The sequence below is a fragment of the Cucurbita maxima genome, unplaced genomic scaffold (genome assembly GCF_002738345.1).
Source record: "Cucurbita maxima cultivar Rimu unplaced genomic scaffold, Cmax_1.0 Cma_Scf00015, whole genome shotgun sequence".
In the NCBI taxonomy this organism is placed as follows: domain Eukaryota; kingdom Viridiplantae; phylum Streptophyta; class Magnoliopsida; order Cucurbitales; family Cucurbitaceae; genus Cucurbita; species Cucurbita maxima.
The window spans coordinates 924,263-996,351 of record NW_019272031.1 but is presented as its reverse complement, the minus strand read 5'-3'; the positions used below and the strand labels follow the sequence as shown (position 1 = coordinate 996,351).

The following is a 72,089-nucleotide window of genomic DNA, read 5'->3' as shown; positions in this document are numbered from 1 at the left end:
GAGAGACTCGAACTTAGCAAATTGAAGCAAATGTAACACACGGGGTGGAAGTCTACCAACGATTCTTGACATCCGAGTGGTAAGTACATTGTATATTGAGGCTACTTTACCATCTAAAATTTTTGCCGACGAGGATGGGTTTAAGGAAACTCATAACGTCTAAAAATCACATTTTTTATAGGTGTATAAAAGCATTACAACACCGTGGGTGAAGAGGAAGAGACTAGAGGTGCAAACCCAGATCTAGAGAGAACGCTGACAAGAAAACACGGTCGAAAACTCTCGGAAAGAGAGAGAAATGCAACCGGTCGTTTCAAAGAAGTCGGGCGAAGATGACAGTATTTCAAGTCGGATTCGAATACCCATCTGGAACCCAATCCTCAGGTAAGATACAAGTTAACCGTCATATTGGACTTTTCTTAAAAAATACTCATCAAATCATTTGGATTTAATTATGAACATTAAAATAAGTATGAATTAAGAAATATGAAGAAGAAAAAAAAAAGAATAATAGTGAATTGAGCTTTAAACCAATCAAATGATTCAAAATTTAAGTAATATTAAAATGACACACTAAATGATCTCGGTTACTTATGAAATTTTATAGAATGGCTTAAAATTTGAGTAATGTTAAAATGACCTACTAAATAATCTCGGTTGTCTATGAAATTTTAATGCATAACCATATCTTATTTTCTGTCCTCCTCGTTCTCTCCTCTCATTCCAATCTTTTCTTTTTCAACTTTAATCCACAACATTGTTCTTCTTCTCTTTATTTTCCTCACCTTCTCCCTCTCCATCTCCCTCCATAACTTGGAGTACCCAAATGGTGTAGAAAAATATTATGTAATCTGGTTTGAAGTTCAAAAGGGTCATTTTTTGAATGGTCTAATAAGCTCCCTTTAGCATATGTATATATATATATATATATATATATGAAAAGTTACTCAAGAAAATAAAATCCATCCATTTTAGTCCTCTGAGACTAAAAATTATGACTTATACTTAGATCATTTTAGCTTTTAGAGGCATTAAAAGCAAAAATACTCTAAAATTTGCTTAGTTATATACTTGGTTGGAATGAACACCAAAAAATTTATAAATACTAGTAGTCATATATCTAAAATAGGCTTATAGGGAGGAAAATGGGACCAAAATATGATGCTTTCAATTGTATAGGATCTATCCTAGATTCTATTGTCATTAGCATTCAAAGTTTTTTTTTGGTAACTCAAATCTAAAAATATAATTTCACTTTTCTTTTTAGAATTCTAATCACTCATTATTGTTGTATGATGAAAGCCCCACATCAACTAACTAGTTTAGGGAATGATCATGGGTTTATAAGTGAGGAATACTAACTTCATTTGTATTAGACCTTTTGGGAACCCAAAGCAAAGTCATGAGAGCTTATGCTCAAAGTGGACAATATCATACCCGTGTTTTGAAATTATATATGAGTTTTTTCCTATTTAATATTAACTAATGAGAAAAGGGTAGGTGCCAGCACTCACCTTTTGTTTAGTATTTACTTTCTTTTGTTTACTTCCCTTCCTTCCGTCAACCTCCCTTAAAGATCGATCAGCACTCTTGTTTACTTTCCTTTATTGGTTCTCAATCTTTTCATTCGGGTAATCTCTTAGAAGCATGAGATCAGTTTAGACACGAGTTGACCCAGTAAATTTAAACAATCATGTATTTGTTAGCACTCTTGCTTCATTTATTAATCTCTTCCCATACCAATTTCTTTAAACAAAAAGATCAATTTGGACTCGAGTTGACCCAAATTATGGGTAAATTTGAATAATCATACCTAATATATTAGCACTCTTGTTTACTTTCCTTAGTTATAGGTTCTTAATCTCTGTCAATTTATTGTTTGTATATATGTACTCTTATCATCTACCCTTTATATTTAGTTTGGATGTTTTATATCCTTACATAATTTCGTGTGAATTAGAATTCAAGTTAAAACATGAACTCATGCATATTCATAATGAATATGGTTAACTAAATAAGACATGGCAGAACTAGTTTTGAATTTATTGATGAAACTGTAACATTATTGTGTGTATGAGTTATAAGGCAATCCTAATCCTCATCCCAACAATCACAAGTTTTTGTTTTATCAAAAATTGTACATAAAATTTGAATCAACTAACAGATAAGGGTAGAATTAGATTACCTCTTACAATCGAAGATCTAGAAGCAAGATTTGGAACCTTATTCTAAATTGAGTCACTCCATAATCTAACTTGATCAAGACTTGATTGAATGGTTCGGGTGCAATTCTACTACAAGAAGGGCTTGAAACTTAGAAATGACAAATATGATGTTCGGATTTCTAAGGGAAACGTCTCAATTTAAAATTTGAATTACATTCATCCACGAATCTCAATTTTACATAACATATTGTGGGTATTTATATTCTCCCAAAAGACGTTTGTGAATGAGATTTATTCCCGATTCTCTTTAATCTACACAAAGAATAAGTCAAATTGAACCTAACTTTTACCTAATTTATGAAATAGATTTTTTAATAAATGTTATGTGGTTGAGTGGCTAATTTGAGCTCTCTGTTGTACATTTTTTAATCTTCATAACAATTTTGTTTTACTCATTCACGTTTCAATGCTCACTCTAACACTTACAGGTGGTTACGATGACAGTAAATACAATTTATCGGCCTGGTCAGGTCTTCATGACATTTTTTTTACTTATTCACGTTTCAATGCTCACTCTAACACCTACAGGTGGTTACGATGACAGTAAATACAATTTATCGGCTTGGTCGAGTCTTCATGACATTTTTTTGACTTATTCACGTTTCAATGCTCACTCTAACACCTACAGGCGGTTATAATGACAGTAAATACAATTTCTCGGCCTGGTCGGGACACAACTTGCAACTTGATCTCTAGATTTATGAGGTTCACGTCGTGCGCTCACTCTAACTCCTACATGCGGTTACGATGACAGTAAATACAATTTATCGGTCGGGACGCAACTTGCAACTTGATCTCCAGATTTATGAGGTTCACGTCGTGTATATAACTATGTTGTCTATCGGCCTGGTCGGGACGCAACTTGCAACTTGATCTCCGAATTTATGAGGTTCACGTCATGTGCTCACTCTAACAACTACAAGCGGTTACGATGATAGTAAATACAATTTATCGGTCGGGACGCAACTTGCAACTTGATCTCAAGATTTATGAGGTTCACGTCGTGTATATAACTGTGTTGTCTTTTGACAATTAGTGAGAGGAAATCGTTGACGGAACTGGATGAAAATAAAAACAAAAAGCTTAAAAATAACATAAATAGAAGAAAACTTGTATTTGAAAGTTTGTTTATGTGTGGATAGGATCGAATTCTATTGTTGACATTTTTGAATCTTTATGACATTTTTTTTATTTGTTCATGTTTCAATGCTCACTCTAACCTACAGTCAGTTACGAAGACAGTAAATACAATTTATGGACCTGTCGTGTAAGAAAATGAAAACAGAAAGCGTAAAAATAACCTAGATAGAAGAATTTGAAGGTTTGTTTATCTGTGCATAGTTTCAAATTCTATTGTTGGTATTTTTTAATCTTCATGATTTTTTTTTTACTTATTCACGTTTCAATGCCATTCTAACACCTACAGGTGGTTACGATGACAGTAAATACAATTTATCGATCTGGCCTGGTCGGGACGCAACTTGCAACTTGATCTCCGGATTTATGAGGTTCACGTCGTATATATAACTATGTTGTCTTTTGACAATTGGTAAGAGGAAATCGTTAACTGAACTAGAAGAAAATAAAAAGAGAAAGCATAAAAATAACCTAAAAAAGAAAACTTGTATTTGGAAGTTTGTCTCATTAATTCACTCATTCAAGTGTATCACTCCACGCAGTCATGGGTAGCAGCTAGGTTGGAGAATCGGTTTAGTTTTGTGTTCCTTGATCGCGTGCGGAGAGAAAAAATAGAAAAAAACACAAGAAAAACAAACTTATTTGAGATTGGTCTAAATAGCACGTGATTTTAATTAAAGTCAATCATTCGACTATATTTCACCCACCTCAATTGTGTACTTTAGAGTACCACTTCAGTACTAAAGAGTAAACTAAAATATAGGACTTTTAAACTAAAACAGTCCGAAGATTATTACCGTGGGCTTAAATAGAATTCGACTTGAAAAAGAAACATTAAACAAAAAACGACTAGAACCTTACTTGAAGAGAGATTTTGAATGCGTTTAACTTGACCAAGTACTTTCTTGGCGGTCTCTTGATTGTAATTCGCTGTCGGCTCGGTAATTGCTAACCACATTGTTCTTCATTCTCTTTTTTTCATTGTTGTCTCCTCCCTCTCCCACCATATTCTTGTTGAAACTAATAATAGCTAATAATAGAATTTGAATTAGTTACGGAAGAGGAGGAGGTGAATTCAAATTCATCCACAAAATCATCCACAAAAATCTTCACAAAAATCTCAACCATTTCCGAGAATCCCCCTATAAAAGGACCTCCCTCCCCATCACTCAAATCACTCCTCCTCTCAATCTCAATTCAGTTTTCTGTTGTCACCAACAACTGGTATCAGAGCAATCTTGCAGCAGCAAAAAAATGGCAGCAGAAAAACAAGTTGAGAACTATGTTCAGCCCGCCATCCCGAGGTTCGATGGTCACTATGATCATTGGGCGATGTTGATGGAAAATTTTCTCAGATCAAAGGAGTTCTTTAATATGGTGGAAACAAGTTATGAAGAGCCAAATGAAAGCGAGGTACTCTCAGCTGATCGACAGCAACTGTTGGCAGCATCGAAGTTGAAGGACCTGAAGGTCAAGAACTATTTATTTCAGTCCATTGATAGAACCATCTTGGAAACAATGCTTCAGAAGAAGACATCCAAAGAAATTTGGGACTCTATGAGGAGGAAGTATCAAGGCTCAACGAGAGTAAAACGTGCTCAACTACAGGCAGTTAGGAGAGACTTTGAAATTCTTCAAATGCAAAAGGTAGAAACAGTGAATGATTATATTGGCAAGGTTATAAGTCTTGCAAGTAAAATGAGGATGCATGGTGATTCAATCAAAGATGTTGCGGTCGTAGAAAAGATTTTGCGATCACTAACACCAAAGTTCGATTACATTGTATGTTCTATCGAAGAAGCAAACAATGTCGAGGAAATGCAAATAGATGAACTCCAAAGCTCCCTGTTAGTACATGAGCAGAGGCTCAATCGTACAAGTGCAATAGAGAAGATGACAGCCTTAAAGATATCCACACCAAGTGAAATTTCAAGCTCTAGAGGTAGAGGGCAAAGAAGAGGCAGAGGTCGTGAGAGAGGCAGTCGAGAAAGAAGTGGAGATGTTGGCAGGTCAGCAGACCTAGTCAGAAACGATTATGACAAAGGCAAGAGACACTTTGACAAGTCTAAGGTGAAATGTTACAGATGTGAACGCCTTGGACATTACAAAAATGAATGCTATACCAGGCTCCAAAAGGAGAAAAGAAATCAATCCAATTTTGTGGAGAGAAGAGAAGAAGAAACATTATTAATGTCATTCCATGCTATGAAGGTTGCAGATCAAGGTGCATGGGTCGTAGACTCTGGATGCAGCAATCATATGACAGGTTGTAAGGAATTCTTCTCAACTTTAGATGAAAATTTTCATACTACGGTCTCTCTTGGCAACAATTCATCTCTCCAAGTGATGGGAAAAGGAACCGTAGATATCAAGACTAGAAATGGCTTTGTAGAGTCTATTTCTAATGTATTCTACATTCCTGATCTGAAGGCCAACTTACTTAGTATCGGTCAGTTACAAGAAAAGGGGTATGTGATCACATTCCAAAATGATGAATGTGAAATTTATGACTCCAAAAGAGGATCGATTGCTAAGATGAAGATGACCATCAACCGTCTATATCCGTTGACGTTAAATATCGTTGCCAAAAGTTTGATGGTGAAGAAAGAAGATACCACTTGGCTTTGGCATTTTAGGTATGGTCATCTACACTTCAAAGGATTAAAGACGTTGTCCTAAAAAAAGATGGTAACTTGGTTGCTAGATAATACTCCACCAACGAAAATTTGCGAGAGCTATGTAGTAGCAAAACATGAAAGAAACTCTTTTCCATCTGGAAAATCAAGAAGAGCTCAAGCAATTTTGTTGTTGATTCATTCAGACATATGTGGTCCCATCTCTCCTGCATCAAATGGTAACAAGAAATATTTCATGACTCTCATCGATGATTTTAGTCGAAAAACATGAACTTATTTCTTGCACGCCAAATCAGAAGCCTTTGACTGCTTCAAAAAATTTTGTGCTACTATGAAAACCAAAACTGGAAGAAGAGTCAAGGTTTTAAGAATTGACAGAGGTGGAGAATTCTGCTCGAAAGAGTTTATTCAATTTTGTGAAGAGAAGGGCATACGGAGGCAATTAACAACAACATATACACCACAACAAAATGGTGTGGCCGAAAGGAAAAACAGGACCATTATGAACATGGTTCGAAGTTTACTAAATAAAGGAGAAGTCCCGAAGGAATTCTGGCCAGAAGCTGTTGTGTGGTTCGTTCACATTCTCAATCGGAGCCCTACCTTTTCTGTTAGAGATATGACTCCACAAGAAGCATGGAGCGGAAGAAAACCTGCAGTAGACCACTTTAGGATCTTTGGGTGCATAGCATATGCACACGTTCCTGATGAGAAAAGGAAGAAACTTGAGGACAAGAGTTCGAAGTGTGTGTTCCTTGGAGTAAGCGAGACCTCTAAGGCATACAAGCTCTACGATCCTTTGACAAAGAAGGTGGTGGTGAGTCGTGATGTAGTCTTTGACGAAAATAAGACTTGGACATGGGAAAAAAAGATCACTGTGAATCAGCAGATTCCTGTAGATCTTGAAGAAGAACAAACTGAAGCTCCTATTCAGCCTCACTATGAGCATGGAGAGAGCTCATCACAAGCTCAACAAGAAGAACCAGTAGAAGAAGATCATGATCAAAATCAAAGACATCCAAGAACAAGAAAAAGACCAAACTGGATGATTGATTATGAGATGGATTATGAATCAAGTGATAATGGTTATTTTGCATTCTTATTGGATAGTGATCCAATTGTCTATGAAGAAGCAGTAAAAGAGAAGAAATGGAAGGAAGCTATGGACAGTGAAATCAAATTCCCTGGAACAAGACTTGGGAGCTCACTGATCTTTCTAGAGGGCAGAAAACAATCGGAGTAAAATGGGTTTTCAAAACCAAGTTGAATGAAAACGGTGAGGTAGATAAGTACAAGGCGCGACTTGTTGCAAAAGGATACGAGCAAAAGTATGGAATTGATTATAAGGAGGTATTTGCACCAGTGGCACGTCAAGACACTATCAGGCTCATAATTTCTATTGCAGCATAGAAATCTTGGCCTATTTATCAACTTGATGTGAAATCAGCCTTCTTACATGGAGAGCTTCAAGAGGAAGTATATGTGGAGCAACCAGAAGGTTTTGTTCAAAAAGGCAAAGAGGAACAAGTATACAAGTTGGAGAAAGCTTTGTACGGTTTGAAGCAAGCTCCGAGGGCATGGTACAGTCGCATTGATTCTCATTTTGAAAAGATGGGATTCACTAAATGCCCGTATGAACATACGTTGTATGTGAAAACTGAAAAGGGAGGTAACATTATCATTATTTGCTTATACGTTGATGATTTAATATTTACGGGCAATAATGAAGAAATGTTTGAATTTTTTAAGAAGAGCATGATGAAGGAATTTGAAATGACAGATCTTGGCTTGATGAGATATTTTCTTGGAGTAGAAGTTACTCAAACTCCCGCAGGTAACTTTATCTGTCAGAAGAAGTATGCTCTAGAATTACTTGAAAGATTTAAATTGGATGAGCGCACATTTGGAACTCCATCAGAATTAGGTTTAAAGTTGCACAAGGACATTGACGGGCGAGAGGTTGATAATAGGTACTTCAAACAAATTGTGGGAAGTTTGATGTACCTAACTTCAACAAGACCAGACATCATGTATGCGGTTAGTATGATAAGTCGTTACATGGAGCATCCAACGGAAAAACATCTCAATGCAGCAAGAAGGATACTTCGTTATGTGAGAGGAACCTCTGATTTGGGGGTATTCTACAAAAAAGGAGATGATCCGAAGATAGTTGACTATACATATAGCGACTATGCAGGTGATATAGACGATCGTAAAAGTACTTCAGGAAGTATTTTCTTGATGAGTTCAGGAGCTATTTGCTGGTCTTCAAAGAAGCAACCTATTGTAACACTCTCAACGACAGAAGCAGAATTTGTGGCAGCAGCAGCATGCTCGTGCCAAGCAATTTGGTTAAGAAAAATGCTTGAAATTCTTAATCAGAAGCAACCAAGTACGACGGTTATATATTGTGATAATATGTCAACTATTAAGTTGTCTAAAAATCCTATGTTGCATGGAAGGAGCAAACACATCGATGTTCGATTTCTTTTCTTGCGTGATTTGTGTAAAGAAGGCATTATTGCACTCAACTTTTGCCGAAGTGATGAACAAATCGCAGACCTATTCACAAAGCCCTTGAAACAACCATTGTTCGAGAAGCTCAGAAGAAAGATGGGGATATGCAGAATCCAAGATGTATATCAAGAAGATGAAATGAAGTCCTAAACTGATTTCCGCAGAATTCAGTTTAAGGGAGGGTGTTGAAACTAATAATAGCTAATAATAGAATTTGAATTAGTTACGGAAGAGAAGGAGGAGGTGAATTCAAATTCATCCACAAAATCATCCACAAAAATCTCCACAAAAATCTCAACCAATTCCAAGAATCCCCCTATAAAAGGACCTCCCTCCCCATCACTCAAATCACTCCTCCTCTCAATCTCAATTCAGTTTTCTGTTGTCACCAACAATTCTACTGTGACTTGAGCAGCATATTGTAGAAAAATATTATGTAATCGAGAGGTTCAAAATGATTAATGGTCTTAATAACGTGCCTTCTACTATATATCTCAAAAAGTTACTCGAGAAAATAAAATTTTTCCATTCTGTGATTTGAGCTCAAATTTGTGACTTATACTTGGGATCATTTTGACTTAGAGGCATTATATGTATGGTTGGAAGTAACACAAAAAATGTATAAATATGAGTGTCATATGGAACAAAATAATACTAAAATATGATCTTAATTTGCTTTCAATTATACAATACGGTATACGAATTATCCTAGATTGTATTGTACAATTTAGGATCTTGATCGAGTGCACACTAAAGATCATATATGGTCATATCTCCCTCGATACAAGTTTATTTTAGCAAAATAACCCCTCATTTTCATATGTGTTTATGTTCCTTCCAATAAGTTCGAACAAAATCTTAAATCATCCAAAATTTTAATGCCCTCAAATTCGAAAAAATGAAGTTTAAGTCATAAAGTTGAGCTTAATAGACCAAAACAGACTAAGAAACGTTAGCTCTTTCGGGTTAACGGTTAGGAAAAGAACATAGCTTGAATTAGATGAGGTGGACAAACAATATTAAGTTACAGAGAGCATGCAGAGTGGAGGTTGAATTCCTATTTTTGTCTAATATTAAGTTACAGAGAGCATGCAGAGTGGAGGTTGAATTCCTATTTTTGTCTTTTCTCCTTTTTGCATTTAAATTTTAAATATATTAGTTACTTGTTCTATTTTATTCTCAGTCTATTTTTATGTAACAATAGTCACATGTAGTAAAAACCATTGGAACCAGGCAGTACAAAACTTACTCAAAACGTCCTAAAGATCTTCTTCGATGCTGACCCTGAGTTGTTTGAGAAATGTTTGTGTTGGATGATGAAAGTCCTACATCGCTAATTTAGGGAATGATCATGGGTTTATAAGTGAGGAATACTAACTCCATTGATATGAGGCATTTTGAGAAGCCCAAAGCAAAGCCATGAGAGCTTATGCTCAAAGTGGACAATATCATACTATTGTGGAGAATCGTGTTCGTCTAATAGTTTGTTCAAATTTCAAGAAAAAGAGACACACGAGAAGGATACGAAATCTAAGCAGGAAACAAAATCATTAATGAAGCACTCCTCGTCTCTCCTTACGAGCACCATCACCATAAGACAGACGATTTTCTTAAATATGTTTTAAGTTCGACTTAGTTTTTAATAAACCATTTACTCTATTTTTTTTATAGATCTGGTTTGTTAAAATTTAGAAGTTAGAAGTATAATATAAATGAGTGTTTGAAAAAGTAAACTAAGGACTATTATATTTAAAAATTAATAATAATAATAATTTTTTAACATGAGACCGAATATTAATATTAATTTTAAAACTGAAAAAAAAATATTATATTTAAAAATTATAATTTTTTTTTAAGAATATTTGAATATTAATATTAATTTTAAAACACAAAAAATAGTTTACCAAAATCAAAATAATACAAAAACCCTACCATTTTTTAATTCTTTTGTCATGGGCCATGTTGGGCCTGGCCGGGACGCAACTTGCAACTTGATCCCTGGATTGATGGGTTCACATCGTGGATATAACCGGTTGTTCATAGACATTTACGTTTAAATGCTCGCATTTACATGCGGTTACGATGACAATGAGTACTCTACTTATGCATAGAAGTGCTTATCTCAATGGTCGCTCTAACACTTATAGAAGGTTACGATGACAGTAAGCATTCTTTATCGACCTGATGTCATTGTTTTGGCAGAGATGACATTCCATTTAAATGTTCGCTCTAATTCGGCGGTTACAATGAACTCTTTATCAGCCTGATGTTACTATTTTGACAAGGATGACCAAAAAATTTGGTGCAAGATCCTAAAATGAGTACGCTAATGTCACTGTTTTGTAAGGATGACTATGAATTTTTTATTATTCAAATTTTTTTTTTACCTAAAATGATAGCCAAATACAATGTGTGTTGTGCAGTTTTTTAAAATATTAAAGGACAAATGTTATCTAGATCAAATTAAATTAGGTGTGCATCTTCAATACATAAATCATGAGAAAAAGAGAGAAATTTTTCAATAATATTAAATACATATATTCGAATATATGCCCTAAGTATCTTGTGACAGTATAAAAATAAATTTGTGTGAACCTAAGATTAATTTTATATAAAAATATCTTAGTTTACCTTACCTTTTTTGTTAACAGATAATGAATATACTGATTACATTCATTCATGTTAACAGTCAATGAAATCGATAACATTTGAGAAGGTACACAATGTTATTTCAAAATCAATCGCTGATAATTGTCAAAAGATCTATCACTGATATCAATTTCTATCTTCAAAAACCTAAATCGATAACATTTGAGAAGGTACACAATGTTATCTCAAAATCTGATAATTGTCAAAAAGATCTATCCATGATATTAATTTCTATCTTCAAAAACCTTTGTAGGATGAACAAATGAATCTAACTCTATATAAAATAAACTAATCTAAATTTATTATGGAAGATTGTTGTAGATTTGGATTTAATGTACAATTTCATTATAACATCATGTTTGATAGTAGATAATTGTGCTCTGACGAAATAACACCAAAAAGATAATATTAAATACACATCAAAATTAATGCCTTCTATGCTTAACCGTTCTATGTGATCATTAATTAATATTGTCAAGTCCCAACCTGTGTAAACCTAAACTTAGTTTAGTATTCAAATATTTTTGTTTAAATTACATTTTTTTTTTTTTTTTTTTGTTAATAGGTAATGAAATTGATAACATTTGATAATGTACACAATGTTATATCAGAATCAACGGTTGATGGATTGTCAATCTAGTAAAGATATCACTCCCTATATTCGAAAGTCTTTCAATGAATAGTAAATGAATTGCCTTTATTCTACAATATTTTTCACTATAGCATCCGCATTCAATCACAAATTTTTAGAAATCATTGAAGAACATGTTTGCTACAAAAAATAGGAGAGCTTTGATTTGAAAGCCCAAAAGGCGAGGACAAACTGTGTGACGAAAGAACATCAGAAAAAATAATATTAATTTAATCTATTTAAACATATAAAAAAATAGTTATATTGATCATTAATTAATGTTGTCTTGAAATCCAAAACATAACCATAAAAATGTGAAACAAAGATAAGACACCCAATCTTTTGTGGACAGTTGAATGAAAGTAATTAATATTTTCTTATACGAAATTTGGATCAACTAAGAGAGAAGGCTAAAATTAGATTACCTCTTATGATTGGAGATCTAGAAATAAGATTTGGAACCTTGTTCTAAATGGAGTCACTCTACAATTGAACTTGATCAAGACTTAATTGAATGGTTCGGATGTAATTCTACTGCAATAATTGATTGAAACTTAGCAATGACAAAATTGATGCTCGAATTTCTAAGGAAAATGTTTCAATTCAAGATCTCAATTTCATTCATCCACCAATCTCAATTTTACATAACATATTATGGGTAATAGTCTCTCGACAAAAGACATTTGTGGTCGGGATTTAATCTCGGTCCCCTTTAATCTCCCCTAGAGACGAAGTCAAATTGACCATTTGAACATTACATAATTTATGAAATTAAAAATAATACTCTTCAACAAAAGTTGATGTGCTTCGTGGGTAAGTAGACAGTAGACAGGTTTGAAATCAATTGATCTTTACGTGCATTAATCATCCACAGTCGAGAAGTAAAGAGTTATGAAGTCTTGGTCATCTCTATATAATTCTGGAATATGCTCAAATCCAAGATTTTACCTTTGAGATAAGGTCCATGGCACTAAGAGAGATTCTATCTTTTAAATATTCTCTCTTTTAAATATTCTATCTTTTAAATATCTACCATATTATGTTTATCTTGCTTATATTTGATGATATAGGAGTATTTCAATAAATATTCCACCCACCACTGCGCAGAACTTTTAGATAACTAACATAAGCACTAAGAGGAGTAAAGAGATTCTATCTTTCAGATAACTACCCTATTATCTTTATCAGCTTATTTTTTATGACATATGAAAATGTTCCAATAAATTTCACCTAATTTGTATCTCTTCACACTAGAGATGAAGAGATTCTACCTTTTACCTAACTACTATATTATCTTTACTCATATTTATCTTTCAATAAATTTCACTCACTGTCTACCATTCAAATTCTACCTCTTGGATAACTACCATATTATCTTTACCTCTTATATTTGATGACATATGAAAATGTTTCAATAAATTCCACCTACTAATAGATTCTATCTTTTACATAACTACCCTATTATCTTTACGTTCTCATATTTATGTTTCAATAAATTTCACTTTCAGGCCTACGTTCAGATTCTACCTCTTAGATAACTACCATATTATCTTTACCTTGCTTCTATTTGATGACATAATGTTTCAATAAATTCCACTCACTTTCCATGTCTACAGTTCAGTTTGCTTTGACCCTTCACATACTTCAAGCTTACTACCATATTATCTTACCTTGCTTATATTTGATGACATGCAAATGTTTCAATAAATTCCACCCACTTTGCATGTCTTACCGTTCAATTTTCTTTGACCCTTCCGATATTTCAAGCTTTCATGATCAAGGTAAATCACAAATTCTCTAAGTCATAAGTAGTGTTGCCAGAATATATGAACTAAAGCAAACAATTCTTTATCATAGGCAGGATAGTTCATAAATTCCACCCACTTTGCATGTCTACAGTTTCGTTTGCTTTTAACCCTTCAGATACTTCAAGCTTTCACGATCAAAGTGAATCACAAATTCTCTAGGCCATAAGTAGTGTTGCCAAAATATATGAACTAAAGCAAACAATTCTTTATCACAGGTAGGATAGTTCAATGCTGACTCATTTAGTTTTTCACAAATAAAAATACCCCAAGGGCTTTCTATCTTGAATTATAAGAGCAGTATGCCCAAAACACATGCATCACACCCAATTTCAAAATTTTTATCAAAACTAGACAAAACAAATAATGGTGCATTGCTTAATTTCTTCCTAACAAAATTGAATGCAAGAGTGGAATGCATTCTCTTGCATTTCCCCCCATTTAAAAACAACATTATTTTCTACTGAGTCATTCAACGGTGCAGTTATGGTACTAAAATTCTTTATAAATCTCTTATAGGAGCTATGTAACCCATATAAACTCCAAACTTTATTTGCACTTTTTGGTGTTGACAAATCTCTCCTGATTTTAACTTCCCCTTTATCTTCTCTTACTCCTACTCTATTTTTACCAACTATGAAGCAAGAGAGTGAACTTTTTCCAAGCAAAAACTACTCCTATTAAAATTAAATTTCTCTTTTATACGTGCAATCAAAACTAATGTTCCACATGCTCAAGCAAAATCTTCAAATAAATTATAATATGATCAATATAAACAACAACATGCTTTTTCAGATATTTTCTCAAAACATTATATATTAAGCTCATAGGTGTACTAGTAGATTAGTTAACCCAAAAGGCATAACAAGTCATTCATACCATCCAAACTTAATTTTGAAAGTTGTTTTCCATTCATCTCCTACATGCATTCTAATTTGATGATATCCAGATTTCAAAATAATCTTTACAAATAGACATGAATCATGCAATAAATCAAGCATATCATCTAGCCTAGGAATAGGATGTCGATACTTTACAGTGATTTTGTTGATGACTCAATTATCCATGTTCATGCGCCAAGTTTCATCTTTCTTTGGCATTAATAAGTCTCATATAGAACATGGACTCAAACTTTCTTGTATATAGCCCTTCTCCATGAGCTCCTCCACTTGCCTTTGAATTTCTTTAGTCTTTAGTTAGATTGACTCTATAAGCTGCCTTATTAGGAATGACAGAACCCGATATGAAGTCTACTTGATGTTCAGTACCTCTCATGGGAGGTAGTTCTTTAGGTACTTCATTTTGAAACATGTGTTCAAATTCCTATAAAAGAGATTGAAACACACTAAGCAAAGAAAAATTGTTATCGTTAGAGACCAAATATCATTCCTTGTACATAAGTACAAAGATTGATTTTTGTGAAAACATCTTGACCTCTCCAACTCTAGTCAAACAACTTTCTCTCTCTCTTTCTTCAACTTATCTCTTTTTTCATTCTTCTTTTTCACTATATTTCTCTTTGATTCTTTCTCTATTTTTGCATTCAACTCTGGTCTTTCTTTCAACTCTTTTTCCTCAAACTCTTTCTTTTTTCCTCCAACTTTAATTGATCACCAAATACATTTGCAGAATCAAAGATACAAGAGTTGTTTTTCTTCCATCTTTTACAAAAGAATGCCTAGTCAAATAGCCATCATACATAACCCTCGTCAAATTGCCATGGTTGGCCAAGCAATATGTCTACAGCATGCATTGATAACACATCACAAATAACTTCATGTTTATATTTTCACAAAGTAAAAAATATTAAAGCTTGAGAAACTACCTTCATTGTTCCACTATGATTGAGTCATTGAAGCTTGTAAGGTTTAGGATGGTCTTGAGTTGGAATTTGCAACCTTTTGATCAACGTGGTACTTACTACATTGGTGCAACTTCCACTATCAATAACAAGACTACAAGCAATTCCCTTGACTAAACACTGCGTGTGAAATAGATTGTCTTTTTGATCATCAACATCATTCTCTGTAACTTGAGTTTTAAGAAGTCTTCTCGTAATACGTGCCAAATGAATCCCATCTTTCAGTTCCTGCTCATTCTTCTAGACTTCTTCAACTAGATCATTGATCTCTCCTCCATTTTTCTTGTCTTGGTTCATGATTGTACAAACAGTAATTATATATGCTTTGGACCTCACACACTAAATTCACTGATTTTACACTTAGGAACTCTCGTGTTTAACATACAAAGGTAGGCTATTTGGGAAAGTGACTAATTTATGATCGAGGTAGGTAATATAGATAAAGAAATTCTGATAGTAGCATACTATTCAAGACAATCAAGACAAGGTAAGTAGGTAGTAACAACAAAATAAAACAAGAAATGAAGAAATAAATAAGGGACAGATATTTTTGGATATAATTGCATACTAAAAAAAATAAATTCCAAAGAGAATGGTTGTGAAAATTTGAGAACGATCTAACTTTCCTTCCTACAGAATTTGGAAAAACTGAGAAGTTATCTTCAAGTTTAAATGATGAAAGAAAAATATCAAACACAACAATTCCATATTTATATGCTTTAGTAAAAAAATGAGAATTGAAATTTATTTGATCTTCAAATAAATGTGCAAATGGTCTAATGATAAGGATTTATAAATACAATATTAACAACAATATGATAAGGATTTTTTTTTTCTTTCAAGATCTAAATATGATATTTAAGAGGACAATAAGAACCGAGTGTAAAGATAATGAAAACAATTGAAATGGCAGCAAGAAAATAAATGGATAGATTTAAAGAAACGATAAACAACAACAGACATTAAAGATAAAATCAATTCCAGAGTCAGCCACAAAGATGCAACCTACTCTCTAATACCAAATTGATAAGGCAACCTTAATCCTTATCCCAACAATCGAAACTTTTGTTAAAGCAAGAACCCTGGAAGCAAAGTAATTAACATCTCCTTGTACAAAATTTGGATCAACCAAGAGCAATTCCAGAGTCGGCCACAAAGATGCAACCTACTCTCTGATACCAAATTGATAAGGCAACCCTAATCCTCATCCCAACAACCGAAGCTTTTGTTAAAGCAAAAACCCTCGAATCAAAGTAATTAACACCTCCTTGTACGAAATTTGGATCAACCAAGAGATAAGGCTAAAATTAGATTACCGCTTACGATCGAAGATCTAGAAGCAACATTTGGAACCTTGTTCTAAATTGAGTCATTCAACCATCGAACTTGATCAAGGTTTGATTGAATGACTCATGCAATTCTACCACAAGAATTGCTTGAAACTTAAAAATGACAAAATCGATGCTCAGATTTCTAAGGAAAACGTCTCAATTCGAGATCTCAATTTCATTCATCCATCAATCTCAATTTCACATAACATATTGTGGGTATCTATAGTCTCCCGACAAAAGACGTTTGTGGTCGGGATTTAATCCCGATCCCCTTTAATCTCCACAAAAGACGAATTCAAATTGACCATTTGACCCTTACATAATTTATGAAATTTAAAATAATACTTAATACTCTCCAACAAATGTTATTTGCTTCACTGGCTGAGTAGACATTTGCATTCATAATGAGAGACGTCCAAAAAAATACTTGCATAATAGTTTTGAGCCCAAAAGGCCCGGACAAGCCTTGGAGTAACAAAAAGATAATATTAAACACACATACGAAATCAGCTTTGGATAGATCTATCCATCTCTATTTGTGGATTTAGTGACACATTTTATTTGGATTTAGTACCACATCTCTCTAAATTATTGAAAAACATGTTTGAAAGCAAAAAAAAAATAGATTGAGAGGTTTGATTTGAAAGCCAAAAGGCACGAGCCAAAACAACATCATCGTTTAAAAACTAGTTTTATATAAAATCATTAATTAATGTTGTCTTAAAGTACAAAGCAAAATAATAAAAGTCGGGAACAATGACAAATTTATGTGAACATAAGATTAATTTGATATTCAAATATATTTGTTTATGTTACATCTGGTTAATAGACAATGAAATCAATTATATTTTTTCAAAATCGATTGATGATGGATTATTCGATCTCTAAACTATATCAATTTCTATCTTCAAAAAATCTTTAGAAAGTTACCAAAGGCCCTCCCTCGAACCAAATCGATTAAGCATCCCATTAATTTAATATGGGAATATCTCTATTTGTGGACCCAGTCTTCCAATTTCATCTAGAAATTAGTTCTGATTGCATTTGGTGTCCAATTTTTGGAAATAGTGGTAGAAAATCATAACATCATTTTTGCAACAAAAAAAAAATACTTAGGAGCTTTGTTTTGGAAGTCCAAAAGGCAGGACGAGCCGTGCGACGAAAGGAACCACACCAAAATATAATATTAGATACACATTAAAATTAATGCAATCTATTTAATTATCAGTTCTAAGTGATCATTATTAATGTTGTCTTGAAATCAAAAGTTCGTAAAATCTATTTTATGTGTGAACCTAAGATTAGTTTGATATTCAAATATCTTTGTTTAAATTACATTTTTGTTAACAGATAATGAAATCGATAACATTTGAGAAGGTACATAATATTATCTCAAAATCGGTGTTGGATGAATTTTCAATACATCTATTAAAAAGATATCATTTCCTATAATCAAAAGCTTTTCGAGCAAATGAATGTAACTTTATTATACAATATTTTTCAATTATAGCATTTGTATTGAGTGACAAATTTTTTGAAATAATTGAAAAATATGTTTGCGAGGAAAAAACAAGAGAGCTTTGATTTGAAAGCCCAAAAGGCCGGGACGGGCCGTGTGACGGAAGAACATCACCAAAAGATAATACTAATGCAATCTATTTAAGTGAAAAAAAAACGGTTCTCTATGATTATTAATTAATGTTGTCTTGAAGTCAAATCATAACAATAAAAGTTGGGAACAAAAACAAATCGGTACCATATAAATTTCTATCTTCCATACCAAAACTCTCCCTCCAACCAAATGAAATGCTATTAAGCCATCACATTAATTTAAAAGAATATAGGAATATGAGAAGAATTGTATAGGTCTATTTGGTGACCTAACCTTCCAATTTCATTCTACAAATCAGCCTTCATTGCATTCAGTGTCCAATTTCATTCCAATTTTTGTTTGCGTGCAGATAGCTTTGCTTTGAAAGTCCAAAAAGCTAGATGAGCAGTGTGACGGAAAAACAACATCAAAATATAATATTAAATACATATTGAAATTAATGCAATCTATTTAAACATAAAAAAAAATCGTTTTATATGATCCAAGTTAAAATTTAGTAATAAAAGTTATTAAAATGTGAACCTAAAATTATTTAAAATTAGTTTGATAATAAAATATGTTTATTTAAATTACAGTTTGTTAACTGATAATGATCGATAACATTTGAGAATGCAAACCTGTGTTTGCAAACAAAAAGAGAAGATAGTTTGAAAGCATGCATGGACTTATTTAAGCATTCAAAAAACAATTCGTTACGATCATTAATTAATGTTACAATAAAAGTTTAGAACATAAACAAATCTAATATGAAACTAAGATTAATTTGATATTGAAATATCTTTATTATATTACATTCCTCCTAATCAACCATTTCTTGGAGGAGGTACCCAATGTTATTTCAGAGGGTGGATAAATTGTCATCTATTAAAGAATAACTTTCTAATCTTTATACAAAATTTTTAAATGGTAGCATTTGCTTTGACTGCGAACTTTTTGGAAATCATTCAATAACATGTTTGCAATTCATTTGAAAGCCCAAAAGGCTGGACGGGCCGTGTGACGGAAGAACATCACCGAAAAGACAATATTAATTCAATCTATTTAAGCATACAAAAAAACAATTCTATGTTATCATTCATTAAAGTCCAAAGCATAACAATAAAAGTTTGAAACAAGGCAAAATCTATTTGATATGAACCTAAGATTACTTTAATATTCAAATATCTTTGTTTACGTTACATTTAATCGGAAATGAAATCGATAACATTTTAGAATACAATGTTATTTCAAAATCAACTACGGATGGATTGTCAAACGATCTATGAACCATGTTAATTTCTATCTTCAAAAATCTATCAAAAATAGCAAATGAATCTGATTTAATTATAAAATAAAAGATTTTTCAATTGGAGCATTTGCATTGGTGTTTAATTTTTGGAAATCATTGGTGAACATCGTACCATCATGTTTGCGACCAAAAAATATTTGTTCACAGATAGCTTTGGTTTAAAATCGAGGGGTAAGATCCTGAACGGATCGATTTGCTTGAGATTTAAGTAATTAAAATGACCAGCTAAATGAACTCAGCATTTTAATTTTGATATATTATGGCAGGTTAAGATTATATATATGAAATTGATAATAATTAGACAAGGTTGGATAGCTAAACCAAGTACCAGAATAAAATGACCATAATGCCCTTAAGGTAACTTATCTTCGGTTCATGATCTAAATAACATCCAGATGCTATGAAACTTTTTAGTAGGCCTTATTTTATAATGAATGATGATGTCGTAAAGTTCGAAAGCTATTGGAATACGTTTAGAAGTTAAACCAACAATTAGTGGGTAAAATGACTAAATTACCTCTAGGACCTTTTAAGGTATTTCAACGTCTAAACATCTAAATGACTTTTTATGAGGCACATTTCTAACGACATAAACATATATTCAAGATTTTAAGATCAGTGCAAGTTTAAAACTAAATCAAGTTAGGATCTAGGAAACACACCTCAAGTAACTCTTATCTAAGATCCAAGACTTTTCTAGAATTATCTAAAGAATACATTACGAATGACTCGTGCATGTTATTGTAAGTTATGTGGAACTTAAGAATGCATGTTATGATTTGAGCTACCATAAATTAAAAACTCTGAGAATTATAGAATAAGAACCAAGAATAATAACTCACAAGCTTTACATCTATTAAGATAAGAAGAATGCTAGGTATCACTCACGAATAAAGAATCAATCTCCTCAAACTGAGAAAACTCAAAAAACTCCTAGACATCCCATGAAACCACATGTTCATGACTCGTACTACATCGTTTGGAACATAAGAAGTTTTGAAGGTAGGTTTTCAGACTATGTTACTTTGAATGTATGAAGTCTTAAGCGTAGGTATTCAAACTATGCTGCTTTAAACGTATGAAGCTTTGAGCATAGGTATCTAGGTTGTATCGCATGGAACGCATGAAGCACTAGACGTGAGATCAGACTACATCACTTGGAACGTAAGAAGCCTTGAAGGTAGGTTTTAAGACTACACTGATTGAAACTTAAGAAGCCTAGCGGAGGTAGTGTCTTGGAGAACAAAGGAATAATAGAACAAGAACATAGATAGTAACTAAGAACATGATAACGATCAATGACTAAAACATGGATCAAGATCAGAGCTCTAAAGACAAAAACCAAAACCACAGTACTGAGTCCCTTAGATCTCAGGCCTTAGAATCTAAAGACCAAGGTTCTCATGATAGATCATGATAAAACTCACCAGTTAAGAATAAAACCAAAGAGTCTAAGTACTTACAACAAGAACCAGAATAAGACAAAAAGAAGTGCGGTACCCTAGCACACTAAGCTACAAGTAGGCTACATACAAAGTCTTTGTACTCACTCCATGTTTTCCATGTTTTTCAGGTAAATAAGAAGCTAGTCGAGAACAGGAACAAACTTTGGATTAGGTGCCATAGACTAGCCTCACCCATTGTCCTCAACCCTTTTGTTTTAAATATTTTGTATTTGTTTTATTTTTTTGTTTTACTATTAGTTTGTGGTTTAACTACTCAAGGGTGAACTCTACTTTGTGTAATATAAATAAATTGTATATCATTTTTTAAATTCTCCTTGTTTTATTTTGCAAAAAATTTACCTATACCATTGAGTAAGCCCAAGTTGCATCGTCCATGCCCTACAATTTTCGAACCTCCTAAAGCCATTTTTTATCTTATTAAGGGAAATTGAGGTTAGTAAGACTCTTGTTTACTCAACTTTAGATAGTTTTAGGATTTATATCGTGAAGTAATCACTATGTTTGGCTAGACTAAGTTATTGATATATCCTAAGAATGTGATATAGATTGAAATAGGTGATGTTAAATGTTGCAGCATAGTTTCGAAGCAGCTATTAAATAGTTTGGGACTTCGGCCAATGCCAACCAAATAAATGATGTTACTGTTGGAGTTAGATAATTGAATGATGTATGATGGTGCATGCCTCGTGGCCCCTGCATGCACCATATTATTTATGTTATGTATATGTGTGGTATGTTATGACATATGATGCTATGATATGCATAATGTGATATCCATTACGCCATGTTGTGAATGAAATGAAATACTATGTAAGTCATGTTATTTCTTGCCATGTAAAGATCATATGTGATGGGTTATGTGATAACTGTCATGTATACATGATGCATATATGTATTATGTCGTCGATGAAAGTAGAAAGGAAATGATGTTAAAGTTATGAGAATGTAAATTAGTCATGGATGAAAGTAGAAAGGAAATGATGTTAATGTTATGTTATGAATGTAAATTAGTCATGGATGAAAGTAGAAAGGAAATTATGTTAATGTTATGTTATGAATGTAAATCATGGGGACCTCATGCATGTATGTGTGTCATGTGCATTGGGATACTTCCTTATTATGTTATGTTAGTACGGACGCGTACCTTTGATATTTATGTTCGTCACGATATCATGCGAGTCTTTCCTTTTTTGTGGTATCTAGTGACACATTAGCGCGTTATGCCCAACCAAATCAGGCTCATATGGTATGTATACGAGCCCATCTAGTGGATCTATGTGCATGTGTGTTTGCTGTGTGTGTAGAAGTACCACACATCTAACCCTACTTGAAACTGGAAAGAGTCAAATGTCATGTTACGGTTTTAAAAGATAAGTCCCATCATTATATGTCTGTATTTGCATTACTAACCAAACAAGTAGAGTAACTTACTGAGTATTTCTTAAAATACTCCAGCTACATACTACCCTTATATTTTTCAAATTTGTAAAGCGCCCCTATAGAGATGATGGTGAATGCTGAAATAGCCATGGAAATCAAGATAGGGCAGTAGTATGTATTGGTTTTCATTTTAGTAGTTGATAGATGGTATTTTTATATTTCATAATGACTTTATTTGAAAATGTTTTATTTTAAGTATCGTTATTTAAGGTAGACATGTAGCTATGTCATTAATTATACAATAAAAATTAAGAGCATATTACAAGCTATTAGTGTAATCTTAAATATGGGCTTGTCTTTTGATATGCATTAGTAAGAATGACTTTTGTAGCATATTTTATAATCGTCGAAGAAAAAAATTCAATTAACCCTAGTTTAAAATGGTGGTGAGGTGGCAAATTGCCCACGACTTGATCTCCTGCCTTCTCCTTTAAAATTGTTAGTGAAATAGTGCTAGGTTGGCTTTTTCGCCTTAATCTCAAATTAATTAATTTTAATTAATTAATTGATATTTTGATGATAACAAACCTACCTTCAATTATTAAAAATTCTCAATATTTTTGTCCACAGTGTAAGGTTGGGAATAACGATTTCAACGTCTTTTTTTGTTCACTCAAATTAGAGATAAAACGAAGAAGTTCCAGTCAAAACAAATACTCGACGTGATGATGTTGTGGCAAAATTGACATCATGGACCAATCAAATTCAAAACAAAATACCTGACGTGATGATATAGTAACAAAATTGATGATGTGGTGACAAAATTGATATCATGGACCAGCGGCAAAATTGACATAATAGACCAATCGAAATATGACATTTATAAATTTGGTAGAGCGACAAATGGTAGAGTTTTCAATTACATTTATAAAAATTCTCAATTATTTTTAAATTAAAAGAAAAGTATTTGTATTATAAAATCATTTCTTTTACATTTAGAAAATTAGTTTTGAAAAAGAAAATTATTTGAATTGGTATTGTTAGAAGATCTATCAATAATATTAATTTCTATCTTCAAAAACCTTTCAAAACAAACCAATGAATCTAACTTTATTACACAAGATTTTTCAATGGTACCATTTGGATTTAGTGTCCAATTTTTGGAAATCATCGAAAAACATCATAATATCATATTTGCGGCTTGCAGATAGCTTTGCTTTGAAAGTCCAAAAAGCCGAGATGTGTCGTGTGATGGAAGGAACCACACCAAAAAATAATATTAAATATACATTAAAATTAATGCAATCTACTATAGCCAGAATGTTCTTAGTTTATTGGATTTAGATTAATGATCGTAAAGTTCACTTTATTCAATAACAATCTTTACTGAATAAATTTTTTTTACAAACTATGAGTTTTAGAACATAAAACCCAACAAACTCCCACTTGGACTAAAACTCTAGTGGGGTTTTATAACGTTGTAGAGAAAAAGATATGATAAACTAGGGCATTACATACTCATGCATTTTCTCTCACTTGCCTTAGATTACATAACTCGTAGTTCTAGACATCACTAGGTGCCCTTCAAACACTTAAGTCGTGAGGGGATTTGTAAATGGATCAACAATGTTGTGCTCTAAAGCTATCTGTGTGACGATCACATCTCCTCATTGCACAATCTCCCTTATGAGATGATACTTGCGCTCAATATGTTTTTCTCGCTTATGGCTTCTTGGTTCTTTTGAATTTGCAACTGCTCCACTGTTATCACAATAAAGAGTGACTTAAACGGCGACAATAGAATCCTAGAATAACTCTTGTTCGTGTTTTAATTATAGCTATTTTGGTCAAGAATATACTAACTCTTAGTAATTCTTCATAAGTGTGACCTGCCATTTTCAAACCTCAGAGATCGGTCCCAAGAATGCTATCAAATGAAAAAACAAAAGTTGGGAACGGACCTAAGAAATCCTATCCATTTCTGGAGTTTGCGTTGTTTCGACTCCCATGTTATGACCCTCCGAATGGGTAGTTGCTCTAGGGCAACATGCAGGCGGAACATGGGAATCTCATGGTGCAATCTAGTGGTGGAAACCATAGGATGTGTTGATATACTTCCTTCTCCCACTTACTATAAATACTTTCTCTATTCACCTTGTTATTGACTCATGCAAATACCTTCCAAATGGAGGACGCTCCTAGGGCGACACGAGGCCGAGCATGAATCTCACGGTGTGAATTTGTCAGAGAGCGTGAAAGGAAAATGATGTATCTCATATACCTTCTTCCTCCCACTAAGTATTTTAGACAGTTGGGTATAATCATTACTTAGTATATTCCGACTAATGAAATCGATAACATTTGAGAATGTACACAAGTTATGTAACAACCCTAAATTTTCACATATCTAGAGTCGCCACTAATGTCTCATGCTCATCTCTAATGCAGAATATAAATCTAAGAATGCTCATCTTTATTAGCGGAAAAATTTAAAACTTCAAAATACGTTCAAACATTAGAAAACACTGTCGGAATTACGTGTTTCAAACATCATGTTGGAGTTCAATAAAGATAAAAAAACAATTACAAATTAAACCCTAAACCCTAAATATACAACTATCCTATGCATGCGCCACAGTCTCTGATCATGATGCCATCGTCAACCGTACATGGGAGCCTTGCCTTTACCTGAAAAACAAAATGGCACACGGCCTTAGTAGAAATACTCAGTAAGTGACCCCACTATAGGGGTCATGCTAATGCAAACACATGCAATCATGAATTAGGGACCTATCTCTAATCATCTTAGGGGTGGCCTCCAGTCTCGGACATATTGGATGTGTAGTACTCCCTACACACGACTCACACATGCGAGTGTGAATCTCCAGGGCGCTCGCACACCCCCTGGACCCTCTGGTCAAGCTAATCTGTAGCGACGTCTAGAGGTCAGCGGAACCCCATAGTGTCATGCGCCTCATAAACACCCTCATTTGTGTGCATTCGCACCTGTGCGCATTCGCGCTCATCATAAGGTGCGTGTCTGCACTCATCATCTCTAGGGGAAGTAGGCCTATGCTTATGAACATACAATATGCATGAGGTCCCTCACAATCCATCATAATGTCTCTTCTGACACAACCCTCTAGTCTCATCTCTTTGTTACTCTAGGTAACACATACTCGTGGATATTTGTATTAATATCATTTTCACGCTCTTAGGATTGTGTCCTATGTCGATCTAACGACATGATGCAATATGGCACTCATCATCATATAGCATGCTCAATATGGAAAAAATCATCATATTAAGGTAAACGTCATGCAAACATCATACTCATCATATTGCCACAAAGTGCATCAAACATATCAAGTACGTCATTCATCAATATATATATATACTGCACACGTCATCAAGTATCGTAACCCACACATCATCATAACTCATGTACCGCATCGTACGACATAGTTCATACATCATCATAACTCATACAATTGTTAGCATATCCTATAGTAAGGCCACTTACTTGGTTGGCCTTGGCCGGAGTGCTCCCTAAATAGCTAAACGTAAGCTCCCGTTCTGTGAGAGCTGCTTCCTACGTTGCCGGGGTTTGTTTCCTATCACACCGTTCACCACTTTCCGTTAGTATTTCACAGTTAATTTACCTATAATTCAATAAATGTGAAATACGACTCTAAAATGGTCTCAAATACCTTAATCGGGGCCGAAAACAGATCCGGGAGGGTCGAAATAGTGGAAACCGGGCTGGAAACAGGTGAGCCGAGCCGAACAGCCGCTAGGAGCCGCCGGAGGAGCTGCCGGAGCATCACTGGAGGGAGCTCGAGCCGTTTGCGCCGATCCGAGCCGAGGGACCGCCTGTGCCGCTGTGTAACACGTGCCGAAGCAGAGAAAGCCACATCATGCGGTAGCGTCGGGTCCAAGCACGGGTCGTAGTCTGGTTCGGGTCGTGGTCTAGATCGCGGGTTGCGAAAGGCTACTGGGTTGCAGGCCGGCTCGATTGGACCGTGGGTCTGGTCTCGGGTTGGTTCAACTGAACCGTATCTTCTGGGTTGGTTTGAGGTTTGGGCCGCTGTAGTTGGGCTGGGCCGAAGGCAGAGGCCAAGGGAAATAATGGGCTGGCTCTCTCGGGTTTTGGGTTTGGGTTGACCCAGATCCGTGGATCTCGTCTTCCTTACCCGACTTCGGCCGATTTTCCGACGAGTTTTCTCTCTCCTTCCCGCGGCGTTTTTGTTGCCAATTTCGATCCTCTTTCTTCCTTTTCCTCTTTATTTGTCGTCCTTCTTTCTTTTCTGGGAGTTTTGCGGCCTAAAAGTTCCTAAAACCACATATCTAAGAACGATTAGGAAAACCCAATTTTCCAACCTCGGTTACCGACGATGGCGCTTACGAAAAGCACAAAACGCACCTTGAGTTATTTTTCTTTCGTTAGGGATCCTTCTCGTGGTGGTAACTAATCGTTTGGTGTCGGTTTGAGGGTGGTTTGAGGGTTCGTCGGAGAAACTGAAAACTCGCCAACATTTATCCGAAACCTCTCTCTCGTATTTTCTTTCCTTTCTCCCTTTGCAGGTACTCTGACAGGTGCTGGGAGTCGTGGGCTGAAGGCTGGGCGTGGTGTGACCGTCGCGTGGGGTCCGCGAAACTCGGCGGTCGCCGAAAAACTGGCAAGTTTTCCAGTGACTGAGTTTTTTTTCTTTTTCTTTTTCTTTTCCGTGTCGTTACAAGTTATCTAAAAATAAGTGGTTGATGGATTATCAATCAAAGATATCACTTTATATCTTCAAAAGCCTTTCAAAGAGAGCAAAAGGAATATAACTTTATTATACAATATTTTCAACGGTAGCATTTGCATTCAATTACAAGTTTTCGGAAATCATTGAAGAACATGTTTGTGAGCAAAAAGTAAAGTAAGATAGCTCTGATTTGAAGGCCCAAAAAGACGGGACGAGCCCGTGTGACAGAAGAACATTAATAATACATAATATTAATTCAATCTATTTAAGTATAAAAAAATGGTCTTATGTGATCATTAATTAATTAATGTTTGTCTTAAAATCAAGCATAACCATAAAAGTTTCGAACAAACACAAATCTGGCTGATATGAATCTAAGATTAGTTTGATATTCAAATTTCTTTGTTTACGTTACATTCTTGTTAACAGACAATGAAATCGATAACATTCGATGATGTATACAATGTTATCTCAAAATTGGCCGTTGATGGATTGTTAGACAATCTATCAACGATATCAATTTCTATCTTCAAAAACTTTTTAAAGAGAGCAAATGAATCTGAATTAATTATTGAAGATTTTTCAATGGTAGCATTTGCATGAATGGAAATCGTCGAAGAATATTATAACGGTTGAGTTTTATGTCCTAAAACTCATAGTTTGTAAACAAAAACATATTCTATTTTTAATAAAGTTATTATTGATGTTTATTTAGTAAAGATGGTTATTTAATAAAGTGAATTTTACGATCATTAATCTAAATCCAATAAACTAAGAATACTCTAGCTATAGTATGATTACTTGAACTATATGTAGATACATAAAAGTGGATCAAGTTCAAGTATATAGTCAAAATGATCTATAGTACAGCCTTATCCTGGGAACACTATGGATGCAGCTCACTTTTGTTTATGGTATAAACAATGTGATCACTAAATTGTACATGTGGAAACATGTGAGTAGGGGCGTCTTATGCAATGAGTATTGCATGAGATCGGACCATGATGAAAATCACTCTCACTTTATAATGTTATTTACTGTTGAGACTGGTTTTTTCACTTCATGATCTAAATAACTCGACCTTAATCCTGAGCTAACTATGAACACATGTTTATTCAGAATTATCCTTAGATTTACATGGGTCAGAGTGGCCTGAGTTCGCCGGCTCAATAAACCTCCCATTTCAAGGGTAAGACTGGGTAGCTGGGGACATAGGATGCAAGATAGAATTCACTCCTACTCACTTTTAGGGATAGTAGAGAGATTGTTCCTTTAAGTACTGACTCCAGGTCTTGAACAAGGGGCCCCACCCTCTCATTGGCCTGAGAGGTATTCGGTTTGGTGGTTGGACTACAAATCAATTGTTCATTAGAGGATCGGTGGGACTTAAGGAACAAGAAGTAACTTTAAGGGTAAAACGGTAAATTGACCCCGCTTTAGTTACGAACAACCTGTGAATGATCGACTTACTAAGGTTATATCAAATGGACAGAAATATATTTATAGTGAGGGGAGTGTAACTACTAGGTTATAGTGGAGTGTCCTAGTAGTTAACGAATGTTGGTTAACAAGGTTAATGAGTTTAACCGGTTAATCTTGGATCGTTGAAGCCCATGATCTATAAGTCTATTAGGTCCCTCTGCTTGCTCATATCGAACTAAACCATAAAATAGTGTGACGAGTGAGTTTGAAGTGTTCGAATTCAAATTAGGGAATATGCGCTACATATATACGATATATTTAACCGCATTTTTGTTTTATTTTCAAATTAAACAAAAAGATAGAATCGAAGATATTTAAATAAGATTTAAATATTTTAATCAAATATGTGTCGAAATTGATTGAGATTGAAATTTGAATTAATATTAAATATTAATCAAATAATTTAATTAATCATTTAATATTACTTTAATTTGAAATTAATTATTCAATGGTTGAATGAAAATGAAGAAAGTGAAAATGTTGACTTCACTTAATGGAAAAATTCATGTTTGAGTGAGTGGAATTTGGAGGTGTCAAAATTTGGTTTAACCAAATTTGCATGCTTGTCAAATAAACCCCACAAATTTGAGTGGAATTTTGAGTGTCAAAATTTGGTGATCTCAAATTTGCATGAAATAAATAGAGTGATCAATGCACATGTAACTTCTCCGTTGGAAAAATCTTGAGAAAAACTCTCACAAACTCTCTTTTCATATATACTAAATCCCTCCTAAGTTTAGTCACTCACAGGATTTCACAATTCTTTTCTAAAGTCGGAGAATAGTGGAGAAGACACTAATGGTGGTTCGAAACTGGTTCATGAGGAAAAAGGAATTTGAACTACAAAAGGTTAGTACTCAAACCCCTTGAGTTTTAATACTTATGAACCTGCTAGTTATTAGATATGAACTTACAATTCATTTGATATTCAAATATGTTTGGTTACCTCACCCATTTAGAAGGTAAACAATGTTAACAATGTTTTTTTTAAAAATCGGATACCGATAAATTGTCAGACCATCTATCAACTATATCAATTTCAATCTCCAAAAAACTTTCAAAAAATTACCAAAATCCGTTCTCGAATGAAATAAACGGTCATTAAGTTATTATGGTATATGAGAATATCGAATGGTGTAGGTCTATTTGTGAACCGAGCCTTCCAATTTCATCTAGAAATCAGCCCTCACTCATAGGTTACCACTCACCTATTTGTCTTCCTATATATTCCTCCTTCCAGCTTCATTCCCGTACACGGCTCTTGATTTCTCTCCGATCTAGATCTGTTTAATTCCCCTTTCTATCAGAAATTTTTAATTCGGCTTTTGAACCGGAAAACTTTATTACAGAAGATTTTTGCATTTTCATCCCATGTTCAATTTTTGGAAATCTTTGAACAACATTGTAACATCATGTTTGCGACCAAAACATACTTGCTTGCAGATAACTTTACTTTGGAAGAACAAAAGCTGGACGAGCCATGTGACGGAAGGAACAACACCAAAAGATAGTATTAATATACACATAAAAATTAATGCCATCTATTTGAAGCAGATTCGTAAAATCTATTTAATGTATGAACCTCATGTTAGTTTGATATTCAAATATCTTTGTTTAAATTACTTTTTTTTTTTTTTTTTGTTAACAGATCATGAAATCGATAACATTTGAGAATGTACACAATGTTATCTAAAAATCGATAGTTGATGGATGGTCAATCGATTTATTAAAAATATCACCCTATATCCTCAAAATCCTTTCAATAAGAACAAATGAATATGACTTTATTATACCATATTTTTCAAGGGTAGCATTTGCATTCCGTGCTAAATTTTCGGAATTAATTCAAGAACATGTTTGCGAGCAAAAAAAAAAATAATAAGGAGCTTTTGTTTCACAAAATACCTAGACGATCAACCTTTTTGTTTGAAAGCACAAAAGGCCTGGACGATCAATGTGGCAAAACATCACCGAAAGATAATGTTAATGTAATTTATATAAGCATCCAAAAAAACAGTTCTACGTGATCATTAATTAATCTTGAGAAAGCAAACATAAAAGTTCAGAACAAAGACAAATCTTCTTGATATGAACCTAAATTACTTTGATATTCAAATATCTTTGTTTATATTACATTTTTTTGTTAACGGACAATGAAATCGATAACATCGTAGAATGTACACAATATTATCTCAAAATCAACCGTCAATGAATTATCAATGATCTATTAAAATATCACTTACTATCTTCAAAAGTCTCTAGAAGAGCAAATGAATTAGCATTTGCATTTAATGCCATATTTTTGGAAATCATTACAGAGAAAAAAGCTTTGAATTGAAAGACCAAAAAGGCCCGGATGGCCGTGTGAGGGAACATCACCAAGATAATATTAATACCATCTATTTAAGTATAATAAAACGATTATGTGATCATTAATTAATTGTCTTGAAATCTAAAGCATAACAGTATAAGTTCAGAACAAAGATAATCTACTTGATATAAACCTAAGATTACTTTGATATTCAAATATCTTTGTTTACGTTACATTCAACCGGTAATGATATCGATAACATTTGAAAATATACACAATGTTATCTCAAAATCGACTGCTGATGGATTGTCAGACAATGTATGAACGATGTCAATTACTATCTTCAAAAATCTTTCAAAAAGAGCAAATGAATCTGACTTTATTATAAAAGATTTTTCAATGGTAGCAATTGCATTCAGTGTCCAATTTTTGGAAATTATTTATGAACATCATGGTTGCAACCAAAAAATACTTGCTTGCAGATAGCTTTACTTTAAATCCGAGAGTTAAGATTCTAAACTGATCGATTTTCTTGAGATTTAAGTAACATTAAAATGACAAGCTAAATGAACTCCGTTGCACATGAAATTTTAATTTTGAGTATATTATGACAGGTTAAGATTATATATGAAATTTGGTAATCATTCGACAAGGTTAAGTAGCTAAACCAAGTAACATCGTAAAATAACCATAATGCCCTTAAAGTAACTTATCTTCCGTTCATGATCTAACTAATATCCAAATGCTATGAAACTTTTTAGTAGACCTTATTTTCTAACCCCTTAAATTTGAGAGCTATTGGAAAATTTTTAGAGGTTAAACTAGGATTAGTAGGTAAAATGACTAAAATGCCCCCTAAGACCTTTTAAGGTAGGTCTAAACACCCTCCAAATGACTTGCTGCTTTTTATGAATCCTATTTCTAAGGACATAATATATTCAAGATTTTAAGTTGATGAGTTCAAGTTTAAAACTAAACTAAGTTAGGATCTAAGAAACGCTTTAAGAAAGTACCTGAAGTAACTCTTACCCCAGATCTCAGACTTTTCTAGAATTATCTAAAGAATATACTACGAATGACTCAGGCATGTTATTGTAAGTTATGTGGAACTTAAAATGCATGTTATGACTTGTGCTACCAGAAATTAATAATCCTAGGAATTATAGAATAAGAACCAAGAACAATAATACACAACCTCCACATCTATTAAGATAAAAGAAGAATGTTAGGTATCACTAAGAATAAAGAACCAAGATCCCCAAATTCAGAAAACTCAAACTCAAAAAACTCTTAGACATCTCAGGGTACAATATATTCATGACTAGTACTACATTGTTTAGAAACTAAGAAACCTTGGAGGTAGGTTTTCAAACTATGCTACTTGGAATGTATAAAGCCTTAAGCGTAGGTATTCAAACTATGCTGCTTGAAACGTATGAAGCTTTGAGCGTAAGTATTTAGGTTGTATCGCAGGGAACGCATGAAGCACTGGTCGTGGGATCAGACTATATCACTTGGAACGTAAGAAGTCTTGGATTTAGGTTTTGAGACTATACTAATTGAAGCGTAAGAAGCCTTGGATATAGGTTTTGAGACTACACTAATTGCAACGTAAGAAGCCTTTGATGTAGGTTTTGAGACTACACTAATTGAAGCGTAAGAAGCCTTTGATGTAGGTTTTGAGAGTACACTAATTGAAGCGTAAGAAGCCTTGGATGTAGGTTTTGAGAGTACACTAATTGAAGAGTAAGAAGCCTTGGATGTAGGTTTTGAGACTACACTAATTGAAGCGTAAGAAGCCTTGGATGTAGGTTTTGAGACTACACTAATTGAAGCGTAAGAAGCCTTGGATGTAGGTTTTGAGACTACACTAATTGAAGCGTAAGAAGCCTTGGATGTAGGTTTTGAGACTACACTAATTGAAGCGTAAGAAGCCTTGGATGTAGGTTTTGAGACTACACTAATTGAAGCGTAAGAAGCCTAAGAAGCCTTGGATGTAGGTTTTGAGACTACACTAATTGAAGCGTAAGAAGCCTTGGATGTAGGTTTAAGAAGCCTTGGATGTAGGTTTTGAGACTACACTAATTGAAGCGTAAGAAGCCTTGGATGTAGGTTTTGAGAGCCTTGGATGTAGGTTTTGAGACTACACTAATTGAAGCGTAAGAAGCCTTGGATGTAGGTTTTGAGACTACACTAATTGAAGCGTAAGAAGCCTTGGATGTAGGTTTTGAGACTACACTAATTGAAGAGTAAGAAGCCTTGGATGTAGGTTTGCCTTGGATGTAGGTTTTGAGACTACACTAATTGAAGCGTAAGAAGCCTTAGATGTAGGTTTTGAGACTACACTAATTGAAGCGTAAGAAGCCTTGGATGTAGGTTTTGAGACTACACTAATTGAAGCGTAAGATGCCTTTGATGTAGGTTTTGAGACTACACTAATTGAAGCGTAAGTAGGTTTTGAGACTACACTAACTGGCGTAAGAAGCCTTGGATGTAGGTTTTGAGACTACACTAACTGGCGTAAGAAGCCTTGGATGTAGGTTTTGAGACTACACTAACTAGCTCCTTGGATGTAGGTTTTGAGACTACACTAATTGAAGCGTAAGAAGCCTTGGATGTAGGTTTTGAGACTACACTAATTGAAGCGCAAGAAGCCTTGAGGGTAGGTAGTGTCTTGGTGAACAAAGAATAATAGGCCAAGAACAAGACAACAATCAAGTACTAAAAAATGGATCAAGATATGAGCTCTATGGTTACTTATAAACCCATAATCATTCACTCCCTCCCAACAATCTTCCCCTCGAACAAAGTATACCATAGAGTCTCCCCTTAATTGAGGATCGACTCTTTTAGAGCCCTTGAACAAACTACATCATTTGTTCGACACAATGGTATGATATTGTCTAATTTGAGCATAAGCTCTCATGGCTTTGCTTTGGGCTACCCAAAAGGCCTCATACCAATGGAGATATATTCCTTACTTAAAAACCTAGGATCATTCCCTAAATTAGTCAATGTGGGACTCCCTCCAAACAATCCTCAACATCATATACATCAAGTTACTTCCCATTTATAATGATAAGTACGGACGCGTTCAGTATGATGATGATCATTATCATCAAGTCATGCATGGTATTCGAGGGTTTGCTAACCTCCGAAAGTCCGGTTATGGACAACTAGTTCGACTATGATGGATTGAGAGGGTGCGAACCGCCTAAGGACTTGCGCTCGCACGTATGGGTCGTGTGTAGGAAAGTACTACACATCCAATTTTATCCGGACTGGAGGCCTCCTCTATGATGATTTTAACGATAGGTCCCTAATCATGAGTTGATATGTTTGCATTTCATGACCCCAATAGTGGGACCACTTACTGAGTATTTCTTCAAATACTAAGTCGTGTGTTACTTCCATTTTAGATAAAGGCAAGACACCCCTATACGGCTGATGACGACATCGCAAATAAAGACCATGACATGTACATAAGATAGTTGTATTTAATTTCTCACACCAAAGGTTAGTATGGTGCGTTTTTCAATTTTAATATTTATTTATTTTATTTAATATTTCATATGCCGCTTTTAAAGACTTTTTGAAACATGTAAGTCCATGACAATGTTTTACGATGATGTTTTCAATGTTTATTTCCACATAAGAGATGATGTTATGAAGATGGTAGCGACCTTAGGTTATTAGAAATCTAGGTTCGTTACAGACTCAATATGCCTACTATTTAGGTACTTGACCAATTAGGGAGCTAGGAATATAATTTCATGAGATGTAGTTCACTTTTTCTTATATAAAATAAGTAGATGAGTAGTTCCATTTGGTGCAAATTTTGAGACTTGAACAATGTGCCCCACTTTCTTATTGGCCCACGAGGCGTGACTTTTCTAATTGAATCATAAACAAATTATTTATTAGATAATCAATGGTACTTAAGGTGAAAAATGTAATTGCATGCGTAAAATGGACTTTTCACCCAATTGTAATTACGAACAATTTGCGAATGTTCGACTTGATTATAACGATTATATCAATGGACCTAATATATCCTACAATACATGAAAGTGCAAACTGTAAGTCTGGAGTGGAGTGAACAATGATTAAAAATGAAAATTGATTAATTAATTTATTATTATTGGAGCTAATAATCTATAGGCTCAAAAGGATCCTTGGGTAGCTCAGCTTAACATTAGGATTTTCGATTTGGTCGAGAGAAAATTTGAAATTTTCAAATAATATTTATTATATTAAATATGAAAGATAAAATATGTTTAATTTATAAATTAATATTTAATATGTTATATATATATATTAGATATAAATAGATAAAAATATATATAATTTGAAGTGATCTAATTTGTATTTAATAGATTAGATATATGAAATATAACTAGAGAAAAATATTTAAGTTGAGGTGTTCCCGCTAAAATTTAATATATTAGATGCATTAAACATAAAAGGAAAAAAAAATTATATTTGTTGTATTTGATACATTAAATATTAAAATAATTAATATATATTAGAAAAATTATATTTAAAATTTCAATGAAATTCAAATTAATTGATGAGATATCTTATAATAATAAATATAATTTAAATAAAATATTATATCCTAATATTATTAAAGGAAATAGCACTTTAGGACTAGGACTTCAAATTAAGAAAAACTTGTTATATTATGGAAGTATTTACTAATAAGCATGTAATAAAAGTTTAGAATTGGAAGGAGCTAATTTAAATAATTTAGAAGAAGACAAAACAAATTGAAAATGAAAACTATGAGTAGACATTCATGAATGATATGTTTATGCATGAGGTTTTTATGTTGTTTTACGGAAATAATTAGAGGTTCGTCAACTAACTTCTAATTGTGAACTCAATTCGATTACCAAAGATTCGAATAACATTTTATAACTGGTTATGCTTTATTTGTGTCATGTATGGACTATTAGAGGTTTTTTCAGTTAATTTTCTTTTGGTAAACATATTCTCGAAGGGGTTCAAAGTAGTATTTTTATTAAGGATAGTTGACCGTTCATTATAAGGCAAATATAAATATCAAGATATTTGCCTTACATTACGGCTTACCATATTTGCTCTTTTATTAAATACAAATATATTGTATTCATTTATTATTCTTTCCTTCTATTCTTATTTCCATATTATTTGTAATTTATCATATTTCTGTAATAAGAGAACTCTCACCACCATTTAGGTGTGGTGGATTCAGCAAACATTCACATGGTATCAGAACCCTTTCGGTTTAACAACCCTTATCCTTTCTTCTCTATGGCTTTTGAATCCTCTTATCATATTCTTCCTTTCAATACTCTAATCCATATGATCAACATCAAACTTTCTTCCTCCAATTATCTTCTTTGGAAAAGCCAACTTCTCCCTCTCCTTGAGAGTCAAAACATGCTGGGCTATGTTGATGGAACTATGGTTCCACCTCCTCGCTTTGAACCAAAAACCTCAACACTCAACCCTCAAATATTTGGCGTGGAGAGCAGCTGATCAAGGACTTCTCTATCTTCTACTCTCCTCTCTCACCGAGGAAGCCATGATGTTGTCGTTGGTCTTTCTACTACATGTGATGTTTGGCTTGCATTGGAAACTACGTTCAGCCATCATTCGAAAGCTCATGAACTGAGACTCAAGGATGACTTGTAGCTGATGAAATGTGGCACCAAACCTGTTGCTGAGTATGCCCGTGCCTTCAAAACAATTTGTGACCAACTTCATGTCATTGGTAGACCCGCCGAAGACATTGATAAAGTGCATTGGTTCCTTTGTGGACTCGGCACCGAATTCTCAGCTTTTTCTACTGCTCAGATGGCTCTCACCCATATCCCCTGTTTTGCATATTTAGTCTCTAAAGCTAAAAGTTTTTAGTTGTTCTAGCACTCTCTTGAGTCTTCTAACTCCACTCCTACAGCATTCACAAACCACTAATCGTGGTCGCACCCATTGAAGCCACCCTACTTTCTTTAGCAACCAGCGAGGTCGTTTTTATTCCCACAAAAACAACTCTTCCAATCGAGGATGAACCCACTCAGGTCAGGATCGTCGACCACCTCACTGCCAAATATGCCGCAAAGAGGGCCATTATGTTGACCGCTGCAACCAACGGTATGTTCGACCTAATTCTTCTCATGCTCACCTTGCTGAAGCCTTTAACACGTCATGTTCTATTGCTGGACCCGATGCTGCTGATTGGTTTCTGGACACTGGGGCTTCGGCCCATATGACTGCCGACCCATCTATTTTGGATCAGTCTAAAAATTACAAGGGTAAGGACTCTGTGATCATAGAAAACGGTGCATCTCTACCCATTACCCACACCGGTACTCTTTCTCCTATTCCAAATATTCACTTATTAGATGTCTTGGTTATCCCTCATCTCACTAAAAATTTTCTTTTCATAAGTAAATTAACGTCTGATTTTCCTCTCTCCGTTACATTTACTTATTACTATCCAGAATCGTTAAACAGGAAGTGTGGTGGCAACTGGTAAAAGGGATGTTGGGCTATATGTGCTGGAGTACGACAACTCTGCTTTTATTTCAATCCTTAGAAACAAATCTTTACGTGCTTCATATGATTTATGGCATGCTTGCCTGGGTCATGTGAATCATTCTATTATTTCTTTTTTAAATAAAAAAAAGGTCATCTTTCTCTTACGTCTTTATTGTCTTCTCCATCATTATGTAATACTTGTCAACTTGCGAAGAGTCATCTATTGCCTTATTCCCACAATGAACGTAGGTCGTCTCATGTGTTAGATCTTATTCATTGTGATCTTTGGGGTCCTTCTCCTAACAAATCAAATTCGGGTTTTCTTTATTATGTTATTTTTATTGATGATTATTCTCGAGCTTTACCCTTTAAAATTTAAATATGATTTCTTTGATATTTTTCTTCAATTTCAAAAATTGGTCGAAAATCAATATTCTTCTCATATCAAGGTATTTCAAAGTCAAATTCTTTTGTCCATATACACCTGCTCAAAATGGTCGTGCTAAGAGAAAACATCATCATGTGACTGAGACTGGCTTGACTCTTCTCTTGCACTCTCATCTTTCTCCTCGTTTTGGGTTGACACCTTCAGCACTGTAGCTTATATTATCAACAGGTTGTCTACTCCACTTCTTGGAGGTAAGTCACCTTTTGAACTTCTTTATGGCTACACTCCACATTATGGCAATTTTCATCTCTTTGGTTGTCGTGTTTATCCTTATTTACGTGATTATATGCCTAACAAGCTTTCTCCCCGCAGCAATCCTTGTATTTTTTTGGGTTATAGTCCTGCTCATAAAGGGTTCCGCTGTCTTGATCCTGCCACCACTAAGCTATATCACCCGTCATGCTCAATTTGATGAAACTCACTTTCCTGCTATCACTAGCTCCCAGGCCCAACTTCTTTCCTCTATTCCTATTTCGAATTTCTTGGAACCACATCTTTATCATATTGATTCATCCCCCCTTACCACTTCATCATCGCACATTCCTCGATCCAGTTCATCCTCGTGTGATATTTGTTCTAACCTTATGGATGAGCCTGTGCAGGTTGATACTTCTCTTGCAGGTTCCACTTTGCCACCCTCGACTTCTAATTTTACCTCTATTGAACCTACTGTTGATTCCTCTTCTTTGGGCACTCATCCTATGATCACACGAGCCAAAGCTGGTATATTCAAGACTCATCATCTAGCAAATCTTAGTATTTTTGGCTCATATAAACTTCTTTCTGCTCTTCTTGCATCCACTGAGCCAAAAAGATTCAAATCTGCGGCTAAGAATCCTGCTTGGGTTGTTACCATGGATGAAGAAATTCAAAGCGTTACAAAAAAATGATACTTGGACTTTGGTTCCTCACCCTGCCAACTCCAACATCGTGGGCTCTAAATGGGTGTTTCGTATTAAATATTTGCCTAATGGATCCGTCGCGCATTTCAAGGCTCGTCTTTTTGCCAAAGGTTATACTCAGGTTCTTGGTCTTGACTACACTGACACTTTCAGTCCGGTTGTCAAAGCTACCACTGTCCGTGTTGTGCTTTCTATTGCAGTCACAAATAAATGGCCTCTTCGACAACTTGATGTCAAGAATGCTTTTGTCAATGGAACTCTTATTGAACGTGTTCATATGGAACAACCTCCTAGGTATATTGATCCTCGATTTCTCACTCATGTTTGTCTATTAAAGAAAGCCCTTTATGGCTTAAAGCAAGCTCCTCGCGCCTGATTTCAGCGTTTTAGCTCATTTCTTCTCACACTTGGGTTTTCTTGCAATCGCACTGACACGTCCCTTTTTGTCTTTCTTTAGAAATCCAACCTTATCTATTTGCTTCTTTATGTTGATGACATTATTGTTACCGGCAACAACTCATCTCTTATTGATAGCTTTACTCCCAAGCTTCATTCTGAGTTTGCTACCAAAGATTTGGGTTCTCTCAATTAATTTCTTGGTCTTGAACCTTCACCCACTCCTGATGGTCTCTTTATTAGTCAGTTAAAATATGCTCGAGATATTCTTACTCGTGCTCAATTGCTCGATAGCAAACCAGTCCACACTCCCATGGTTATTTCTCAACACCTGACTGCTGATGGTTCTCCTTTCTCTGATCCTACTCTCTATAGATCTCTTGTTGGCGCCTTTAGTACTTGATTATTACGCGTCCAAATATTGCCTATGCTGTCAATTCTGTCAGTCAATTCTTGCATGCCCCTACTGCAGATCACTTCATTACTGTCAAACGTATTCTTCACTATGTCAAAGGAACACTCCACTTTAGTCTTACCTTTCGTCCATCCACTATTCCTAGTACTCTAGTCACTTATTCGGATGCTGACTAGGCTTGTTGTCCCAATACTCGTCGTTCTACATCCGGCTATTCTATTTATCTTGGTAACAATCTCGATTCTTTGAGTGCTAAAAAGCAACCTACTGTCTCACACTCCAGCTGTGAATCTGAGTATCGTGCTCTTGCCACAACTATTGCTGAACTTCTTTGGATTACGCGTCTTTTGCATGACCTCAAGGTTTTTATTTCACAACAGCCCCTACTCTTATGTGACAACAAAAGTGCTATTTTTTTTAGCTCTAATCCCGTTTCTCACAAGCGGGCCAAACATGTTGAACTAGATTATCATTTTCTTCAAGAACTTGTTATCGCTAGCAAACTTCGCACACAATATGTACCTTCTCACCTCCAAGTTGCTGACATTTTCATAAAAAGTATTTCTCGACCTCTCTTTGAATTTTTCAGATCCAAGCTTCACATTCGTTCAAATCCGACGCTTAGCTTGCGGGGGGTGTTAAGGATAGTTGACCGTTCATTATAAGGCAAATATCTAGATATTTGTCTTACATTACGGCTTACCATACTTGCCATTTTATTAAAGGCAAATATATTGTATTCATTTATTATTCTTTTAGTGTTATTTCCATATTATTTGTAAATTTACCATATTTCTGTATCCTGTAAATGATTATAAATAAGAGAACTCTCACCACCATTTAGGTGTGGTGGATTCAGCAAACATTCACAATTTTTATAAAGGTTGTAGAACTTAGATTGAGCCCTCAAATTGCATGAACCCTGTTAGAACTTTATAAATACTTTATGGGTGCGGTGAGGGGATCTCCAACCACTCTCTAATCATGATATTGTTCAAATGAGAGCAAGGGACCACATAGGTAGATATGAGTTGGACTAAGGTCGCAACATCCTTTATGATGTTTATATTATGGCAACTAGGGAGATGTCAACTAACCCCTATTAGAGAATTTAAGAATAGTGTTCATAACGATATAATGAGAACTATGAGTTGAAACCGATGTCGGGGTCACACCTCGAGGACCTACTAGCTATAGGTCTATGATGATGATGATGACGACGACAATGATGAAAGGGACTAGTAGAACCTCTAACCAAGATACCTTAGAACTTAGAACCTTGAGAACAAACCATGAGAATTGATAGACCAGACAAAGCAAAGAAAAGAGAACTTATGACCACTGCACCTGACCCTAAGTTGAGCTTACATTATACTTAGGGTATAACCTAAGAAGAGTCTATAATTTAGAAACAAACTCTCAACTATGAATAAAATACCATATGGATGAATCAACCAAACAACAACATTTAATATTTAATATTTTTATATTTATCCATACTACTTTAACCTTTTCAGACGAAGTCTACATCGTATTTTTTATAACTTTATGTGTTCATCTACTTAGTTACCTGTATGTGTCATTTTATCGTATCGTCATCATTAAGAACACGTTTTTGTGTATTAGTATTGAAACATAAACTAAATTAAGAACACAACAAACCATCTCATGAATAAACTTTTTATAATGGACTTATTCACTTACAAGAGATGAACTTTCGATTTGTAATGAAATTCATTGGTTCATTAGATTGTATAGCAGCAAAACCTTCAAGAAATACCAACAGTCTTATTGAGTAGCCACAGCACAAGTGCAAGTTCAATAGCAAAAACGGATTTCAACCATGTTCGATCCACCACGAATCCATACACTGTAATTCCTGCTTTGTTATTCCTCAAATATGTCACTACAACACAGAAATAAATACATGTTAGGATCGCACAACAACGCACACACTCGATCAAGAACGAGAGAGAGAAAACTCAAGGAGGAATATTAGCTAAAGGTAGAATCGCACAACAACGCACACACTCGATCAAGAACGAGAGAGAGAAAACTCAAGGAGGAATATTAGCTAAAGGTTTTATTGATGACTTCAGGTATGTACATCAAAAGAATACGGGGAATGAAGAAAGTATATTTTGAGAGCACTATCTAATGAGGTATATATTTATATATATGGTTTCAATTTACTAAATATAAGTTTAACATATTTAATCACCTCTCAAATATAATCTATCAAATCTTTACTAAATATTTACTATATATGTTTACGAAATATTTACCCTATATAATCCTACCACATCATTTACTATAAATAGCCCTCCGGCTTCAAATCCCAACAATACCCTCCATTCATAACTGGTAAATAGCTGAATCAAATTAAGTTCATGCATGTTTTTACATACCTAATGCCTGCCTCTTTTGGAATGAGATTGTATGAGCAAAAACTGGCATCAGTTTCATATCATCCTCGTCGTCCTCGTCATCGTCTTCGTCATCATCAGAGTTGAATTCAAACGTCGCAATCACAGATGTTGTCGGCGTCTCATTGTCGAGGTCATCGAACGTGTTTATAGCAGCCGATACGTGCCACTTGGCAGCAAGGCAAGTGATGGACTGTGCTTTGTGAGAGATCTTTGCAGCACTACGGAGGCATATGAACAAGCCAGTCACTAGGCTTATGGAACATAGCTGCATATTCAAAACTCATAGCTTTTTAACCAACATAGAAGAGAAAGAGATGAGTTAAGGAATTTGATTACCGCAAGTTGTCCAGTTTTTGAGAGGTTAGCAAGAGCATGTGATCTAGTAGTCATCAAAAGAAAGATGAACTGACTGGCAGTGACCAAAATCAAAGACAAGAACATGAACACTCTGAAGCGATGGCTGATGATGGTCAAGGTTCTTCTAAGGCCCAAATGCTGCATCAAGATGGTGCCGACGTCGCTTTCGCGATGGAAAACGGAAACGAAGTCTTCGAGTCGGATCATTTGGAGGCGGCAGACGAGGCGGAAGAGAATACAGACGAAGAAGAAGATGGAAGTTCTGTAAAGCCATGAGAAGAGCTCTAAGGTGCAGGAGGTGATGTAACTAAGGTACATGTTGCCGTAGTATGGTATTTCGTAGGCTGCTGAGACGTACCACCAGATTTTGTAGGCTGCTTCCGCCATGAAACATGGCAGCAAGAAGAAGGAGATCAGCTCCATTGATCTCTGCAATTACATTCATAAAACAATTTACAAATGCCAAACACAAACATGATCTACATGTATGTAAATTGAAATATGCCGAAACAAATAAAAGAGCAAAAAGAACAACTTGAGTAAAAAGAACTTAGAATGTTTTGCTTAATCCAGCACAGGTAAATGGTGTGTGAAAATTATCTATTTATAATAAAAAAATATATTAAGAGAATATGTCTAACCCATGAAGAGGGATCTGCCTTGGCTCTAGTGAGAATATGTCCAACCCAAGAAGTAGAAGGAGAAACTTAGAGCAAGGAACAAAGATAATGTTGAAGTCGGAAGAGTCGCCACAGTAAGCGAAAGAGCCAATTTTGGCGAGAAGGGCGGCGTCGACTTGGTTGGCGAAGATGTTGGTTATAAACTTGTTATTTTATTTTGCTTCATAAGTTTTTTTTTGTTAAAAAAAAAATAGCTGTTAGTATTTATTTTATTTTTTGTTGCTTATTTCTCCATGAAAGAAAAGAGATATTGGAAGTAGTGGAACTAGTTTTAAGGGAGTGAAATAGTAGAAGGAGTGGTGGAGTGCTTACTAATTTGTTTGTAGCAGAAATGTGTAAATTTTCATTATATAAGGAAAATGGTTTCAAGTTCTCAAAACACCACCAGAAGAAGAAAATTAATTTGTGTGTCTTTGCTTCTTCTCCCTTTCTGATATTTTTTTTTTCCTGTCAATTGGTATCAGAGCTACAAGATCAAGGCCTGTTTTCAATCATGTCTCACCTAGAGATTGAGCGGTCAGGAAGGGAGAGATAAAAAATGAGACAGGAATCGAGTGACAGGAGCCAAAACACCGGTGCTATAGAAGGTGATGCCTCACATGAAGTGAGTGTATGGTTTCAAGAAAAGGAGGGATCTGTCACACTCAAATACCCGATGTTGACAAAATGCAACTATGCTGCTTCGGCGATTAAGATGGAGGTATTTATGATGGCACAAGGTGTTTGGGAAGCAATTGAGTCACCCGAAACAGTAGATAACCGCAAAGATAAGATGGCTTTAGCAGCTATTTATCAAAGTATTGGAGAAGATACGTTGCTACAGTTGGGTGCCAAGAAAACGGCCAAGGAAGCCAGGATCATGTTGAAAAATATGAATCTAGGTGCGGAAAGAGTGAAAGAAGTTAGAACGCAGACTCTCTGGCGGGAGTTTGAAGCATTGAGAATGGGTGATTCATAAAGTATTGATGAGTATTCTGGAAAACTCACCATTATTGTCAACAAATTGAGAGGCCTCGGCAATACTGTGGATGATATCCAAGTAGTTAAGAAACTTCTACGATCCACCTCTGCAAAGTTTCTTCAAATCACTTCAACGATTGAGGAGTTCAGTGATCTCAAAACAAACTCCGTTGATGAGATTATTGGATCACTCAAGGCACATGAAGAAAGGTTGCAAGGGTTTGGAGAAAAAGATGAAACCGTTCTCCTCACTCATGTAGAATGGAAGGAACGAGAGAATGCAAAATCCCCAAAGAAAGAATGGAAGGATCAAGGCAGCTCCAGAGGAGGCAATGGACGGGGTCATGGAAGATGGAGAGGTCATGGGAGAAGTGACTGGCATCAAGGAGATGAAGGAGATTCGCAAACTCAAAAAAAGAAATTTGACAAAAGTAAAATTAAATGTTACAGGTGTCAGCAAATGGGACACTTCGCATCAGAGTGTTCCACAAAAGACGAACAACTCAATTTGATAGAGATGCAAAAGGATGAGGAGTCTTCATTGCTGATGATAGAGGCGTGTGAAATTAAAACCACACATGACAAAGAGCCTAATTTTGTGATGTTGAATGAAACTATAGTGCCGCCACCAGCCAATATTGGAGTTGAAAATTCCTTGTTCCTAGATACTGGAGCAAACAACCACATGTTAGGAGAAAGGAGGGTGTTTCGTGAGCTCGACACATCTGTTGTTGGAAAGGTACGCTTCGGTGATAACTCTGTAATAGACATTTGTGGTTGAGGAATAGTGCTCTTCAAATGAAAAACCGATGAGCACTTGATCTTATCGCAAATCTATTACATACCTAAACTCAAAAGCAATATAAGTTTGGGACAACTAGATGAGAGTGGAAATAAAATTGTCATAGAGGATAGTGTGATGAAGATATATGACAGGGCTAGGAGCCTGATTATTATGGTGACTAGACAATCCAACAAATTGTATGTATCAAAGCTGAAGTTAGATTAGGTGTGTTTAATGACAAATATCAGTAAAGGTGGTTGGCTCTGGCATGCGAGGTATGGACACCTGAATTTTCACTCTTTAAAGCAATTAAATGACCACAAAATGGTTGAAGGGTTGCCGAAAATCACCCAAGTCAATCAATTTTGTGATGGGTGTTTAATTGGAAAGCAGCATAGAACTCCTTTTCCCCGAACAATAACATATCGTGCAAAGGAATCATTGGATCTTGTCCATGGAGATCTATGTGGACCTATTTTGCCAATGACTTATGGAGGTAACAGATATTTTATGTTACTAGTGGATGATTTTTCACAATTTATGTGGGTGTTTATGTTGAAAAACACGAATGAAACACTGGTGGTATTTAAAAAGTTCAAGATCAGTGTGGAGGTAGAGAAAGGCAAGAAGATTAAAAGCTTTAGAACGGACCGTGGATGAGAGTTCATATCTACTGCTTTTAAAGACTATTGCGAGAATGAAGGCATGAAGAGACTTCTTACTGCACCATTTTCACCACAGCAAAATGGTGTAGTAGTAAGGCGTAATCGAACGGTGGTAAAGATGGCCAGATGTATGTTAAAGAGCAAAGAGATGCCCCCAAAATTTTGGGGAGAAGCTATCAAAACTATCGTGTATATTCTGAACAGATCGCCAACAAAAGGAGTTGCATATGGTACACCGTATCAAGCTTGATTTGACAAGATACCAAAGGTTCGTCACTTTAAAATCTTTGGATGTCTTGCTTAAGCCAAGAATACATATTCACACCTTCCTAAACTTGCTGATAGAAGTGTGAAGACAGTTATGTTGGGATATGAAGATGGAACCAAAACTTACAAACTATTAGATCCACAAAAGGACAGAATTATGGTGAGCAGGGATGTGTTGTTCGAAGAGGAGAAAAAGTGGTGTTGGGAAGAAACCGTTCAAAAAGGAACTTTCACCGTTCAAATTTCAGAAAAACAGAGTAGAACAGAGGAGAGGAATATTGAACAAATCGAAGTTGATCTAGATGAAAGACAAAGGGAAAATTCGTCCTCAACTTTATCAACGCTAGACAGTACCTCAATGCATCATTGTCAAGCTCATCGATGCTGAAAAAATTCAGGTCTCTAGAAGATATTTATAGAGAACTGAACGAAGCAGTGGACCTTTGTTTTCTTTCTATAGAGGAGCCAACCTCATATGAGAAAGATGCTAAGAATGAAAACTGTAGGAATACCATGAAGTCTGAAATTCTCTCCATTGAAAGGAACAGAACATAGGAACTCACAGATTTGCCGAAGAATCACAAAGCAATCGGCATCAAATAGATTTTCAAATTAAAGAAAAATCCAGATGGAGAAATCATGAAACATAAGGCGAGACTCTTGGCAAAGGGATATGCACAGCAATTTGGTGTAGATTACAGTGAAGTATTCGCATCAGTGGTTAGGTTAGAAACAGTGAGATTAATTCTTGCCTATGCAGCCATTCAGGAACTGGGAAGTACATCACATGGATGTAAAGACAGCTTTTCTGAATGGCGAATTAGAAGAGGAGGTGTATGTTGTTAACCATAAGGGTTCGTTGACAAGGAAAATCCAAACATGGGGTTAAAACTACGTAAAGCCTTGTATGGATTAAAACATGCTCCGAGGGCCTGGAATGTTAAACTCGATCAATGTTTGCAGTCACTTGGTTCTGTTAGATGTCCACAGGAATATGCTCTCTACAAGAAAATTAATGGAGTTAAAGCAATGATAATCGGCACATATATGGATGACTTAATCATAGTCGGCTCAAACAAATAAGTTATACCTCAGTTCAAGGAAGAGATGCACTAGAAATTTGTGATGAGCGATCTTGGACTTTTGAGCTATTACTTGAGTATTGAGGTACGACAAAGCAATGAATCAATCACTTTATGTCAGGCCGGATATGCAAGAAAAATCATAGAGAAGTTAGGAATGGGGGAGTGCAATCCTTGTTCGATTCCCATGGAACCAAGAATGAAGATGAGCAAACATGGGAATGGAGAACCTGCGGTTGACAAAACACTTTACAGAAGTGTTATTGGAAGCTTACGCTATCTGGTTAATACCCGACCCGACATAGCCTACTCAGTTGGTGTGATGAGTAGATACATGGAGGCACCAACAACGTCACATCTCACAGCAGTAAAACAAATATTGAGGTATGTGAAAGGTACTCTAAGTTTTGGCTATGTTTATAAGAAGCTATCGAATGTAGAGCTAGTAGGATATAGCGACAGTGATATGGCTGAGGATATTGATGATAGGAAGAGTACAACTAGAGTGTTGTACTATTTGGGAGTAAATCCAATAACCTGGATATCACAGAAGCAGAAGCTGGTGGCTTTGTCATCATGCGAGGCTAAGTATATAGCTGCAACTGCTGGAACGTGTCAAGGAGTATTGTTGGGTAGGATTTTGAGTAACATCAGTCAACTGCAAGTAAAACCCAAGTTTAATGTTGACAACAAGTCAGCTATAGCGTTGGCGAAAAATCCTGTTTACCATGATTGAAGTAAGCACATTGATACCATGTTCCACTTTATTCGCCAATGTGTACAAACTGAAGCTATTGAATTGGAATATGTGGACACAGATGAACAGTTGGCAGAATTCTGACAAAGCCGTTAGCAAGACAACGGTTCCTGGAGTTAAGAGAGAAGATTGGCTTGAAGAAAGTCATTCAACATAGTTAAACAAGTTTAGAGGAGTGATTGTTGGTTATAAACTTGTTTTTTTATTTTGCTTCATATAAGTGTTTTTTTTTTTTTTTTTTTTTTGAAAAAAATAACAAAAAAAAATAGTCGTTAGTATTTATTTTATTTTTTTGTTGCTTATTTATTCATGAACAAAGGGAGATAATGGAAGTAGTGGAACTAGTTTTAAGGGAGTGGAACAGTAGAAGGAGTGGAAGGAGTGGTGGAGTGCTTCTTGATTTGTAGCAGAAATGTGTAAATTTTCATTATATAAGGAAAATGGTGTGAAGTTCTCAAAACTCCACAAAAAGAAGAAAATTAATTTGAGTGTCTTTGCTTTTCTCCCCTTCTGTTATTTTTTTCTGTCAGAAGAGGCCAGTGTGGCGCCCAGATTGCAATCTTTGTAGGAGGTTGATGGGTTTGTAGAGATTCCGTGTATTTCTGAAGAGAACGCTGATGAGAATCCTGAGATTAGGGTTTCTGTGAAGGATGAAGGGTTGATTGAGAAGAAAATGAGAGAGGTATTGTTAGCTAAGAGGAAACCGATTGTGTTAGAGAAGGTGAGGTTGTATGTACAGAGCATGGCGAAGGGTGATTTGGAGGTCAAAAGGGTGGAGTCGAAGAGTAATCAATCGACTCCATTTGTAGCAGCCATGGAGACTTCTCCTGCTGCCTCAAAGCCAGTAGGGGTGGTGGAGAAGAAGATGAGTAGGGGATTCATTAGTCATTGAAAATAAGGGATCAGGTGGTTAAACTAAAGGGGTTCTGATACAATGTTTGCTTCATCCACCCGCCTAAATGTTGTGAAAGTTATCTTTTTATAATCAAACAAATTACAAGGATATGGAAAGAGTAATAAATGGAAATAACAATAAATGGAAAGATACTTATGTAAGAAGCTAGATATTTACCTTATAATAAAATATCAAATATGATATAAATAGTAAACTATAATTTAGTATTAAATATCCTTAACAAGAACCTTAAGCGATATGTTTTTCAATTGTTTATGTTGTAGTGAATAAATAAACTAGATTATGTTGTACTGAATAAAGCATACATCTAAAACTATTTATAGGGAGAAAACACTCTAAATTTCTTAAACTTTCTCCACAAAGTTAGCAACTATTAAAAATTCTCCTAAACAAAATACTAACAATTTTCTTAAATTTGCTCAATTTAAGAGCTACTAATAATTATCCTAAAATTACTTCACATTATAACTTATTTTGCTAAGTCATGCTTATTGACTTATATTTTTTTTCGTAAGCTTTACTTTTTCTCGAGATTCTTCACTACGTGAAACTCTCGCATGTCTGTAAATTTTTAAGGTCTTAGTTAGAATGTCTACACGTTGCTTTCTAGTGTCAACTTTACTAGGTCTTTGATCAAATTTGTCTTCTTCAGAAGAAATTTTAATTCTACAACATGCAATTTCTTCCACTCTTCATCAAGCTTACATGTAAAAACTTTTTATAATGTACTCCTCTATTTTTTTAACTTCTTTTTAGGCATGCCTATAGGCTTCTTTGGTTGAGAAGATAAGTCTAATGAAACACATCGACTTGTAGGTTGCACTCCGCTGATTGAAGCAGCCTCTGGTTACTTCTTGGATTATTTTTCAGTTCTTTTTTCTCCTGACTCATTGGTTTCTTCTTCACTTTCTTGTTGTCAACGTCAATAGATACTTTTAGAAGATGTTGATAGTTTTTCAATAGTATCTTACCTTCATCAACAGCTCTCCGTTTCGGTCGTATATCTTGAGGAACGGATCGACTATCTCCACTCTGCTACCTTCTTCTGTCATTTGACCAAGTCTAATAATATTGTTCTTCAAACTCAGGATGTAATACACCTTGGCCAATAGATGTTGATCGTCGTTCTTACACTGAAATAAGATAGATCCTTTTCCTGAGATCGATACAATTGATCCGTTGCAAACCTTCATGTTCCCAATAAACTTCTCATCAAGTTCTTTGAACTTTCCTGGATCTCCGGTCATGTGGTTGCTCACTCCGTTGTCTAAGTGCCATATGTTGGTCTCCACTTGGTCTTCTCAATCTATGAAGGGGTTTGCCATAACCTTCTCTTCATTGAGAATCAACAGGTTGGGCATTTTCTCGGCCAACATTTGTGTGGGCTCTTCATCATCCGAGAACGTGAGATTTGCCTCCTCGTTGAGCTCCTTATTGCAGCACTCTGCCGCATAATGCCCATATTTTCCACAAGAGTAACACTTGATCATACTCTTGTCCTTTCGAGGGTCGGTATTTTCATGGGTTTGTGAGGTATTGTCACGACCTCCTCTGCCACCACGTCCACAACCTCTTTTTTCTTTGTTATGGTTGCCACGTTCGTTTGTACCTGAAAAAGAAGAGTCATCTGCATCTTTCTTTTTTGTCCGTGCGAGAAACTCCTCATGTGTGAGTAAAAGGTATTTCTCCTCCTCTTTATCTTCATAGCCACAAAGTCTCTCCTCATGGACCTTAAGACAGAGATCTCCTCCATCACATCGCCTAATGAATAGATGTTGCTAACAATCATCGTCAACTTCATGGAAAAGTCGTCTATTGACTCACCGTCCTTCATGGGGATAGCCTCGAATTCACTCCTCAAGGTATGCACCTTTGCTTCCTTGACACATTCCACACCCACATGCATTGTTTGCAGCGTCTCCCACGTTGCCTTTGTCGAGCCCTTCTTTGCCAACATGAGAAGAACGTCCTCCGAGACTACTTGGTAGATGGTGGCAAGAGCCATCCTATCTTTACACTCCTCAATGTCACCATGTTAAATGACGTCCCATACGCCTTGTGCCTGTAAGTTAACACTTATCGTTATCGACCATGCTGCGTAGTTACTCTTTGTGAGTAACAAGTACTGGAGCGTTACACTCTCCTCCTTTCCGCTCTTTATTGTTGTTACTTCTCCGGTGACTTTGTATGGTGACAACATTTTTTTCGGCATCCTAGGAGCTCTAATACCAAATTTTAGAAATGGTCCACGATCGAAATATGTTGAAACAAATAACTAAAGCAGAAAATCAACTCGAGGGGAGAGAGCTTTTGGAACAAAGATGTTGTTTTTCGACAATCGGCAAGGATAATCGGCAAGTGAAATCCTTTTCGGTGAGAGAAAATCGTTTGACGTGAAGTTGTTGGAAGAAAATAAAAAATGCAAAAAATAACAGAGAGAGAGAATTGCAGAAGACTTTTGCTTAAAATGAGGTGATGATCTATTTATGAACAGATTCACTCTTTAAATATTTAACTTATCCTAAAACATTCGACGTGTTTGTCAAATGGTCAAACAAAGATATTCAATCAACTAATAGAAACGTCAACTAATAGAAACGTCAACTAATAGAAACGTGTAAAGCTAAATAAAGAAACCTTAGGTTTTATCTAACAATCTCCTCCTAAAACCTGTGGTATGTCCCTCAGGTTTTACAATGCGACGGCAACGTGGAGGAGTGAGAGAGCCTACTCGGGATGGACCCCACGATGTGTGTATTTTCATGCTTTGCATTTTCTTCTACTCGAACCTAAAACATATGGTGTTGTTAGGTCGACACTCTAACCACTTGAGCTATTCAAATTGATTGTTGATAAGATTGGCTCATCCACAATGATATACAACGATGGCTTCAAGTGAAATCATTTTCGGTGAGAGGAAATCGTTTAACTGGAAGTTGTTGGAAGAAAATAAAAATGCAAAAAATAACAGAGAGGGAGAATTGCAGAAGACTTTTGCTTAAAATGAGGTGATGATCTATTTCTATTCACTGTTTAAATATTTAACTTATCGACACAAGATTGAGATTGGCCAACTAAATCTGTGCTATTCTTACAAAATGGCCATCTAAAAATTTGGTAATCCTCGACTTGTTTGTCAAATGGTCAAATAAAGATATTAAAAATTTGGTAACCCATTTGCCTTATTTGTCAAATGGTCAAACAAAGATATTCAATCAACTAATACAAATGTAAATCTAAATAAGAAAACCTCAAGTTTTATCTAACAAAAGAAACCTTATACACTTATGCTTTTCAATTCAACATTACACTTATGCTTTTCAATTCTATTTGTTGTTGTGAAAATAGCATAATCTCATCAATATTTATAGTGGAGAAAGCACAACCGATCTCCTAAACTTTCTCCCCCAAGTTCTAAACTTTCTCCTCAATTTAAACACTGGTAACAAATATTCCTACTAACAATTTCTCTAAACCCAATCACTTCTAAACAACTATCCTCAAATTGCTTAGGTTAATTACTTCTTTTGCTAAGTGAAGCTTATTAAATCACACTTCTTCTTTTTTCGACCACTAACACCAATGGATACTGAAGATTTTGTGGTCTTTCATCAGTATCATGTTGTTTTGCTACCATTTACCTTCATCAACAAGGCTCTGTTTCTGTCAAATATCTTGAGGAACAAGCCGACTAACTCCATTTTGCTACCTTATTCTATCATTTGACCAAGGTTAATAATATTTCTCTTCAAACTCGGGATGTAATATACCTTGGTCAATAGACATTGATCGCTATTCTTACACTAGAACAAGATGGATTCTTTGTCTTAGATCGGTACAATGGATCTGTCGCAAAACTTCACGTTTCCAATGAACTTCTCGTCATGTTCCTTGAACTTTATTCAAGCTTTCATCATGTGGTTGTTCGCTCCATTGTCTAGGTACCACATCTTTGTCACCACTTGGTCTTCTCCATCTACGAGGAGATTCGCCATAACCTTCTCTTCATTGAGAACCACAGGTTGGGTATTTTTGCAGCCAACATCAATGCAGGCTCTTCATTATCCATGACTATGAGGTTTGTCTCTTCATTATGCAACTTGTTGTAGCACTCTACCGCATAATGCTCGTATTTTCTACAAGCATAAACTTAACCATACTCTTGTTATTTCAGGGGTTGGCATTTTCATGGGTTTGTAAGATATTGTCATGACCCCCTCTACCATCACGTCTACGACTATACCCACAATGTCTACTTTCCTTGTTGTGGCCACTATATTCTTTCGTACCTGAAAAGGAAGAATGAGCCTCATATTTCCTTTTCGTCCATGAAACCACTCCTCATGTGTCAGAAACAGATTTTTCTTCTCCTCTTTGTCGTTGTAGCCACGAAGTCTCTGCTCATGGACTTAAGACGACTATCGACCTCCTCAACCAACATATTCTTAAGGTCGCCAAACTGCTCAATGGAGGTAACAATTTACATGAATCTCAGGGGGACATCTCGAAGGAACTGCTTAACAAGGAAGATTCCCTTCACCTTGTCACCTAGCAAATGGATGTCTCTGGCAATGGTCGTCAACTTCATGACAATGTTGTCTATTGACTCACCGTTCTTCATGCGGATAGTCTTGAACTCACTCTTCAAGGTCGGCACCTTTGCTTCCTTGACACGTTCACACCCACATGCATTGTTTGTAGCAACTCTCACATTGCCTTTGTCGAGTCCTTCTCTTGCCAACATGAGAAGGACGTCCTCCGAAACTAGTTGGTAGATGGCAGTAAGAGTCATCCTGTCCTTACGCTCCAAAATGTCGTCACCATGCTCGATGGTGTCCCACACGCCTTTTACCGTAAGTTAACACGCATTTTTATCAATCATGTTGCGTAGTTACTCTTTTTGAGTAATGGATATTGGAGCAATACACTCTCCTCCTTTCCAATTTTTATCATCATCATATCTACTCCGGTGACTCTTACGGTGATGACATTTGTTTGGGCATCCTAACTCCGATACCAAATATTGGTTTTGAGCCATGATCGAAATATGTCGAAACAAATAAAGTAGAAAAAACAACTTGAGATAGAGTTTCTTGGAACCGAAAAACCTTAAGCACTATGTGTCTCAATTCTCTTTGTTGTTGCAAATAAAACATATATCTTAACACTGTTTATAAGGGAGAAAATACTAACAAATTTCCTAAATTTTATCTAGCAACTATTAATAATCCTCCTAAACAAAAACACAAAATTTTCTTAATAACTACTCACCATTATCCTAAAATTGGTCTAAGTTAATAATTACTCTGGCTAAGTCAAACTTATTAACTCCCACCTCCTTGGATTAAAGATCTAACAATCTCCAAAACCCTAAAATCTATACCATAACCTTTGCTTGTAATTTAAAAAATAATAATAAAATATTGAAGAAAACTTACACCTTCTCTTTCACTCCTCATCCACGTAATAAAAAACTACATTTATTTCTAGGATATGATTTGTACACTAAAGTTATTTTAATAATAAAAACTTAACAATAAGGTGTTTTTTGATTGTTTTTATTATTTTTTTAACTGAAGATTTCTAGAACGAATGTTAGGTGAAATCTAAATTAAATGAACCTATTATAAACAAAACAAAAACTATTTTAACATCTAGGTTTATAAATTGTTTTGATACAAGTAACACCTAATTTGTAAAAGTATTAAATTGATTAAAATTTAAATGTACTTTTTTTTTTATTTAAAAATACTTTAAAATTTCAAAACAAAAAAAAAAAATTAAAGTTTCCTTAAGGTTAGTTTTGAATTAAAACTATTAATACTTAATTTTATAAATACCTGTTCAAAAATATCTAAAAATATTTTTTTAAAATGTCAAAAGTTCAAAGATATTTTTAAAATTTTAAAAATATTATTAAGTCAAAACTGCACAAATTCATCCATTATTTTACTCTTAAAACACTTGACTTGTTTTATTAATTGGAAAAATATATTAATTTAATATTATAATTAGTGATTGGACAACTAACAAACTAGTTATGCAAACATTTAAAATCATTTATTAAAATTCAATAATTAAAAGTGTCCTTTTAAAACTTTAAAACCAAATAATTAACCCCTTTCTTTATTTATTTATTTATTTATATATATATATATATTTCCCAAAATATTCTCTTTTCAAATTATAAGTTTCCGCCTCCCCTATTTAAGGGAATACATCATAATATAAAGCCTTACATTTAAAGGGACAATTTCATATTATTGTAGAGGGTCGTAATTTCTATCAGAGTCATGCCCTTAATTTAGCTATATCAATAGAATCCTCAAATGTCGAATAAATAAGTTGTGAGTTTCGAAGGTATAGTAAAAAATGACTCATGTGTCAAACAAAAAGTGTATTTTGCTCGAGGACTCTGAGAAAAGAGTCGAGTCTTGATTAAGAGAAGGTTATTCAAGGATTGTTGGGAGGGAGTCCAATACACACTAATTGAAGCTCTATGGTGTACGAATACATCTCCATTGGTATGAGACCACACTATCATACCATTGTGCATGATCGTGATTCCTAACGGTATTTTTAACTTTCACTTTTTTTTATATATATAAAAAAAAAAGTGTTTAAATAATAATAAAAAAGAAGAAGAAGAAGAAGAAGAAGAAGAAGTAAAAATGAAGAAAATGTTGAGAGAAAATTGGAAATGGTGAGGAAAAGAGAAAGGGAACGGACCTTTAATTGCTTGGAGTATTCATCGCGAGCCTTGTGGCTGGATTCACAGAGCTTATCCAGGAACAGAAATCGGCTCAATCCGAAGTGGCGGAGCCAGGCGGAGAGGCAACCGAAAGAGAGCGTCGCAACGGCGGAGAGAGAGAGCTGAACGACCACATGGAAAGGCCTTCGATGATCTTCGTCGCAATCGGAGCAAGAAAGGGCGAAGTGCGATGCGATCGGGACGGCGATCGCGAAGGCGGAGAACAGGAAGCAGGACAGCGTTGCGGTGAACGGATTTGAGTGATCCATTATGCAAATCCATTTCAGAAACGATTCGAACCTCCGCAATTCGGCGGAATCCGATTCCGATTCCGATTCCGATTCCGATTTCAATTCTGATTTTCGCGAATTTATTTGAGATGGAGACGGAGATGGAGACGGAGATGAAGATGGAGATGGAGATTTCTTCTCCGGATCTTCCATGGCTTGGGAGGAACAGGGGAGAGAGAAGAATATTTATGTTTTTTTTTTTTTTTTTAATTAACCATAATTACTATATAATAATTATGATTTTTTTAATTAATTTTTTCTTTTGCTGTCCGCATTAAAAATTTTCCAGCCCATAAAATTCGTTATTTATTTAAAAAAAAAAATCAATTTTGAAGCTCATATTCCTCAAAAATTAAATACATATGGTTCAAGATTAAATTAGAATAATGTTTATTGCAAATAAAAATAATCAAATAATTTCTAAATAATAAAACATAAATTAAAATGTCTAAGGACATAAACTGAAAATTGCACACAACCTAAAATTGATGGGACAGTTATAGAAGAGGATACTTGTACTCAAACATATTTTTCCCACTTTGTAATATACTAAAATAAATAAATAATTAGTAGTCAAAAAAATAGTTTAGATCTTATATGAATAACATCCATAATAGTGGGAAGGGATAAAAGAAACCAAATAAATTTGAAATAACCCCAAAAAAAAAAATTAAATGGAAATTTGAAATAACCAATGACGAGAAATATTCGCTATCTTTCATCTCACTTGAACGGTTCAAAGTCAATCGGAGAATACATTTTCTAACGGCTTCAAGTCACCATTTTGACTCGTTTTGGTTGATCTAGCTTGAGTCTGATTAGTTCGGATCCTTTTCTATTAGTTTCAACTCTTCGGAAACGTTCACGTTTAGTATAACTATCTTTTAGCTATTGTAAACTTTTGAAGTCAAGTTTGTTTAGCTAGTTTAAATGAGAGTAAGTTTAAATTAATTCATGAAAAAGTTAGGAGAGTCAATTCTCATGGTAGATTTCTAGTTCATGATTCTGGGACTCCTTAGATAAAATTAAATTTTAAGGAGTAGCATTACGTTAGCATCAAGGGGTCGTAGTAGCTTCGGCCTAGGTCAACCAGTTAAGTTACCTTACTATCGGTTCGGTTGGATGACTTGTCTTATATATGATGACACATGGACAGTGGCTCCTGCATGTGTCATGTGTTTTGATATGATGATGTAATATGTTATGATCACATGAGATTAATGACGATATGATACATCATGTATACATGGTAGTCATCACATAATATTACATGGCAAAATTTAAAATTACATACATAGCGTAATGATATGACATGAATATATAGCATAACATCATATGTCAATACATAGAGCACATAAGCATAACATAAAATAATATGGTGGGTCATGAGGCATGCACCATCATACATCATTCAATTATGTAACTTCAACGGTAACATCACCTACTTGGTTGGCCTTGGCCGTTACCAACTAACCAGTAGCTTCTTCGAAAACTATACTTCAACGTTTAATTTCACCTATGTCAATCCATATCCATACTTGTATCTTATTCTAGCTAAACATAATGATTATTCCAATTTTAATATCTAAAATTGAGTAAACGAGAGTATTACTAACCTCAACTACCCTTAATAAAGTTAAAATGGCTTCGGGGGTCAAAATCTAAGGAAATGGTATAGATTTGTATACTGAGTTGTATAAGTCGACAAGCCAAGTCGACAAGCTGTCAAGTCGAGCCAAACGAGTCCTCACAGGCTCCGATGTTGAGCCAAACTTGAGTCGAGGCTAGGGTAGGTCACACAGTGCTAAGCCAAGGGTGAGGCGCAGATCGCCACTCGAGTCGACACGCAGATCAGGGTTCTACATTCGATCTGGGCTTAGGTCGTGAGCGGTGGGCTATTGGCCCGTGCACTTCTAGGTCGCAAATGCTACAATGACGATGCTTTCTATGGATTCCACTACCCACGGCGACCATAATACTTCCTATGATGTACTATATCCACAACCACATCGAGGTTGCCTCAGAGAGGAGAGGATTCACGTTGTCTATGCTAGATCCGCAGTGAGTCTTTCTCTTTCTCTCTCTAATTTTTTTTATCAAATTTCTTACCGCATAGATAGTATGCGATCTCAGTTGTGATCAAGAAACGCAAACATATGCAAATAAATTTTCATGTCGGGATCTAATTTCAATATTAGGTGAGTTCAGATACACATTACTTCTTTATACATAATTTACGCACATCCACATGACCTACTAAACGAATATGTGCACTTTTACGCAACAAATAGGTCAAGTTTCGATCTTTAATTGGGCCTCTTATTCACTTAGATGGTAGTGAGAGTGAGCCTCATACCCAAAGTCTAATCCGGTCTAAAGTCTTTGAATAGGCCGTGCTAATTGTGTAAGCTACCATACCGAATACCACGCCTAAGATTGGAAAATTATCCTATTAAACTGCAAACAAAATAAATTCTTTTTATTATCCACTACTATTCTTTAGTGTGGCTATACAAAAACTGTTAAAACAAAACAAAAGGTTCAATTCAATGGAATCCAGTCTTCATCCATCAACCAGGAAAAATTAAAAAGGAAAAAACGCCTCTCCTAGTCGTCTAGTGACTCTCCATTAAACAACACAAAATTTCATTCTAGGCGGTTAATAACAGCGATCGATTTTGTTCGACCGTTTGTAATCTGCAGCTTCTGATGTGGGCGCTGCTCATGGCGTCTCCTCGAAGCTGCGGTCTCTTCCTTTTGGTAAAAGTTAGAGAAGAAATGGTTTTGGCAGCCATCACCTTTTTCATCAGAACCTTCCACTTAGCATCGTCTTTTCTATTCTCTTGCTGCATTTTTTGTTTGAACTGCCTGTCAAACCCAAAGGGTACGTTCTAAATTTAGAATGTTGGTCTTTATCATTCAAAACTTAATCATTGGTGTCTCCACTCCAACAACCACATCAATTTTCATTTCTCAACCATCCATCATTGACTAAAACACGCCAAATTGACAGGGACTTTTGATTATTTGCCTTTTCTAAAGCCACCCCCTAAGACTTGGTTGAAAAGAGGCGTAAACTCCCTACACGCCCACCCTCAACAATCATATTTAATTGAATTAAGAAACCATTCAATCATATTTAATTGAATTAAGAAACCATATGGAATGCGTGCTTTTGTTTTGATCTAATCAATTCCTTGTTGGAGATGGTTTGTTTTGATCTAATCAATTCTTTGTTGAAGATGGTTTGTTTTGATCTAATCAATTCCTTGTTGAAGATGGTTGGGAGAGAGTCTCCCATTAGAAAATGATAGTGAATTTATAAATAAGGAATATATTATAAATAAGAAATATAGGAGGCCTTTTGGAGAAGCCCAAACCAAAACCATAAGAGTTTAGGTTCAAAGTAGCATGGTGTCAAAGTCATGCCCTTAATTTAGTTATGCCAAGAGAATCCTTAATTATAGAACAAAGAAGTTGAGCCTCCAAGATGTAGTCCTTTGTTTGAGGACTCCAGAGAAGGAGTCGAACCTCAATTAAAGGGAGGTTATTTGATGGCTTTATAGGCCGAGGTTATTTTATGGCTTTATAGGCCTTGGGAAGCTCTATACTATACTTTGTTCGAGGAGAGGATTGTTGGAAGGGAGTCCCACATTTCGCTAATTTAGGGAATAATCATGAATTTATAAGTAAAAAAATACATAGACAATATCATACAGATTCGTGATTCCTAAGGTTACTTTAATGAATAAGATGAATGGTCAAGCAACTCAATTACGGTTGAACTTAAAATCAAGGTTTGGTAAACATTAGTGAGTGCTACGGCAAATAAAAGAGGGGTAACTAGAATTTACCTGCAGAGAGGGACTTTGCAAGCATCGGATTGGTCGCAGATGGAAGCATGCAAGCGTAGAAGCTGCCACATTTGTTTGCACCGCCAGCAGCCTCCTTCATGGGCTCTGTCCTTGCACGTCGCAAAGTGCTTAATCAGAAGTTGCACACCACGACACGTTGAGAATTTAGAACAGGGCTTCTTTGTGGGTTCAGCGTCGTGTGGACCAACGTCTGTGCATCCTTCTTTACAGATGTGCTCCACGCACTCTATTGCGTCGCTTAGCTGAAGATACATCCTCTTCTCCTTCCTCTGCCTTCTGCACCTCTTTTTCCTCTATTCAGATACAAAGAATAATAACCAAAATTAACAGTTGAATTCCATTTATGTTTTATCAACGCATGAACAAGAAAACAAACGAAACTGGAATCAGTGGAATAAATAATTGAATACCAATTCGGATTCGTCAATGAATTGAAGTATTTGAAGCTCCAGCCAAGAGTCATGCTCTTGCAGGAATTTCCAGCCCTCCGATTTCTCGACGGCCTTAAAGTGTCTCGACACCATTTTCATGCAGCTAAGCGAGAGATCCGGTGCATCGCACAGTCTTGCGAGTTGTAGTATATCTATAACACTATCGATCGTCAATTTTCGAGCCAAGTACTTGCTGCATCGCTGCTTTAAATGTGGAACGAGGTAGACATGCGATAACGCCAATAGATGAATTCCATATTCCCTCAGACATTCCTCAGAGCACCTGATGGCAAACCGAGGAGTTTAGACTGACTGAACCGACTTCCAAAATAAAATTGACTGATTCTAATTGCTATTTGGTAAAGAAATTGCATACTGACCTAGATGTGAAGAGGAATTGAACAAACGAAACGACTGCCTCGCTCGGAACACCGAGAATCCGAATCAGTTTCTCGGAGCTTCGATGCTTCCGCGATTCGTCGATGATGTTTTCCAGTACAGATGAAACCGATGCCTAAAATCGAAATCAATTCGATAGACAAAAAATTAACAACAATAAAATCAGATCCTCTACTCCAACGCAAAATCAATCAAATCGCAGGCTATTAAATGAAAGAAATAAAGTTGTGAACCCTGATCCATCAGGTGTGATTGCAATCAACCGACATTTAAGGCAAAATAAAAAAAATAAAAAATAAATAAAAAAAGAAGAGAAATCCAATGGAGTACCAGAATGGTAGAATAAGCCGGAATCCGAAGTCCGCTTGAGGTAACAATATGGACATCCGGCTCCGGAAGCTCCTGGAACTCAGGACTCCGATCCTTGACGACAGCGGCGGAAGAATGAGGGTGAATTTCGTAAGGAAGATGAAGGGCTTCCATGAGCAAGATCGATAGAGAGAGCGAGAGAAAGAGAAGGAGAAGACAGATGGAGGTGGTTTTGGCTATCAGAACATCGGATATATATAGACGGCGATGTAAAGGGAATTTTGAAGTGGGGCCCACTGAAACGGAGACACGCTTTTTAGATTTGCGCAAAGCTAAGTCCTGTTAGATCATATTTATGTATACTAAGATAAACTAGTCATTTACTATAGATGGTTACCAAATCTATGATTTAGTGGTTTGTTACCAAATCTATGATTTAGAATGTAATTTCCGTTATACATATCTATAAATACATGAGGTCGTGACCTTAGGTCAGGTCATCGAGCCATTCAACCTAACCGTCCCAACCCAACTAATCTCGACGTGCTCGTTTATTTCCATACCAACCATAAAAACATACCATTTTTTTTTCATTTATCTCTAAATTAATAAAAATATAATATAAAGACATTCAAGGTAATTAAAATTTAAAATATTAATTCTTATTTGCTTCACATTGGGTAAGAACTCAAACTACTTAGAGAAAGACAAAATAAATAAATAAACACAAACTTTATGGTATGAAAAAAATATGAAATAGAGTTGTAATAATAATATAATAAGTGTGGTTGGTCTTAAATTTCAAATAATTTAGCTCGGAGTTCATATAATCAAAGCTCATATGGGTAATTATTCACATAGATAAGTGAGATTTTACTCGTGATCAACATTTCTAAATCTTAAACACAATATCAATCAAAGCGGAATAACCTCGTGTAATTCATATCATTTAGAGCACAATCCTAGTAGATCATCTCCTATAATCACAAGGAGTGGATCATTACAACATGACCCAAATAGAGCTAGTACATAGCGAGTGACCATATATGTATACGCACATTGTATCATGTAGTTTAAATTTTTCAAGTAAGCAAATTTGTAACAGCTCAAGCCTACCGTTAGCAAATATGGTTCTTTTTGGGCTTTTCCTTCTCGACTTCCCCTCAAGGATTTTAAAACATGTCTGATAGGGAGAGGTTTTCACACCCTTATAAAGAATGTTCGTTCTCCCCCTCAACTGATGTAGGATCTCACAAAAATTGAGCAAAAGACACGTGTGATTAGTCAATTAATGTAATTGTGTACTCGTAAGCGGAATAAAGCTAAAATTAAATACACTCAAAAAGTGAAAAGTCCCGAGTACAATCCATATTATATTACAAAAGTAATCAATATTAAATAAAGAAAAAGCAATAATAATAAAAGTTGTGTTGACTTCTTCAACTCATACACTATTGGATGCGATGGAAAATGTTAAATCCACGTAGGCCCTACCTTTTTGGAACATAAGCAAATATCTTATACAAAAAGGGCGTTCTTTTTAATCCTACGTGGAAAGGATAACCCAACTCAAGTGGAAAGGAAAAGGCCATGTATGCTAAAATGACCTTTGGGATTCAGAAGAAGCACTTGATTTCCTTCCGACGTGTACCTTTTTCCAACTCAGCCGATCTCATCCACATTCTTTCCATCTCAACCATACATAACCTTGCCACGTGGCGTCCCAGTTGTCAATTCAGAGGATGTCATGGACAAAAAACATTGTTTATTTTCTAGTTGGGATTGTGACATGAATTCCGACACAGTGTTGGACACTAAAATAAGATTAAATATATAAAAAAAAAATAATAATAAGCAACATGTGATTATTATTTATTTTGTTGCCTTTGGGTTTTGCCCCTTCAATTAAATATATATTTTGAAAGAAAAAGAAACAATAATAATTTATTTGCTAACAAACCAATATACTAAATACCATTTTTTAGAGTTATTCCACCTACCTAGGGTTAGTTTTTGGGATTTATTCGTTTGTTCATCCCCATTCGAGATCCAATTTAGCCTCTTTGTTGGCACATCGCTCTCTGATACCATTTGTAACGGCTCGAGCCTACCACTAGTCGACATTCTCCTCTTTGGATTTTCCTTCTCACGATTCCTCTCAAGGTTTTCAAAACGCATCTGGTAGGAAGAGGTTTCCACACCCTTATAAAAGATGTTTTGTTCTCCTCCACAACCGATGTGGGATCTCATAATCCACTTCCCTTCGGGGTCTAGCGTTCTCACTAGCACTCGTTCTTTTATTCCATCGACGTGGGATCTCACCAAATAAATATAAGGATTCAAATAAATAAATAAGTTAATTAATTAATTAATTAATTAACAATAATAATAATAATTTGCTTGGTCACCAAAAAATGTGCGAGCGTGAAGAACTCGTGCCTTTAACGAACCCACGACCATACTGAATGTCCTACATCAACAAACCCTCAAATCTCAATTGTAAGAAAAGGAAACACAAAATGTTGAGAGAAAAGAATGGATGATGAACGATTTTGTCTCGTCTGACAAAAACGCCAACGAAATAGAGACCTTCGATATAGCAAACGAAAGACGAGCAAACACGTAGAGAATTAATATGACCATTTTTCTGGGAAGATGAGGGTGAGCTCAACGAGTCTAGTATGGTTTTAGAATGTGTAATAACAGCACCGACATAGATAGGTTTAAGAAAAACGATAATGCAAGGTCATGGAAGAGAGGACTAACGAGCCATGAAACACCTTGATGCACACGAGCAATTACCACCAAAACAGTTTCATAGTTTTGCCAGCCAAGAGGATAAACTAATTGTCAATACAACTCTCTTAGTAGGTACAGAGGAAGAAGGAAGTGTACTGGTAAAAGAATAAATAATGAATGGGGAAGGAGTCCATGACTGTGTTTTAAAATGAGCTGCTCTCCATGCACGTGCCACCGACGCGACGTGGCCTTAGCCGAAATACTCCTTAATTTAATTGACGTAAGTTCCCGTTCCTCGAGAGCTGCTCCAAAAGTTGTCGGGGTTTGCTTCTTATCGCACCGTTCATCACATTTGGTTAGTATTTCACATTTAAATTAATAATCAAACTAAAAATGTAAAATTTGACTTTAAAACGGCCTCAATTATCTTAACCGGGGCTGAAAAGAGGTTCGGAAGGGTCGGAATGATAGAAACCGGGCTAAAAATGGCAGGCCAAGGAGCTGCCGAAAAAGCAGCTGAGAGCCGCTGGAAAAGTTGCCGGGAAGCCGCCGGAGTCACCGCCAAGCCGAGCCCAGCCGAGGGGCTGCTCGCGTTGCTGGCTGCCACATGGCGGCAGCAGGGCGAGCCACGAAGTGCAGCGCTTCGGGTCGAGGCGCGGGTCGAAGACCGGTTCTGGTTGGCTCGCGGGTCGTCGGCGCAAGTGAGTTTAGACTGCGGACTACTGGGCTGGATTGGTTTTGGGGCGGGGAAACTTGGGTTCTCGGGTTCTTGGGCCTCGGGTCATATATAGATCCGATCCGGATCCATCGGATCTCTTCTTCCTTACCCGACTTCTGCTCTATTTTCCGGCGAATTTTTCTCTCTCCTTCCGGCGACATTTCCGACGTTTTTTTCCGTCCTTTTTCTTCCTCTTCCTCTTTTTTTTCTTCTCCTCCTCTCTCCCACGAAGTTTCGTGGTTGTTAGGCGTCGGTGGAGGTTGATCGAGGATTCACAAAAAATCAATTTTTGGGTTTACCTTCTCCGACGGCGATGACGACGATTACGCGACATGATCTCTCTCTGTGTTGGTGTATATTATGCCGGAGGGGTCTTTTTGGTTTGGTTTGCTTGGTAGAAAGATCGAATACGACGGTTTAGGTCCGTGGGTCTCTTGTCGGATTCTCATCGGAAAACTTCGAGAACTATCTCTCTCTCGTATTTTCCAAGGTTTCTTCGTTGCAAGTGGTCTGAGATTGAATGATCTAAGATCTAGCATACTTACCCTTAGGGTTGAAAAAAAATTCTTAACAAGTACATCCTAATCCATATGAGTCATAAACATTTATTTGCATGTATAAATCTTTCAGGAGCATATTCACTTATTATTCATAAAAACCTTGATTTCTTATAAAGGGTCTTTAGGGGTAGTTTCGTCCTTTTCCTTAGAGTTCATACTTCAAAGATATTCTAATCCCCTCCCAAGATCTAACATACTTATCCTTAGGGTCACAAATGAGTCCCATAAAAAGTTTCTTTTAACACTTGGGGTCCTTTAGAATCTTGTAAACATTTTAGAATTTTTATAGGGGTATGTTGGTCATTTACCATCCCAATTCTTGGTTTAAATCCTAAACATATTCCAATGGGCTCGTAACTTTGTATAATCCCTTTAAACCACGACATAAGAAGGTTCTTCATCAAATTTCATGTCATTTAAAGCTCACTTTGGTCATAAGCTAGTGGTACATAATTATAGGGGCATTTTAGTCATTTTACACCTACTCTTGGTTAGCCCGTTATCATAACCTAATGGTCACCAAATTTCATACCTAACATTATCATGTCATATTGAGCATTCTCCTAAAATTTCATGAGCAACATAATTCATTTAGTAGGTTTGTGGCTCAGTCGCTTCATTGGAATCAATATTCACGTAGACACAAAATCATATATTTTTTTATGAGCATTCTCCTATGGAGGATTGATCTTCCCGACCAACTATATATTTTTTATTCAAAATTTTCATTTTTTTCATTTACATCGAGATATTACAAAAACGTTTACGTTTTTTTCCTATATTTTTAAATCATCTATAGCTTTAAAAAAATGTTTTAGTCTAAATATAAAACCACTTTTGTAAGTATTATTAATTTTATAATCTATTGTTTAACAACGAGATTATACTTTTAAACGAGACAACCTAACAAACAAATTTCAAAATAATTAAATACATTTTTTTAAAAAGGTAATGTTACTCTATTTTTTTCATTTTTAAGTATCTTTGAGCTTGATTGATTTAGAGTATGGGTCGTGTGTAGGAAAGTACTATACATCCAATTTGTTCGAGACTGGAAATTACTCCTATGATGGTTTTAAATGATAGATTCTTAGATCATGGTTGCATATGTTTGCATTCCCTGACCCCAATAATGGAATCATTTAAGCCATGTGCTACTCCTTTTTAGGTAAAGGCAAAACGTTCCTGTACGGCTGACGACGACATCGCAATTTGATACCATGATACATGCATAGGGTAGTCGCATTTATTTTCTTAGACTTAGTTAGAATAGGGTATTTTTTATTTTAAAGATTTACTTATTTTCTTTAGTCTTTTGTCGTGTCATTTTAGAGGTGTTTTCAAAACAAATAAGTTCATGAGTGTGTTTTAAGACGAAGGGTATGTATTATGATGAAGTTTTTAAATGTTTAATTTCGCATAGATAATGATGACGGTAACGACTCTAAGTAAGTGGAAATTTTGGATCATTACCATAAATTAATTTATTTTATTAAGTAACCAATTAAAATTTAATTCAATTTTTGTTCATTCTAACCGTGCAAGTTTAAATGAATTAAAAAAATATAAAAAATAGATGTGCAAAATATGCCAAGATAAAAGGAGGAGAGTAAAAAATAAATGAATAAAATATGGGCTAAATTTGTATTTTTTTTCTAAAAAAAATATATATATATAATATATAGATATATATATATATATATATATATATATATATATATATATATATATTCAAAAGTTTCAATAACATTCTTTAAATTTAAATTTAAAATAAAAAATAAAAAATATAGTTTTTGAATAAGAGGGTCAAGTAAATTATTTAAAAATACTCTATAAAATATTTTTTAAAAAAATTCAAAAATATCCTTAAAATTTTTTCGAATAAAATAGGAATAAAATAAAATAAAAATAAAAATAAAAAAAAGACCTACAAAAACATGCTTAAATTTGTGACAAATATTAATGAACAACATAAGCATAGACAAATTTAAGTGAGAGGTTTAATGTGTGTAAGTAGAAGGTTGAGTACAACATAAGCATACACCCTCGTGGTTTAGAACAAAGGTTAACCATAACCATAATCCCAACGATATCATATTGAGCATTCTCTTGAAATTTCATGAGCAACATAATTCATTTACTAGGCTTGTGGAGAGGCGCTTCATTTAAATCAATATTAATGTGTTTCAAATTTCTTACATTGGTTTTGGAGTAGTATTAAATAGCTTTATAAGAGTCTGGAAACATTACCCTAGCAAACGCATTTTAAAGGCCTAAGGGGAAGCCCGAACCCAAAAAGGACAATATCTACTAGTGGTGGGCCTAGGTCGTTACAAATGGTATTAAAGCCAAACACCGGGCGATGTGCCAGCGAAGAGACTGTTCTCCGAAGGGGGAAGACACGAGGCGGAGTGCCAGTAAGGATGCTAGTCCTCGAAGGGGTGGATTTGACGGAGGTCCCACATCGATTGGAGGAAGGAACGAGTGCCAGCGAGGAGAACGAAACACCCTTTATAAGGGAGGAGAACGAAACACCCTTTATAGGGGGTAGATTATGACATTGGTTGGGGAGGAGAACGAAACACCCTTTATAAGGGTTTGGAAACCCCTAGCAGACACATTTTAAAGCCTTGAGAATAAGCCCAAAAAGGAAAATTCAAAGAGGACAATATCTACTAGCGGTGAGCCTGGGCTAGTTACAAATGGTATCAGAGCTAGACACTGGACGATGTACTAGCGAGAAGGATGTTCTCCGAAGGGGGCAGACATGAGGCGATATGCCAGTAAGAAGTTGAGCCTGAAAGGGGAGTGGATTTGGCAGGGATCTCACGTCGATTGAAGACAGGAACGAGTGCCAACAAGGGCACTAGGCCTTGAAGGGAGTAGACACCAGACGATGTGCCAAGGAGGCTATTCTCTGAAGGGAGTAGACATGAGGCAGTGTGCCAGTAAAGATGCTGGGTCCGAAACGATCAAGGTTTATGGGCATGGACTACTCTAAACAAAAAAATATATATAGCAATTCAAAACCTAGATTGAGATTAAGAGGCTATCTGTTATATAGTCAATTCAAGACTCAAATTGAGATTAGGAAGCTTTGTTGATGCAATTTGAATAGGAAGAGGACGTAGCCAAGCCTAGATTAAGCTAGCGTTTTACCCAACATTTAAATAGAATAAACAAGATTTTATATTTTTTCTTTTAATTTGCCTTAGTTTCTAATTATCATTTCATTCTTTCTCTATAATTTTCCTATAAATTGAATACTTGTCACATTTATTTTATTTTATTTTATGCTAATAAAATATTTTATCATTAAAAGAACATCTTTTATTTTTTACTGACTTTTTCATTCAAATATTTTATCATTTCTTTGCATTCTAGGGTTTAGTATATCTATCTTCTATTTTATTCTATCTATTATGTATCATAATAATCCAATAATAAATCTTTTATAAGATTATTGTTGTTTCGATTTTTTTGTTTTAAATCTTGGTACATCTTAGTACCTCCTCGGTGCATGGAAAATGGTAAGTTGTGACCTTCCATTAGTATCTCTTTCCTTAACTCCTCTATTGTCAAGACACATAGGCTTCCCTAATACAATAGTCCTTCATCTGAGGACTTCAAGAATCCATCTACTAGACTTTCGTCTAGCTGGCTTGGGACTTTCTGTAGGTTAGAATCTTCTCGTTGGGAGGTAATAATTCTCTACCTAAGCGTAGGTTACACTGTGAGTTGGGCCAACTGTGCTATGACTCCCTCGGTTGCTACAGCTATGTTGACTCACTCGAATTCTCTTTGTACCCTTACTTCCCTCATAATGAGGGCCGACGAGTAGGCCGTCTTTCTACTCAAAGCGTTTGCAACCATGTTTTCTTTTCCATGGTGGTACTGGATATCTACATCGTAGTCCTTCACCAATTCAAGCCATTTCTCTACCTCATACTTAACTCTTTCTGGGTGAAGAAATATTTTAAACTCTTTTGGTCGGTTAAACTTTGAGTTTTCTCTCCATACACGAAGTGTCGCCAAATTTTTAGCGCGAACATTACAGCGGTCAACTCCAAGTTGTGGGTAGGGTAATTATTTTCGTATTCTTTTAGTTGACGGGACGCGTATGTAACAACTTTACCGTGTTGCATTAGCACACATCCTAGTCCCTTCTTCGACACATCACTATAGATTACGTACCCTTCTGACTCTCGGGTACTGTGAGAACTAGGGCAGTTGCCAATCTCTCTTTTAGGTTCTAAAAGCTTGCCTCACAAGCATCATTCCATATAAATGGTACCCCTTTTCTCGTTAACTGTGTCAAAGGAGAGGCTATCCTAGCAAAGTCCTGCACGAACCTTTGATAGCATCCTGCTAGTCTCAAGAAACTCCATACTAATGTTATCTTAGTTGGGCATTCCCACTTTGTGACCGCTTCGACTTTAGTGGGATCTACATATACTCCGTCCTTTGACACCATGTGTCCTAGGAAAGAGACTTGTCGTAATCAAACTTCGCACTTTGAGAACTTGACGTACAGCTTGTTCTCTCTTAGGCTGGCTAGGACTTTACAATGATGTTCCTGGTGTTCCAGGTCAATTTTCGAGTACACTAGAATGTCATCAATGAGCACGATCACAAAAGTTTCTAGATAGTCCTTGAACACTCGGTTCATTAACTTCATTAACACAGCTGGAGCATTGGTGAAGCCAAATGACATCACTACGAACTTGTAGTGATCGTACCTTGTCCTAAATGTTGTCTTTGGTACGTCTTTTTCTTTATTCTATATTTAATGGTAAACTGACTGCAAATCTATCTTAGAAAATACGGTTGCCTCTCTGAGTTGATCGAATAAGTCTATTCTAGGTAGAGAGTATTTGTTCTTTATGGTTCTCTTATTTATCTCTCTGTAATTGATGCACAGATGCATCGATCCATCTTTCTTATTAACAAACAACATTGGCGCACTCTAGGGGATATGTTAGGTCAAATGAACCCTTTATCCTGTAATTCTTGTAATTGCACCTTGAGTTCCTTCAACTCTACTGGTGTCATGCGATAGGATGCTTTGGAAATATGCTCAGTTACCGACTCGGGTTCGATGACGAAGTCGACTGCTCGTGAAGGGGGCATTCCAAATAAGTCGTCTAGAAATACATTCGGAAACTCGTTTACTATTGACACATTTTTAGGGTCTTTTTATTTCCTCTTATGTCTCCGACACATGTTAATATAGTCTAACCGCCTTGTTGGACTAATCTCTTTTCTTTCATCATCGAGACTACCTTTGGGGTAGCCCCGGTACTTGTGCTTTTAAATTTAAAGCTAGGTCTCACCGGTGGTGAGAATATCACTTCTTTTTTACGATAGTCTATACTAGCACGGTTTGCAGCTAGTCAATCCTTACCTAGTATTATGTCGAAGTCGGTCATCTTTACTACTATTAGGTCTACGCTTAGACTTTGGTCGGCCACTATTGCTTGGTCATTCTTTACTCTATCCTTAGTTACTAGGTCTACCCTCGCAAGGGTGCTTGCCGACCATACATGCAATAAGGATTCTAATTCAAACCCTGTCTCTGATCCTTCTCAAGGTGGGTTCTCTTCAGCCTCACCTTGTCCTCTACCTCTCATAGGAGGTCGTCCCCTTCCTCATTTTTACTTTTTTCGTGTGGTCTAGGTAGCATGGTTCTAGAAACCAAGATAGCATTTCTTAAGTCTAAGGCTCATTACTTATGAATTTATGTTATACATCACATATACTAAGTTCACATCATATTGCAAACAAAATCACTCACCATGCAACACATCACATCATACTCTTAAATAAATTCATGAAATATCACAACAATTTCGGTAATATTAACATAAAAATGCATGCGAGTTCGAAAACGTTTCTCTTTTCTTATCTTATGCAAGACGTACCTAACGGTGACGGGCATCGACGTTGGGACCATGGAACGTGTCAAGCCTACATCGTAGGCTAGTCTACAGAATCTAAAACTTAGATCTCTGATACCAACTGTGACGACCCTAAATTTCCACATACTTAGAGTCGCTACTAACGTCTCATGTTCATCTCCAATGCGAAAATATAACTCCTACATAAATATCATTTATAACTTAAACTTCAAATCACGCTTAAAATAACTTCATTCTCTGGAACACACAGTCATGGTCTTACGTGTTTAAATATGAAATACTGAAATTTAGATAAAATAAAAGCAATACAAAATAATTTAAAACAATGAAATGCATAACAACCTATTCTAACCTAAACCTGGAAATTTAAATATGAATGTATCCTATGCACGTGCCACAGTCTTTGCTCTCGATGCTGCCGTCCTCCGTACAAGTGCGCTGATCGCTTGTGGATGTATATATTAAAATGATGTAAAACTCACAAGAATAAGTGCAAATATACACTATCACAAGTAGCATGTACTAAGTAAATTATCGATTCCATAGAGAACCTATCCTTTTGGTAAATTTAGTTATTGGAAATTAAGTGAGTTTTTGGGTAACATTCAAATGGGTGTTGGTAATTTTGACTACTTAAACAAAACTAAAGCAGAGTACCACTACTGTCGAACAACAGAAAATTATGAGAAAATCAATTATAATGAGGAAGGTTTGGCTGTGAGAGATTAAATAGATAAGTTGTTGAGTTTTGTAGTAGATTTTAGTTCCTTTTAATAGATTCACACGCCCACTTCAGTGGGTCATGAATGGTGATTATTTATATAATTGTTCTAATTTCTATTAACAAGGCACTAGGAGAAGAATTATTCGTAACCCTCCTATTACCTTTCAAGTCTCCTTGCTATGGAACTAGAGTATTAAAGAGGATTTCATTGCTCCCTCTCTTCTCCCGAATAAGAGAACAACTATGTATGTAAAGTAGCTAATTAAACACACATGTAAATCATCAACAACAACTCTTTAATAAACTAAAAATCATTTCGTCAACATACTTAAACTATATAAAACTCTCTCACCTCCCCTATAAAATTGATGGAATGAGAAAAGAGAATAAGGAAATAGAGAGTTATCCCGGTTTGTTGTCATTCGTCAATGGAAGTTCCCTTCCCTTGAGCTTTCACGTCCACCTCTTTGCCCTAATCAATCCTTATTGGTCTCCTTTTCCTTCTGCTGCCAACAGCTGCTGGATTAGGATTTTCTTCTTCTTCTCTAGTTTCACAACAATTCATAGTAGTGGAGGTTGCTGCTGTCTAATCTGATTTTTCTCCGAAAGTGTGGCTCCCTTTATTTTAGGTATCATTTCCCTTTTATAATGGTTGTTTCTTCTCATTTAGGGCTGAGAAAGGATAAAATCGTCCACCTATGATGTTTTTAATT

The 72,089-nt window shown here is 35.5% G+C and overlaps 2 protein-coding genes and 1 long non-coding RNA gene across 3 annotated transcripts; all 3 read right to left on the bottom strand.

The window, feature by feature from the left end:
- Nucleotides 1–25,195: 25,195 nt before the first annotated feature.
- On the bottom strand, nt 25,196–26,446 carry LOC111490071. The gene is made up of 3 exons (XR_002719492.1): nt 26,249–26,446; nt 26,062–26,152; nt 25,196–25,226 (listed from the first exon to the last, which is right to left on the bottom strand). It is a non-coding gene; the product is annotated as an uncharacterized LOC111490071 (long non-coding RNA).
- Nucleotides 26,447–41,431: 14,985 nt separating this feature from the next.
- LOC111490209 lies at nt 41,432–55,896 on the bottom strand. The gene is made up of 4 exons (XM_023138736.1): nt 55,392–55,896; nt 42,531–42,980; nt 42,174–42,459; nt 41,432–41,671 (listed from the first exon to the last, which is right to left on the bottom strand). The coding sequence occupies exons 1-4, from the start codon at nt 55,854–55,856 to the stop codon at nt 41,535–41,537; spliced, it is 1,338 nt and encodes a 445-aa protein (XP_022994504.1). The 5' UTR covers nt 55,857–55,896; the 3' UTR covers nt 41,432–41,534.
- Nucleotides 55,897–58,172: 2,276 nt separating this feature from the next.
- On the bottom strand, nt 58,173–60,963 carry LOC111490210 (BTB/POZ and TAZ domain-containing protein 1-like). Its single transcript, XM_023138738.1, has 5 exons — nt 60,739–60,963; nt 60,390–60,523; nt 59,989–60,292; nt 59,558–59,871; nt 58,173–58,571 (listed from the first exon to the last, which is right to left on the bottom strand). Exons 1-5 carry the CDS (start codon nt 60,889–60,891, stop codon nt 58,355–58,357), a joined length of 1,122 nt encoding a protein of 373 aa, XP_022994506.1. The 5' UTR covers nt 60,892–60,963; the 3' UTR covers nt 58,173–58,354.
- Between the last annotated feature and the right edge of the window lie 11,126 nt (nt 60,964–72,089).

Bases quoted from the DNA above. Each gene is read 5' to 3' on its own strand.
- LOC111490209 (XM_023138736.1), bottom strand. From the start codon at position 55,856: ATGGAAGATCCGGAGAAGAAATCTCCATCTCCATCTTCATCTCCGTCT. The intron at 42,981-55,391 runs GTCCGTTCCCTT...ATGTAATTGCAG, and splicing joins AATACTCCAAGCAATTAAAG to AGATCAATGGAGCTGATCTC. The intron at 42,460-42,530 runs GTAATCAAATTC...TTGAATATGCAG, and splicing joins CAAAAACTGGACAACTTGCG to CTATGTTCCATAAGCCTAGT.
- LOC111490210 (XM_023138738.1), bottom strand. From the start codon at position 60,891: ATGGAAGCCCTTCATCTTCCTTACGAAATTCACCCTCATTCTTCCGCC. The intron at 60,524-60,738 runs GTACTCCATTGG...TTTCGATTTTAG, and splicing joins CGGCTTATTCTACCATTCTG to GCATCGGTTTCATCTGTACT. The intron at 59,872-59,988 runs GTATTCAATTAT...GTATCTGAATAG, and splicing joins TCATTGACGAATCCGAATTG to AGGAAAAAGAGGTGCAGAAG.